We start from the raw sequence: 72,089 nt of genomic DNA, 5'->3' as shown, positions 1-72,089 counted from the left end.
GCGCCCATGGATTCATCGAAGAGAAAGTGTGGGAGTCTAAGGTAGGCCAAAGAGTCACTAAGGAACTGGAAGAAGAGAAGGGAAGATGTTGTTTATGAGATGGATGAGACCGTCGACGGGCCACACCCAAAAGAGAGAAATACGACCAAAAAGTATTGGAAATAATTGTGTGGGCCTACATATGTTCAATCACACGTTATAGATTGTCTAAGATTAAGGCTCATATTATGTGATCTCATACAGTTGGGTCATGTGATATCTCATAGGATATGATTTTATTATGTGTAGAGACCTCATGTGCCATTATATGCTAATTTCTAATTTTATGATGGGCTAAATTAAAAATAGACCTTAAGGTGGTTACAATTAGGTTATGGTTCGCAAATCATATATAGTAACTATTTTTTTTAGGCTCCCCATCATCATCAAAAGAAAATTAGCTTTCTCTCATTAGGTCTAGAGAAAAGGCAAGGCCACGTATAAAGGTTCTAGAAGATCATACTTGTGATAGATCTACAGGAGCACCAATAGATTTAGGTATGTTTCTTCATCAAGTTTAGATTATGTTCTTTTCAACAATTTAGCTCAAACAAGATTAATGATCTATTTAGTTTTTTAGTGGATTCAAAATCCAACAATAAAATTAGGTTAGCCACTTGGAACATAGGGTCTTTAACTTGTAAGTTGGTAGAGTTAGTAGATGTTATGTGTAGGAGAAAGATTGATATTTTATGTCTACAAGAGACCAAATGGGTAGGTGAGAAAGCAAAAGTGATAGAACCTTGGGGATATAAGATTTGGTATACAGGAATAAATAGAAATAGGAATGGAGTAGGGATTGTTATGAGTCGTGAGTTTATAGATAATGTAGTTGAGGTCCGTAGGAAGGGTGATAGGATTTTACTTATTAAATTAGTATTAGGTACTGATATTATTAATATTATTAGTGTTTATGCACCTCAAGTAGGTTTAGATGATTCCATTAAGCGTCAATTTTGGAAAGATTTAGATGGAGTAGTACAAGGGATATCTTATGGTAAAAAGTTTTTCATCGGCGGTGACCTTAATGGACATGTAGGCATTAGTAGGGATGGATTTGATAGTATCCATGGAGGCTATGGTATAGGAGAAAGAAATGAAAGTGAAGAAAAGATTTTAGATTGTGGTTTGTCCTATGATATGATCTTAGCAAACACTTGGTTTAGGAAGATGGAGTCTCACCTAGTAACATTTAAAAGTGGGGTTAATACGAGTCAGATAAATTTTTTCCTACTTAGAAAGAAAGATAGGGGTTGTTGCATCGATTGTAAGGTTATACCGGGAGAAAGTGTAGCTACACAACATAGAGTCTTAATTTTAGATCTTAGAAGTAGACAATGGCGCAAAAGGGATAGACATAGGATAGATGCTAAAATTAAGTGGTGGGCACTGAAAGGAGCTAAACAAAGAATGTTTGTAGAGCAGGTAGTTAAGGAAGTTGATTGGTGTCTCGAGAAGGATTCAGAATCAATGTGGAATAAGATAGCGGGTGGCATGAGAAAGGTGGCTAAGGAGGTATTGGGTGAGTCTAAAGGTGGTACACCGGTAGGCAAGGATACATCATGGTGGAACGAGGACGTCAAATTAGCTATTAAGGTTAAAATAGAATGTTATAGAAATCTAAGAGTAGTGATAATGAGAATTTGGAGAAGTATATGATAGCATAGAAGGAAGCTAAAAAAGTAGTTCAAAACGCGAGGGATAAGGTATATAAGGAGGTTTATGACAAGTTGGATACCAAAGAGAGCGAGAAGGATATTTATAGGCTTGCAAAGATAAGAGATAGGAAATCGAAGGATCTGGGTATGGTTAGATGTATCAAAGATGAAATGCAAAGGGTTTTAGTCAAAGATGAGGAGATTAAGGAGAGATGGAAAGATTATTTTGATAAGTTATTTAATGGAAGTCATGATCAAGATCTTGGAGACTTGTCCATTCCTTTTCATGAGATGAATTGTGACTTCATACGCAAGATTCAAAAGAAAGAAATTGCTAAGGCTTTGAAGAAAATGAAATCAAGAAGGGCAGTTGGCCCAGATGGTATACCTATCGAGGCTTGAAAATGCTTGGGAAAGAAAGGTTTAGAATGGTTGACAAATCTTTTTAACAAGATTTGGCGGACAAATAAGAAAGAAACCTGAAAATGTATGTGGGTGAGAGAAACATGAAGTTCATGACAAAAGTTTTTCATGTAGCAGCCCAATAGAGTGAGATGTGTTGCTAGTGAATGGTTGTCTTAATACAAAAAAAAAATGATAGGAAAATTTCCTCATCTCTTTCAGGTAAAAGAAAATTTTCTATAAAGAAATCAAACTTTTTAATTTTTTTAAAGTTTTCTCTCATTTATAATGGTTAAAAAAGTTATAATATTTTTTCTTTCTTACTTTTTCTTTTCCTATTATTTCCTCACTTCCAAACATTATAACGTTTTTTTCTTACCAGTCATTTATATACAAGCTTTTGCAAAATCAAGCCTTAAGGGCACGTTTGAAAGTGGAAAAGATATAGGAAAAGTGATATAAAAAATATGTACATTTTTTTTCTATCCTTCCAAGTGAGATAAAAAAAATTCTAAGAAATTTTGTGGGCTCTCTCGCCATCTCACCATCCATCTCACGGCCACCACCGTCCATGTCACCATCAGCCATCTCACCACCATCACCACTGCAAGTAGTTGGAAGCAAAGAGAAAGAAGTGGAGCATGATGGCAACGGCGCCCATGGATTCATCGAAGAGAAAGTGTGGGAGGCTAAGGTAGGCCAAAGAGTCACTAAGGAACTAGAAGAAGAGAAGGAAAGATGTTGTGGATGAGACCGTCGACAGGCCACACCCAAAAGAGAGAAAGGCAACCAAAAAGTATTGAGAAAAATCATGTGGGCCCACATATGTTCAATCACACGTTATAGGTTGTCTAAAATTAAGGCTCGTATTATGTGATCTCATACTATTAGGTCATGTGATATCTCATAGGATATGATTTTATTATGTGTAGAGACCTCATGTGCCATTATATGTTAATTTCTAATTTTTATGATGGGCTAAATTGAAAATAGACCCTAAGGTGGTTACAATTAGGTTATGGTCCGCAAATCATATATAGTGACTATTCTTTTTAGGCTCTCCATCATCATCAAAAAAAAATTATCTCTCTCTCATTAGGTCTAAAGAAAAGGCAAGGCCACGTATAAAGGTTTTGGAAGATCATACCTGTGACAGATCTACAGGAGTACCAATAGATTTAGGTATGATTCTGCATCAAGTTTAGATTATGTTCTTTTCAACAATTTAGCACAAACATGATTAACGGTCTATTTAGATTTTTAGTGGATTCAAAATCCAACAATTGGTATCAAAGCGAGTTGTTCATGTTGAATCATTGATATATTCAATTTTTATGTATATATAATTTAATTTTTTTTAGCAACAATCTGCTATGTTTGGTGCCTGGGCGTGCGTGGAAGAGGATCCTCTTCGCACAGTTAGGCTGCGCTCAGATAGGGGTAGGGTTGATCTGGTCCTCACTTATGTTTCCAATAGGCACTGGACAATGGGAGGGCCGATCGGCCCTCCCTTTTTTATTTTGGCTGACGAGGAAAAGGGGTGTCTGCAGGCCTACGCCTAGCTACCCTTGTTGAAAACCTACCGGTGTTCGACAATGGCAAATAGGCATTTGGTTCAACCCAGCCACCGTCAGGTGACCAGGCGATGGCATCATACCAGGTCCAGTCTCTACCCTGTGACCGGCCTAGTTTACCCTTAACCCCATCGTCGGCAGTCGATGCCGAGCTTGATCATCACTGGCTGATTCGGCTCTTGTTGCAGTCGATGCTTTGATCAATTTCTACAAGGAACAGCATTCAAAGAGGCCAGATTCGATCAACACTCAAGGCCAGAATCGATCGACACTCAAGGCTGGGCTCGATCGACAATTAAGGCCACAATCGATTGACACTCAGGGTCGGGCTCGACCAGCAGTTAGGGCCAAATTTGGTCGGTGCTTAAGGCCGGATTTGATCGGCGCTCAAGGCCAGAATCGATCGACACTCAAGGTCGGGCTTGACTGGCAGTTAAGGCCAAAAATGATCGGCACTCAGGGTCGAGCTTGATCGACAATTAGTGCCAGATTCGATCGGCACTTAGGGTCGGGCTCGACCAGCGGTCAGTGTCGAATTCGATCGGCACCTAAGGATGGATTCGACCGGTAGCCAAGGCCATTTTTGGCCTTTCAGATGGTGTTAGGTTGTATTTGATGAACATGATGATGCCAAGGCCGTTTTCAGTCCTTCAAATGGTGCCAGGATGTGTCTGGCGAATACGGTGGTGCCAAGGCCAATTTTGGTCCTTCAAATGGTGTCAAGTCGTGTCTGGCGATCATGGTGATGTCAGGCCGTGTTTAACTCTTTCAGGTGGTGCTAGGCTATGTTCGTCTTTTGCTTGAGGCTAGGCTGGGATTGCGAGGGGACCGAACCGGCTCGGGTAAGGCTGTGACCTGTGCCGGGTCAGGTTTGACTTGGCCCACGGGTCGGGCCTATTTACACCCGACCTGATGGCACATAGTCGTACCCAACTGTAGCATTGTTGGGTCTGACCCATGTTAGGTCAGAGCAATTTTTGACCCACTAGTTGGGTCTGGCTTGACCTCGTAGGTCGCACCATCGCATGTGTTTTGAAGGTTATAATAAAAAAATAAATTTTGAGAAATTTTATTATTAAATTCAGGGTCATTCAGTATGCACTTTTGGGTCACTTTAGAGGGTTGACTTCAGTTACTTTTTTGGCCCTATACGGATTGTGATTGTATTTTCTTTTTTATTCATATGCATGTACTGACGTATTTGAACCATGGTATTATTTTTAGAATAAGGGTTCAATATTCTAATTGAGTTGATTGAAACAATCTGTTATCAAAGTAACATCTCTTGTGTACATTGACACATTTGAAATATTGAAATGTTTATATATTTGAGGTTCATGCGAATAGTGATCGGCCCAAAGGAAAATTACTATTTAGCTTAGCCCAAATATATATTTTTCAGTAATAAATATGGGATAATTGTACAGTTTTTTATGTGAATAACGAGTTGGTCCAAAAAAAGGCTCATTGTTTGACAGGATTAATTATTCATATTTGATTATTGTAATAAGAGTGCTACTTATAAGTTGACATTTTTGTCCAAAGACTAAATGTCAATATTGTGTTGGTTATCTTGTAATGGAGTTCACCACAGTTTAAATATGTTATTTTATGTTAATGCATGTGAATATGTGTGTTAATTATGAGCGTGTTTTGTTATTGATTCAGTTAATACTTCTGCTTCTACGATATCTTCGATCTCTGTTTTAAGTAGTTCTAACTTCGAAAACTGGAAAGATAACGTTATGATCGTTCTCGGATGCATGGATTTGGATCTTGCACTTCGAGAGGATCAACCACCTGCTCTTATGGATGGAAATTTTACTAAGGATAAAAGGAACTTTGAGCGGTGGGATCGATCCAATCGCATGAGTCTTATGATTATGAAACATGCAATTTTGAAATCTTTCAGGGGCTTTATGTCCAAAGAGATTAATGCTGAAGGGTTCCTTAAAGAAATTGAAAAGTGTTTTGCTAAAAATGAAAAGGCTGAGACAAGCACTCTCCTTTCGAGTCTTGTTTCAATGAGGTATAAAGGGAAATGGAACATTATGGAAATGTCCCATCTTGTTTCAAAACTAAAGGTACTAAAATTAGAGTTGTTTGAGGACTTACTCATGCACTTAGTTTTGATATCTCTCCCTACATAATATAGTCAGTTATAACTGTCAAAAGAATAAATAGACTCTTAACGAGCTCATTTTTCATTATGTATAAGAAGAGGAAAGGATGAAGTAAGAAAAGACAGAAAGTACTAACTTGGCAGTAGCTTCTAAGGACAAATTTAAGAAAAAAAAAATAAGAAAGTTGCAGTGGACCCTTATCGCAAAAAAAATAGAAGAGAAATCAGGATCCAAAGTCCAGTTGTTGTTTTTTTGCAAATGAGAGGGTCACATGAAGAAGGACTGTATCAAATATCATGCTTTGCGTGAAAAGAAAAGTGTGCTCATTGCTTTGGTTTATTCTGAGGTTAATTTAACTTTTGTACCCAAATACACTTGGTGTATGAATTCTGGTGCTACCACTCACATAAGTATGTCTTTGCAGGTTTGTCTAAGTTATCGAACGTCAATTGATGCTGAAAGATTCATCGATATGGGCGATGGCAAATCATTTCAAGCTGAGGCAATAGGAACATTTAGGTTACTATTAATGACTGATAGTTATTTAGATTTGAAGGAAGCATACATTGTACCATCTTTTAGACAAAATTTAGTTTTTATTTTTGCTTTAAAAAAATCTGGTTATTCTTGTTTATTTAGAAATAGTCAATTTAAATTATTTCTTGATTTAAATCTTATTGAGATTGGTTCTTTATCTGTGCTTGATAACCTATATTTACTTAATATTATTGCTTCATATAATGAAACCTTGCATTTAAGTTCTCATGGTATAAAACAAAAATTAACAAATGAGAATTTCATTTTATTATGGCACAAGCGCTTAGATTATATTTTTAAACAAAGAATTGAAAGGCTTGTGACAAGTGAAACTCTTGATTTTCTTGATTTCACTAACTGTCATATTTTTGTTGAGTGTATAAAAAAAATAAACAAAAATAAGGAAATTAGGTGCCGAAAGAAGAACATAGGTCTTAGAACTAATTCATACATATATTTGTGAGTCTTTCCCTACGACGTCTTGGAATGGTCAATAATATTTTATTACATTCATAAACGACTATTCTCGTTATAGGTACTTATATTTAATTCATGAAAAGTCTCAGTCTCTGGATGTGTTCAAATCATTTAAGGCTGAAGTTGAAACCCAACTTGTCAAAAAGATTAAGATCGTCAAATCTGACCATAGTGGTGAATACTATGGTAAATATGAACATCTAGGGTCCTTTGCTAAATTTCTAGAGGAATATGGTATTGTCCATCACTATACCATGATAGGAACTTTTAGCATGAATGGTATTGTTGAGAGACGAAACAGGACCTTAAAGGATATGGTAAAGAGTATGATTTTTCATTCTATCTTATTAGATTCTCTCTGAGGAGAGGCATTAAAGACTACAGCTTATGTATGGTACCATCTAAAGCAGTGACCAAGACCTCATATGAAATGTAGACATGCAAAAACCCTAGTATGAATCATTTTCATATTTGGAGATGTCTAGTTGAGGCTAGGCCTTGTAGGCCACATGAAAAGAAACTTAATTCAAGAATGGTTAGCTGTTATTTTGTTGGGTATTCTGAAAAATCCATGGGCTATAAGTTTTATGACCATGTGAATAAGTCTTTTTTTTAGACTAAAAATGTTTGTTTCTTTGAGGATGCTGAGTTTGGGGGGAGTGCTAAAGTAAAAAACATTGCTTTTGAAGAAGAGTTTATTTCTCTTCATACAGTTATCGTTGACAATGATTAGATTTCTATTTCTGACATTGTCCCAACAAATCCAGAACAAGGCAATGCTTTAGATCTCTCTATTCAAAATCAAACTTTTACTTCTATAGTACAAACTCAACAACCTCAAGAAACACCCCAAGTAACTCAAGAACAAGTGTCATTAAGAATATCCACTAGAGAGAGGAAAAGGGTAATTCCAGATGATTATATTATTTTTTCTTAAAGAACATAAGGGTGATACTAGCTTAAAGGAAGATGATTCAATCAACTTCTATCAAGATATAGAGAGTTCTAACTCTCAAAAGTGGATTGATGCAATGCATGAAGAGATTAAATTCATGAAAAATAATGACGTATGTGATCTTGTCCTATTACCTAAAGGTGTGAAAGCAATTGGTTGCAAATAGATATTTAAAACCAAGAGGGATTTGATGGGTAATGTAAAAAGATATAAGGCGTGTCTTGTTGCAAAAGGGTTTACTCAAAAGGTATGCATTGACTATACAGAGACTTTTTTTCTAGTTTCTACGAAAGACTCTTTCAGAATTATGATGGCACTTGTGGCTCATTATGATTTGGAGTTGTATCAGATGAATGTAAAGACTGCATTCCTTAATGGTGATATTTATGTAATAATATATATAGTGCAATTAGAATATTTTGTCTCAGAAAATGCCAAAAAAAATAGTTTGCAAATTTAAAAAATCCATCTATGGACTTAAGCAGGCTTCTCGTCAATGGTATCATAAATTTTATGAAGTTGTCCTCTCATTTGGTTTTGAGATTAATGTGGTTGATGAATGCATATACCATAAGTTATGTGGGGGTAAATATATTTTTCTAGTTTTATATGTCGATGACATATTACTTGTCAGCAATGATATCGGCATATTGCATGAAACTAAGAGATTTTTGAAAAGGAAAATTGAAATGAAAGATCTTGGTGATGTCTCTTTTGTTTTAGGGGTCAAGATACATTGAGATTGTTTTCGGAGTATTCTTGGATTATCACAAAAGAGCTATATCGAAAGGATTCTTGATAGATTTGGCATAAAGGATTGTAAACCAGGTGATACTCCTATTGCTAAGAGCGACAAGTTTAGTCTCCCTCAGTGCCCCAAACACCAGTATGAAGTTAAGGATATAGAAAAGATTCTCTATGCATATGTTGTAGGGAGTCTTATGTATGCTCAAGTGTATACACATCCGGATATAGCATACATTGTAAGGATGTTGGATAGATATCTAAGTAACCCATGAATTGATCATTGAAAAGCAATCAAACGGGTTATGCGGTACTTGCAGAGGACAAAAGGTTACATGCTCACATACAAGAAGTTAGATCAGCTGGAGATCATTGGGTATAATGATTCTTCGCAGATGTATGTTAGGTTATATTTTTCTGTTGGTCGGGGGAGTTATTTCTTGGAGAAGCACCAAGCAGACACTCATTGCTTCTTCCACTATGGCAGCAGAGTTCGTAGCATGTTATAAGGCATCCAATAATGGGATATGGTTACATAATTTTGTCACAGAGGTGCGGATTTTGGATAATGTTGAGAGACCGTTAAAGTTATTTTGTAACAATAATTCAGCAATGCTATATTCCAATAACAATAAGAGCTCATCGAAGTTAAAGCATATTGAAATTAAGTTCCTTGTTAAAGAAATAATGCAGAATGATCAGATATCTATAGAACATATTGGCACAAATTCCATTATTATGGATCCACTTACCAAAGGCTTGCCACCCAAAGTCTTTCACGAGCATACTGCTTAAATGGGTGTATTATCATTTAATGATATGCTGGTTTAGTAAGAGTTTGTATTTTAACATTCTATGATATAATAAAGTTTTATTTTACTGCTTCAGTATAAAGTTTAGGTTTCGGTTTCGGTTTCGGTTTCGGTTTCAGTTTCGGTTTCATTTTGTACTCATTTGTTATGATCTCACTAAAGATTAAGGCAGGACCAGTTGAAAATACGCATGTTTGGATCACATCACATGTAATTTTCATGATTCGCATCCATACTTGTTCTATTTCATTTGGTTATGTCAATATATGTGATCACTGATGGATCCAATTACGATATTTGTAATGAAGACCGTTTTGGTTATATATTTACATGATCAATGAACCGGATTGTTAGAGATATCATTTGATAAAATAGTGTTTTTGAGTTCATAAGGATATAATGCATGATTATAAGATGACATGTGTGGCCCAAATGGGAGATTGTAGAGAAATATATGGCCCAAGTGGAAGATTGTTGTGAAAAATTGTGTTGGCTTACATATGTTCAATCACACATTATAGGTTGTCTAAGGTTAAGTTTCGTATTATGTGATCTCATACAGTTGGGTCATGTGATATTTTACATGGTATGTTCTTATTATGTGTAGAGACCTCATGCGTCATTATCTGTCAATTTTTAATTTTTTTGATGAGTTAAATTGAAAATAGACCCTAAAGTAATTACAATTAGGTTATGGTCTGTCAACCATATATAGTGATTATTTTCTTTAAGCTCCCCATCATCATCAAGAGAAAAATGTTCATCTCTCATTAGGTCTAGAAAAAATGTAAGGTCACGAATAGAGGTTCTGAAAAATCATACCCGTGACAGATCTATCGGAACACCAATAGATTTAAGTCGCTTTTGCATCAAGTTTAGATTCTGGCCTTTTCAACGATTTAGCATGAACAAGATTAACGATCTATTTAGTTTTTTGATGGATTCAAAATCTAACAAGAACAACCATCAATTCCTCTTCATCTTATTTCTTTTATTTTTCTAACATTTTTTCTTTTTATTTTTCTCGTACCACACAAACAAGTCAAAAAAATCATTTAAAAAAAATTATCATATCTAACTTATCATAGGCAAAATTTTACTTTCCTAAACAAGTTTTTCTGGCTTCCAAACGTGCACTTGGGAGTCAAAAATACCGAATCTGAAAACTTTTCCGAGTCTCTCCGAACCCTAATCGAACCTGTTCTGTTGAGAAGAGCAATCAGTAAAGCCCTCGACAAAACCTCCCGTGCGCGTTCATGCCGCCTCTATCTCTTGGTTTCCCTTCCTTCTGTGTCCTTCTGTGAAAATGGTTCTCTCTCTCTCTCTCTCTCTCTCTCTCTCTCTCTCTCTCTCTCTCTCTCTCTCTCTCTCCACTTTGAAATCTGATTGCTTTCTGTGGTTCTTAGCGTCGATTTTTTATGGTGGTGGTTGTGACTCTTCTTCTTGTTGTTGTTGGTTGTTGCAGCCGCAGGGAGATTACATCGAGCTGCATCGGAAGCGGCATGGCTACCGCCATGACCACTTCGAAAGGAAGCGCAAGAAGGAGGCCCGCGAGGTCCACAAGCGCTCTGCCTTCGCCCAGAAGGTACGCATTTTAGATCTCCCCCAAAAAATTCCCTTTCTCTTCTCTGTCCAAAGAATTTCTTCGATTCTTCTTTCTCGCTCGTTTCCCTTTCGTCGCCGTGGTTTTCTGTTCCTTTTCTCCTTTTGTTTACTTTGATTGGGACTGCGTTTGTTCGAAATGCTTTTCTTTCGTGGGCGGTTAATGTGGTTTCGTTTATTCTAAGTTTGGTCGAATTAGTGTTGCTGTTGATGGAAAAGAAAGAGAACCATGGAAATTGTTTGTTGGATTACGGATTGGAATTGGGTTTGTTGAGGAAATTTGGGAATTTTGTTGGTTTTTCTTTAATCTGAAAATTTGATGTTAGGTCTTTGAAATGAATATAGGGAAACATTAGGCTAAGAGAATTCGGTGGACGAGGAATTCTTACAAGTTCAATACAACAAAATCCTGGTTGGGAATGCTGAAACATGCTCTTAGAACAAACAGTTGACATTGATACGGAAACAGAAATTCCTAACTTCTGTGCACTTACCCCCCATGCGACCTTATGGAGTAACAAAGATGCTGGATTCAAGCATTTTCTTAATCTCCTATAGGTGCAGCCACTTATCCATAAAAAGTGGGATAAGCTGGGATATTGCATGGTGAAGTGGGGATTTCTGAAAGTTGGTACTCCGTTTGAAGAAATAAGTTTAACCATAAGTTTTGGGGACCTTGAAACCTTTTGAAATCACAGAAAATCAAGTGATTTAATCACTTACTCCAATTGTTGGGCGTGTTTTCTAATTCACCTGCTTATGATGATAAGTGACACAAGCTGGGATGTGTTTCTGGGGCTCAATGCGATTTTGCAATTTACCCACTTGGCTAACTAACTGTGTTTGGTTATGGATTTCATGGTCAGTTTTGGATTAGTGGCTCCATTTCAGTTCTCAAGGTAATGGATTCAGCGATCTAACAACGGATTATCATGGCTAGCTGTGAATATTAGTTCCTTTTTGACCTGGATCATTCATTTTTGGGGGTGTAGGGATAAACATTGTTCTCCTTGCATTGGTGGACTTGCGGTTGGTTTTGCCAGTTATGAATTGTGATTATGCATTGATCTGGACCATCAATTCTTGAAGGTGTTGTACGCATGTGAGATAAATCCCGTGCTCTGGAATGACATGCTTGATTTGTCTGCATATGAACTTCCTTCGGGTGGCCTGGAACTCAATGGATTTATAGCTTAGTGGGAATACCTTTCCTGGCACATTTCTGGTTCTCGTTTAATTTTGTGATATGTACTCATCTAGGTGGATTTTTGTTTTATTTCTATATAGAGAAATTTTATATTAGTTAAATAGGACAAAGGATGCTTTTTCGTGAGCCTATCTCACTTAAACAACATTGCTTAATGCTTTAATAGATATGATTGGTCAATCCTGTGGTCTAAAAAACGACTACCAATTTGAAGGTCTGCATTTGTTTATAATTCCTTGATTATTGACTACTTTTGGAGCTTTATCTTCATTTAGAAGCCTGAATCTTTATCTGTGAAAGTGCATCATCAGTTATTATCATTGTTATTATGTGACTACTTTTGGAGTTTTATCTTCATTTAGAAGGCTGTATCCTTAGCTGTGAAAGTGCATCATCAGTTATTATCATTGTTATTATTTTTTGTCGTTTAGTTTCTGCTATGATGATGACTGGTGATGTGATGGTAATAAGGTTTGCACAATTATTTGAAGCTTACTTTTTTATGTCATATGATTTGGCTTAACTTTCTTGGGGGATCTTTCTCCTTGGTGACAGGCTCTTGGTATTAAGGGAAAAATGTTTGCCAAAAAGCGATATGCAGAGAAGGCACTAATGAAGAAAACGTATGTATCTTTATACTTTGAACTTGTTTTCTCTGTTTTTTGTTTTTCATGGTGCACAATGTTAGTTGTAATAACCTGGCTGAGACATGGATCTCAACAACATTCATTCTGGGGCTGAAATGCAAAAAATGGATAGTATAAATCAGAGTTACCAGAAGCTTCTTTGATAGGTGGGAAGCCCGCATCTCATAAGCTTGCTTTGGAAGCATGATACTCCTCGTTTCCAACTTGTTGAGAATCTCGATTCTCCCATGCTTTTTCTATGCTTTCCACACGCTTCATCTATTCTTATTATATTTTCTCTCATTCTACTTTTCATGTTTTTTATGTGTTTCCTCTCATGCTTCTCACTCACTTTCATTTTTAGATTTTGTTAAAAGTTTAATTCTTACACTAAATAATCATGAAACTTAAGAATAGCCACTTTTATTTTAGTTTTTATTTATGTTTCATTTCGATTCCCATTTAATTATTATATATTTTTTTATTTCCTCAGTTCCCACTTCCTATACATTTCAAAATGCATCGCTTCTTGCTTCTGCTTCCTATATCCTTTTCCGTTTTCACTTCCTAGTCTGGCAACCTTGGTATAAATTGAAGACACATGAAATGCCTTAATTCCTCCACATGGACACTCACACACGTATTTCAAAAGTTTTTAATACACCATTACTCTTATGTCATCATCTGTTGGCTCCTAATGAATTTTACATTTTGCATAATATGACCTATCTAAGGTTTCACTGATTTAAATACTGTATATGTAATATTCTTGGCTTTTATCCTTGTTTTGGGCAGGCTTGCTATGCATGAAGAATCATCTGTAAGGCGTAAAACTGATGATAATGTGCAGGAGGGTGCTATTCCTGCATATTTGCTGGATCGTGAAACAACAGCACGTGCAAAGGTAACTTCCTATACTTTTGGTTCAAGCATTTACAAATCCTTTTCTTTTTTCCTAATTTAATATGTAAGAGCATCAAGTATATATTAATAGATTGGCATGCGGGCGCATTTATGATGTAGGTACTCAGCAATACCATCAAGCAAAAGAGGAAGGAAAAAGCTGGTAAATGGGAGGTTCCGCTGCCCAAGGTATAAAGAGTTTCAAGTCTTACCTTGTTTAGGAAAATTCGAGATATATTTTTGATATTTGGTGTGGATTGATTCTTCTCCTCGTGTAAATCATGACTTGAGCTTGATGCCTCTAGGTATGGTTTTCTTTTGGCTATTTGGGGCTCTTTCTTGTTTAGTACAACGTTGCTAGACTAAGAAGCGGAAGCGAGAAGCGATGCATTTTAAAATGTATAGGAAGCGGGAAGCGAGAAATATATATATATATATATATATATATATATATATATATATATATATATATATATTGAATGAGAATCAAAATGAAACTCAAATAAAAGTGACTAATATTAAATTTCATGATTTTTTAGTGTAAGAATTAAATTTTTAACAAAATCAAAAAATGATTACCAATTTAGAGAAAGCACATGGAAGTGAGTGAGAAGAGAGAGAAAACACATAAAAAACATGAAAAGTTGAGTAAGAAAACATAATAGATGAAGTGTGGGGGAATCGAGGTTCTCATCAAGTTTCTGAAGCGAGGAGTATTGTGCTTCCAAAGTGAGTTTCCGGGAAGCGGGCTTCCCACCTATCTAAGAAGCTTCCTGTAACTCTGGTTTAGTATGTCCTAAGATGCTGTTTCCTTTGTATGTTTGGTTGCCATGGCTTTCTAATATATCATATGCTACACTGTGCGCAAGGAGACAGTAACTTTGCAGGCTTGGTCGCTAGCTTCTTGACTCATTTTTACACAAATACACTTGCACACAGGCGTGCATCAGGCACACACACAAGATTGTCAAAGAGGAAAGTGGAATGTAGAAGTGATCAGGCAGTGAAAGTGAAAAACCAGGGCTTTCTAGGGCCTTGTGAAATAAGAAGCAAGAAATGATGAAGAATGTTTAAGATGTGAATTAGGTGGTTTAAGGAATAAAAAAGATTGTAATGTCATAGTACTGTACAATAGTATTATTGCATACATGATAAGCAAATCTCTATGTGACTGAATCTTTTAAATGAATGCCTTTGATCTTAATGAAAATGCATCTGTTACGTAATAAATTAAAGAATTATAAATTACAAAATTTTCTCACTTCAGTTTAAGATAGATCAACTACAATGCCTTCTTATTTGAAACGTACAATTCCTTAATTGTGTGAACATTTTTCTTTTCAATAAAGTTACAGTTCCTCAATCTAAATATCATGCGCTTTCCACAAAATACAGAAAAGCGAGCTTATAAAGCACCTGGTATCCAGCTTACGAAGTGGTTTATGGGGAAGTGAGCTTCCAAGAATACATTAAATCTTCTGTGTGACTAATGGAATAGTGAGAGAGAGGGTGTTATGCCCTAATTCTTTTGACATCATTTCTACCTCTTCTTCTTCTTCTTCATTCCGTTGCATCTATCTTCTACCATGAGACTCTTTAAAGCTCATCAGGTTTGTTTATACAATTTTTTGATATATCAGCTAATTCTACATTTAAGTGATCATATGAAAGTTTTTGTATGTCAAAATTAGGATCATTTTTCTTTTGATTGTGCAATTTGTGGATATAACCATCTCAGATGATTTGAGTAGAACCTGTTGAAAATATAATCATGTGAAGTCTATTGTTCGCATTATGTTTCTGGTCTTCTCATTTCTCAGTGCACCTAGTATCCTTATTTATGTTCTTTTATTTGATCAGGTGAGGCCTGTTGCTGAAGATGAGATGTTCCGGGTAGTTCGTTCTGGTAAAAGGAAAAGTAAGTTTCTTGCTTTTGCTGCAGCTTTGATTATGGCAGGCATTGGCTAAATATGACATTTATGGGATTGTAAGCATACTATAACTGTAAAGATTGTCTAAGATAAAAAATTTCCTTCTTTTCTTGAAGTGATATTCGGAATTGCAATTACTTAAATGTCAATGGTTGTTGAATTGTGTAGGATGTATAACTTAATTCTCCCTTTTAGGTGAACAGGTGTTTACTGAATAAAAGTTTTCATTCAAAAAACTTTGAAAAAGCTAAATCTGTGCATGAATTATTCTGCTGCTTTTTCTCTAGAGGAATTAGTTAGCAGTCAGGAAATGATATCTTTTACTTCCATTTTACAAGCAAAGTGTTTTTTCTTATGAATAGTCATTGTTGGGAGAATGCTTGATGGTTTATATTTCATTTGCAGCGAAGCAATGGAAAAGGATGGTCACCAAAGTCACATTTGTAGGACCAGGTTTTACTAGGAAACCTCCAAAATATGAGAGATTCATTCGTCCGATGGGGTTACGATTTACGAAAGCCCATGTCACACACCCAGAACTGAAATGCACCTTTAATCTTGAGATTATTGGAGTTAAGAAAAACCCCAATGGTCCTATGTATACATCTCTTGGTGTCATCACCAGGGGAACCATTATTGAGGTAAAAGTGACATGGACATGCCAGCATGTTCTTTTTTCTATTTATCTTCTATCTTTTTTGCTTATCTTCTATATTCAATTGAGGCCTTTTTCTTTTCCTTCAAAATCCAGGTAAATGTTAGCGAACTTGGTTTGGTTACCCCTGCTGGGAAGGTTGTCTGGGGTGAGTTTTTCAATTTTGTTGTGAAGAGATTTAACGAGCCATGAATACATGCATATATGAGGAAAGAAAAGTCAATTATTTACAAAGTGCTGCCAATTTTTCAGTTATTATTTTATTTCTGTTATTAATTTATCTGATGTTTTTTCTTCATGCATTTCAAATACCTACTTGAGATATAAAATTTCAAATTGTCATGTATCGTCCTCTCTTGCCAACAACTGCCATTGAGATAAAAATTTGTTAGGACTTATTGGATTCTACACTTACATTTTGCCACTTTCACTTTTCTTAGGTCTTATTGGGTTCTACGTTTCACAATCTCTTGACTTCCTTTCACTTTTCTTAGGTTTTATTGGATTCTACAGTTCATATTCGTGTGACTTCCTTTCACTTTTTTCTCCTTTTCTCTTTTAAACCCCACTCAATCAAATACATCTTCTGACTCAAATGCTTGGTGCTCCCTGTCAAAACCACACAAGAAAAGGGATATGATTTCCTCCTTTTCAGCATCCCTATTGTCTTCGTTGACATTATCTTCCTTTTGCTCCATCGATCACTGCATCTTAGATTCCACTCAGTTCAAAACTCACCACCTCTGGAAACCGCTTGGATCTCAAATTTTAATAGCTTGGATTCTTTATCAGAACCAGACGGCTGAACTAGTCTGCCATGAGCATCCGTTACAGGTCTGTTCTGATCCTTGTTCACGTGCAGACATTTGTCTGGACTGCTGGAGCACATGTTGCCGTTAGTCCTGGATTGTCCCCTCCAACTCACCACGGCAGGGGATCTCAGTTCTCTATGATACCTCCAATGGACAGTGTGTCTGGTCCAGTAACACTTCCAATCATGTTGAATATACAATCCTAAAAGTGGTACATTCATCATTGGATAATGATAATCTTGTCCTGCTTGACCAACATCGCCACTTCATTTTTGTCTGAATTTCCCAACTCCACACATGCTCTTGTTAGGGAAGGAAAATATCGAGGGCATTTTTTTTTTGTCAAATGTTTGATTAAAACTATGGTCAACTGAGTGATTCAGAACCCAACAGGTCATTTGAAACCAAGAAAACCAAGGTGATCAAATATAAACGAAAAATTTGGGTGGTTCTTTGCAAACAGCTGATAAGTTGGATGACTCTTTGTAACTTGCTCATGAAGAGGCCATACGCGTGATCACTTCTAATGTTGGATTTGGTGATTGCAGGAAAATATGCACAAGTTACGAATAATCCAGAGAACGATGGCTGTATAAACGCGGTTTTGCTTGTCTGAGAGCAAATTGTGTTGTCCCTTGAAAGGGGAAGTTACAATTTTGTAGGACTGTTCATGCTGGTGGCTGCTGGAAACTGTAGGACTGACTTTTTGGCGTAGAGTGAAACATATCACCTTTTTTATTCGACTAATGCAATCTTGTAATGAAAACTGCCAATTTTCTTATCTACTCCGTTTGTTTGGTAGGAGCTGCTAGTGTACGTCACCATGTGTTGGGACGTTGCAAGTTCAAAACCCAATGGTATGTTGTGTAACTGGTGGGGGTCTGCCTAACCCCAGCTTGCCTTTCAGAACAAAAAAACCTCCATTCTGCGGATCATTTAGAGTTAGTATTCCAAAGGCATGGAATGCACAGGATGTCTCACCAGTCAATTTTTTGTTTGTTTATTATATGGGAACCACACTCGGGATCAGGACCTGACTGAGTTTATCTTAGCTTGCCATCCTTACGGTTGCCATCCCATCCGCATAAAACTCTCATGGAGCCTCCGGCTGAGCCTTGAATATGGTAGTGCCTGCATGGGGATTCGAACTTGATGTTGGGGGAGACCTCTTTATCCACGATTCAGCCTATGCAGGTGACCCCATTAAGGTACAGTAGTCAAACGGAGAAACTGCCTCCTGGGTTAAAGACCTAGCCGTGCTGGTTCTGCCTGCTGTACTTACGATCATTGTCCAGTGCAAAACTCTGTGAGCTTACCCCTTGCCCCTAGGTATTTACCATGCTTTGGCTTGCATAAAGGGTGTTGCCCATGGGGATTTGAACCTAGACCACTTGCCTAGTGGCCTCATGTCATTACGCCAAGCACTTTTGGGACTAATCAAATTAACTTGCTTTTGAGAATTAGCGAGACCAGGTATCTCTTTTTTATCAATTCATGGAATGCTATCATTGTTTTAGGCAAAACAATTTCTTCAAAAATGATGTCCTGCGCGGTGGTTGTGAGGATGCTGAAGTGAAAGTGCCAGATCAAACTTCACTGGGTTTCAGAGGTGGGTCACTTGAGGCAGAGTGGTCACGAGGCCCCCACCTGGGGTTTTCGTTGAGGGTTTCTCGCCTTAAAAAAATGGTGGCCTAGGCAATGCTTCTTTGGATAACTAGTGGTATCTGCTGTTGGAGGAGCTTGACGTGCTGAGCACCCTTGGCTGGCTTGAAATCTAGAGCTTAACCCGGTCACATGCAAACATTTTTTAATTTTAAATAATTGTAATTATGTTTTAAAAAGAACATATTTTATATATTAAAACATCAAAATAGTTTTTTATTGATTTAAAATTTTAAAAAAACGTGTTATATTTTTCAAAAAGTTTTCCGATTCACGTCTTTGTGACATAGGATGGATCTCTGTTGGTTGGTGATGCAGTCAACTTCTACTCCGTATGACTATTCTGGACGGAAGGCAGGAAGAGCATATGGCCGTTTTTAAGGTCACTCTTTGCAGTCAAAACTGCCACTACAGCCTTCTGTAACTGCCGGTACAACAAACAGCATAAAATTCACTCTGCCCGCTGCTAATAAAGGTGACAATTTTCTGACCTATAGTGGCAAGTGCAATTGCTATTGTAAAAGCCTATGACAGCATTAGCATAATTGCCGATATTAGAGTTGTTTTCTTTACCTTTATACCTCATTGAAACAAGACTCTAAAGCAGAGTGCATGTCTCGGCCTTTTCGTTTTTAGCAAAACGCTTTGCGATTTTCTCAAAAAACCTCTTGGTATTAACCTCTTCAAACATAGTGCCTTTGAAGGTTTTTAGAATTGTACGTTTCATGATCATAAGACTTATAAGATTATATTGATCTCACCGCTCATGATTCTTTTTATCCTCAGCGAAACTTTTATCTATAAGAGCAGGTAGTTAATCCATATGCATTAACATAAACTAACATATTTAAACATGACATTTAGTCTTTGGACAGAAATGTCAACTTGTAAGTGGTACTCTTTGTTACAGTAATCAAAATGAATAATTAATCATGTCAAACAAAAAGTTTTTCTTTGAACCAACTTGTTATTCACATAAAAAACCTGATAATCATCCCATATTTATTATTGAAAATATATATTTGAGCTCGGCCAAATAGTAATATTCTTTTGGGCCGATCACTATTCGCATGAAACCCAAATATATAAACATTTTAATATTTTAAACAAGTCAATTTATACAAGAGAGGTTACTTTAATAACATGTTTCAATCAACTCATTTTAGAATTTCAAACCCTTATTCTGAAAAGAATATCATGGTTTAAATATGTGAATACATGCATATGAATAAAAAAGAAAGCATAGTTATAATCCATATAGAGTTGAAAAATAACTAAAGTCAACCCTCTAAAGGGACCCAAAATGCATACTTAATGGCCCTGAATTCAATAATAAAATCCTTAATTTTTTTAATACAAGTTTCAAGGCACATGCGAGTGCCTAACCCATGGGATCTGGCCAAACCCAACTGGTGTGTCAAAACATGCTTGACCCGACCCAGGTTAGACCCTCATAGATTACAATCGAATACGACCCTGAACCATAGGGTTGGCTATGACCAAGCCTGACCCACGGGTTAGGGCAAACCTGACCCTGTATAGGTTTGGCCAAGCCCGATGCACAGAGACATCAGCCAACTCGGTTTAGTCCTCACAACTAAATGGGGACCGAATCGGGTCAGCCGCCCCCCAAAGAAAACCAAAAGTCGGTCCAGCCCCAGTTGGAGGGCGAACCTGGCTCGAGCTGATGGCTGAGTCGGCCCTGACAAGTCAGCTGAAGGCCAAATCGGCCTCGGCTTAGTCTGCTGAAGGCCGAATTGGCCTGCATCGCCGACAGAGTCGACTGAAGGCCGAACCGGCCCTGGCTCAGTCAACTGAAGGCCAAACTGACCTAGGTCCACGGATCGGCTAAAGGCTGAATCGACCCACCTGATTGCTACCGTTGAAGGCAAAACTGGATGTCGACTGCCACCGGTGGAGGGTCGAACCAAATATTGATTGCTGCCGGTGGAGGGCTGAACCAAATAGTGACGGTCGTCGACCCTCAAAACATCTGGTCTGAATGGACATCCACCCCCTCTGCCTGGTGATCTGAGTAGACGACCGCCTGTCTGACATTCAGAAGAGGGTGAACCCCTTGTTGGCGATAAGAAGAGGGAGAGCCCCCTGCCTTCTAACGATCTGAAGTGGGGAAACCCCCTGTTGTCCAACCATCTGAAGAGGGGAAACCCCCTGTCGTCCAACAATCTAAAGAGACAAAAAGAGGGAGGGTCGATCGGCCCTCTCGCCTATTCGATAACCCTAAGGGGAGGACCAAACAATCCTTCCTAGAGTACGGGCACTTTCGAATGGCATGAAGAAGGTTGATCGGCCCTCCTCTGCCTGCACCCCGATAACGGTCAGAAAGGAACTAGGAAAAGGGGATCCAGTCCTTTTTTTCCTCAAGAATCGTGCAGGCACCCAACGGTGCCTGTGCCAAAAACCAACCGCAACAGATCGTTGAACGCAACGTGAAGCATAATGGCAAAATAGAATATTTCAATGATTCAACAAGAATAAGCTGCTCTGATTTTATATGATCGTTAACTTGTTCGTGCTAAATCATTAAAAGAATCAGAGACGAAACTTGATGCGAAAGCATACTTGAAAGCATTGGTACTTCGGTGGATCTTTCACGGGTATGATCTTCCAAAACCTTTATACATGGCATTGCCTTCTCTAAACCTAATGAGAGAGGGACAATTTTCTTTCTTGATGGGAAGGCAAAAAAGAACAGTCACTGTATATGGTTTTGAGAATCATAACCTAATTGTAATCACCTTATAGTTTTTTTCTGATTTAGCCCATTATAAAATAAAAAATTGACAAAATGAGAACACATGAAGTCTCTATAAATAATATAATCATACCATATGCTATATTATATGGCCCAACAGTAAGTGGTCACTTTACATGGGTCTTAACCTTAGACAACATATAATTTATGATTTCACCCGATTTATCTAATAACTAATTCTTAATTAATATAAATAATTAGGCAAATAGTAATAATTAACAAATAGCAAGTTCTCAGGTAAATAATAATAGTTATCAAAGCTACTACATAATAGTTAATTTTAAAAAATTTATTTTATTATAAAAATAATAAATAACTCAATCCCATCAAACCGACCCGAGCCCAACTGGTTTCGGCCCAGTACCTAATGGGCCCGAGCCTAAAATCATGTCTCAAACCCCGGCCCATGGCAGGCTGGATAGGCTTGGCCCATCGAGCTCGAGGTTCTAGGATGCCACGTGTCCATCCTTTGCAGTTGAAAAAATGTAAGGAAAATGAAGGCAATGTCTTTTTATTTTACCCTTTCAAATTAAAAAAATATATATACATAGAAAATGTTCTTCCTTTGCAACTGTGGGTTGCAGTACACAAAGAGAAGGGTGCAATACAAAGTCTGGCCGATTGCTACTGAAATACAGGCCTGCATAGAACCCGACGTTCATGAGCGACGTCCTAAATCCGTTACTAGATAAAAAGAACTGCCATGTGCACTAAAAATGCACAACCAGCTAACAGCTTTGGACCGCCGAAAAACCACTTTCCGGTGAGACTTGCGCCATCATCATCATGTCCTTTTCGCGTCTCATCTCCAAGACCTTCCTATGGTTGTTGGAGTGGACATCACTCGTGAACGTCTCCCTGTCGGCTGGTATTCTAGCACCCACATTTTACTGCCCTCCACAGACTCTGCCCTCTGCCCGTATACCACACCCCACAGATCTTGCACAGGGAGTGTATGTTTTTTATATATTTGTTTTCAACTTAAAGGGTAAAATGAAAAAACAGTGTTCCTATATATATCATATGTTTCTCCAGCTGCAAAGGATGAACACGCGGCTAGCTCCTATATGCTATGACATATAGCCGCTCCTAAAACCGGCCTCGTTAAAATGCCACATTGTTTATTTATTCAACAAAAGAATGACATAACGTGAGTTGCTTTATAAGAACAAAATTATCCTAAAGTAGGGGGTGGGCAACCATCCTGGCAGCTTGATGGGCCGCGTTTAGGGGTGGCAATTTCTGACACGACCGGCCAACCCGACCCGCCAACCCGCCTCTTAGGCGGGTTCGGGTTGGGCTTAAGCCAACCCGTTTAATAAACGGGTCGACCCGCGCAACCCGTTTATTAAACAGGTCGGGTTCGGGTTGGGGGTATGCCAACCCGCCAACCCGGCTGACCCGTTTAATAAACGGGTTAGGCGGGTGAGTCAACCCGCCAACCCGTCAACCCGACCCGCCAACCCGACAACCCGACCTGCCAACCCGCCTACCTGCCAACCCGATCCGTCAACCCGCCAACCCGACCCGCGAACCTGAAAACCCGTTTACCCGACCCAACCCATTTATTAAATGGGTTGGCGGGTCGTGTTGGGTTACCCGTTTATTAAACGGGTCGGGTTCGTGTTTGCCACAGCCGACCCTTTTAATAAACGGGTCGGGTTCGGGTTGAGGTATGCTGACACGCCAACCCGACCCGATTGCCACCCCTAGCCGCGTTTGGGCTATGATTTTAAGTTGGGGCTGAAACTCAGCCCGTTATATATGTCAGCCGGATTCAGGCCATAAATTTTAAAAAATTTAAAATTAACTATTATATAGTAACTTGGATAACTATTATTATGTACCTAATTAGTTGCATGAGAACTTGTTATTTGTTAATTATTACTAATTACTTAATCAGTTGCACTAATTAGAAATTAGTTGCATATTTCGGTCAAACGTTTATGCATTTTAAGATTGGGGCCATGGGCTTCACTTCAAACCCGAGCCTGAAACCCGGCCCTTTAGTAAACGGGCCGGGGTGCCGTTGGCTGGGTTGGCCCGATCCATTAGTTATTTATTAAATCTTTAATAATATATAAATTTAAAATACAACTATTGCATAATAACTTATTAACTATTACTATTTATCTAATTAGTTATAATAATTTTATGAAAACTAAAAAGATAATTGATTGGGTGTGAAAGTTGAAAACTTGTTAGTTATTATTATTTATAAATGGATTTGGGCCAGGTCAGGCCGGACTGGGTCCACTTTACATTGGACTGTTGGACCAATGGGCTAGGCCATGGGATGCTCTTCAAACCTGAGCCTGTTAAAAACCGGGCAAAAACTCAACCTGTTAGTAAACGGGTCAGGCCATTTCCTGGCCGGGCTCGCCAGGAGACCCACTCCTAAATAGGTTAAACAGCGGTTTCTGATTTCTGAAATACAACGCGATAGAGTGATTGATGCCAGTGAATACCTTTGTCAATAATAGGTATAGAACCGGATGAATGACACAAGTTCGTAAATTTTTTCAAGAATAGACACGAAGACACGTTTTTTTTTTAACTTTTATTCAATAAAAACCAAATTTCAATATATTAATATATACAAATAAAATTTATTGAATTATAACAAAATTATTAAAAAATTGCTAAAAATAATATCTACGGGTGGACAACAGACCAACCTTATAATGCCCCACAAGCCCGATCCCAACGTGACCCTTGCCTGGTCCAGTCACAGCCTGGTTTCATCAGTCTGAAGTCAGGTCTGGTTGGATCAAACCATTTTAAAACTGTGGCTTTCATCTTTGTGTTTTCAGATCACCACAGACTGTAGCTTTCATCTTTGTGTAATGATGACATCAGCACTTTTGGTGGGCTCCACAGTTTGCGTCAAGGTTGCTAGGAAGGAAAACAGAAATGAGAAACGTGTTTGGGAAACGGAAATGAGAAACGAGACTTTCTAAAGTAAACGTGATATGCATATTGTGTGAGGAGCAAAAAGTGCAAATATGGACGATATACATGAAGAAGATTATAAGTTTACATGAACGCAGATCAAAATCAAATCTGCAAGTTTTGGACTTTATTCTTTACCCAAACGCAGATCAAAAGCAGTACAGGGAAAGGCTTACCAAGATGGATTAAAATGGTCAAAGCTAGGGGGCACTGCGGACACTGTAAATTGATGAAGCTAACTCGCAACGCTAGGCAGTCCAGATATAATGCTATTTGTGCCAAGTCTTGCTGTTAGATCCTCCACTGATACTCTTATTACATCCCTTCTCATGCCAATATCAGCTGCATATCGACTGGCACAGTAGACTCCAATGGCTGATGCAGCCATCCCATACACATTCCTTGTCACAAGACGCAGTGGCGACGAGAAAGCAGCAGCAAGAAATGAGATGGCTTGACCGCTCTGTCCGATGGTCCTTTCATCCACTGTTATCAGGCCCGTCTTGCAGTATATGGTGAAATCTTCACAGTTGTTCTTGAAGATGTTGTAGCATCCGAATCCACTGTTTAACAAGTGGGTGGCTCGGTGAATCACAATTTCAGCAGGGTCAGAATCAGCACAAGTGCATGTCCCTCCCCGAGCTTTAGCAAGAAAGAAGGCAGGGCTCACTGAATACTCAAATCGATATAGAAACCCACCAGCCAGGAAACAGTCGAGGCATGAAGAGACCACTCCATGAGTGTCTTGTTGGAATGCACAATTGGGACAGGGGTCATGTCTTGGGTTCAGATTGGAGCTTACAAGGAGGATATCAAGCACTGTTCCAGTGCCCGTCTCTTGACCCTGACCTCTAGTGTAATGGATGACCTTATCATCACCAACATAGATGCCTAATGTTGTGAAAGATCACAGTTCAGCATCACATATTTTTGACAGATCTGTGGACCACTCAGATCAACTATTGGTGTTATTTCAAGGACAGCAACAAAATTGCAGAATATGAAAAATCTTAATACCAAAAATCACTAAAGCAATAAAGGGCCAACAACAACAATCATAACAATGACTGGTAGAATTCCAGGACATTCAACCACAAATACAGAAGATACAATGAGTCGTACAAAAACAAACAGATGGCAACAAAATAGCTCTGAATTGCAAAACCATCTTCATCATCTAACAGCCAACATACCAATTTATTGCAGCATGAACACCAGTTAGACTCTGTTTGGGAGCTGGAGATGGGAGGGGAGATGGGAAGTTAATAAATGCTACCTACCCCATTTACCCTCATTGATGTTTGGAAGCCAGTTTTTGGGAGATAGGGAGGGTGATGGGAGTGGAGATCGGCCTTTTTCAATTGCATCCTCAAGGATGTAGTCGATAACTCCACTCTGATCACCCATTTTCTTCTCCACTTCCTGAAAACAAAAAGAACTTAACAGAAAATAAACAACTACTTCACACAAGATATTACGTGGTTCGGCATTGGGATCACCTACATCCACGATACAAGCTCTCTTCTCAATTTCACGACTTGAGTAGGTTCCATTATCAAAGTTCTTTATATAGTTTTCCTTTTTACAATCAAGTATTTCAAACATATCTAGACTCTCTCTTTCTTTGTTATTATCCTTCACCCGATCATTATCAAGACTCTTCATTCGGTTATCATCCTTATCGTGCTTCATCACCTTATCATTATCTTGATCTTCCATTCGGTTATGACTCACCAGATCATTATCTTGATCTCAAATTCAGTTATGCCTCATCTCCTGATCATTATCACTACCATGAACCTTCATTCGGTTATACCTTATCACATTATTATCATTCACCCTCAAACTCGAGTTGGGGTGAATCCACAGACCGAGTTTGCTTCGGAATCAATCAAAGTCAATCCAAGGAAGTGCCTTGGTTAAGATATCAGCTAGCTATCGGGAGGAAGGGACAAACTTGGTGATGAGACTGCCACAAGCCACCTTTTCCCGAACAAAGTGGAAGTCAATTTCAACATGCTTCATCCGAGAATGAAATGCCGGTTTGATAGTCACTTGAAGAGCTGAAAGACTATCACAAAATAGAATAGGTGGTTCAGATAAATATATCCCAATGTCCTGAAGAATAAACGACAACCATGTAAGTTCTGTTGTTGTCGACGCCATCACTTTGTATTCGGCTTCGGTACTTGAACGAGCCACAATATGTTGTTTCTTAGCACTCCATGATATGCAATTGGCGTCGAGGAATGTGCAAAAACCAGTGGTGGATCTTCTGGTAAGAGGACAACCGGCTCAGTTCGCATAAAAAAAAGCATATAATTGAATTGGAGTGTTAGCCAATAACCGGGTTCGATACTCGATATTCCATGAATGTACCGTAAAAAAAATTCACCATTTGAAAGTGAAACTCAGTGGAACTTTGCATGAATTGACTAACATAATTTACATTCTATGAGATGTCTGGTATAGTGAATGTCAAATATTGCAATCCTCTGACTAGACTTCTATATAGAGTACAGTCATAGAATAATCTTTCACTTTCTTTGGTGGGGCGAAGGTTAGATGCCATAAGAGTTGAGACCGGTTTGGTGCCTAGCATCCGAGCTCGATCCAATAAGGCATAAGCATATCGTTTCTAATTCAGAAATAAACCTCGAGCAAAGTGATGAACCTCTATTCCCAGAAAGTAGTGGAGATAGCCCAAATCTTTCATAGCAAACTCATTGCTAACTTTGGTAACAAAATCATTTATCATAGTGAGATTATTTTTTGTGAGAATTATATCATCTACATAAAGCAAAAGAAGCATTATCCCATGATTACTTTGATAAATCAACAAAGATGAATTATCAACACTAGAATAAAATCCCATACATATAAGAATGTACCAAACATGTCGCTCCAGGCTTGTGGAGCTCGTTTCAAGCCATATAAGACTATTCAATTTGCACACAAAGTCGGGTTTATTTTTATCTTTGTACCCAGGTGGTTGATTAATATAGACATCTTGATTTAGGAATCCATGTAAAAAAGTATTCTTTATATCTAACTGTCAGATATCCCAATTGTAGGCAAGAGCAACTGTTAGAACAATTCCAATCAATGAAGGTTTTATAACAGGAGAGAAGGTTTCTGCAAAATCAACTCCAGGTATTTGACTGAACCCTTTAGCCACCAAGAGATCTTTAAGGCATTCTACGCCCCCATCACTTTTAATTTTTGTCTTAAAAACCCATATGCTCCCCATCACATTCATATTGGGCGTTCGAGGAACTAAAACCCACGTATCATTCTGTTCTAATGCTAGCAATTCTTCTTCCATAGCTTGATGTCAGCCTGAACTCTTCAATGCCTCATTAACTATTTTTTGTTCCAAGGGCACAGTTAGAGCTAAAAAATATTTTTGATTTTGTTTGACTATTCCTTCTTTCGACCGTGTGACCATACGATGGATGTTCTGAACATCTGTCCTAGCAACATCTGAGTTTTCGGATTGAATAATACTTTCTTCATTTTGAACATCAGGTTCAAGAGAAACAGGATTTCCATGATCGTGGTTATCAAGGCTTTGATGATCATTTTGACTCTCATTAGAAAAACCGGAAGCATTATCTTGAAGAGCACTAGTTTTGCAATCATCATTAACGCAACTCCTCTGCATACCATTGTTAGCTTGATGACAATGACTTGAATCAATAAAACTTACTAATTCTTCATTGTCAGTTATAAAGGCAAACAGTTTACCAGGAGCTCTATATGGAAAAACGTGTTCATCAAAACACGTCTGGATATAAAAACACGACCAGTAGGAGGATAAAAGCATTTGTACCCCTTGGAATTCACTATATCCCAGAAATACACATGGTAAGGATCGTGGTTCAAACTTATTTTTGTTGTAGTATCTAATATATGAAAAACATCTGCAGCCAAAAGATCTAAGGCAAGAAAAGTCTGATTGTTTCTTTGTTAGCAACTCAAATGCCGACTTCATGTGAAGATTTCGATAAGAAAGTCTATTAATCAACCACACAGTCATGGAGAAAGCTTCCACCCCAAAACATGTTAGAATATTACTATGAAAAATCATAGTTAATCCCAGCTCAGTAATAGAGCAATGTTTACGCTCTGCCATTCCATTTTGCTCGAGCGTTTTTGGGCAGGTTTTAACATGTTTAATACCTTTTTCTTCCAAAAATTTTTCCAACACGTGGCTATTGAATTCTCCTCCTTTATCGGTTTGAAAACTTTGATTTTTTTCTCAAACTGAGTAATCACCAAATTGTAAAATTCAATAAATTTTTCGGTGAGCTCATATTTGGCCTTTAATGGATAAAACCATGTGAATCTTGAATATTCATCAACAAATATAGCATAAAACTTGAATTGTTGAAAGGAAGATATGGGTGTTGGCCCCTACAAATCACAATAAATCTTATCAAATGATCTTGAACAATGTTAATCAATATGAAGAAACGGTAACCTACACATTTTTCCCATTTGACAACTCGTGCATACTGAAGGAGATTTATTTTGTGCAGTTACCTCAATAGAATTATATTTAACTAGAAAATCAATCAGCTGCATATTGGGATAGCTGAGTCTTGCGTGTCAGACATCCTAGCTAACAAATCAAAATCGTGTAGAATAGTAGACTTGCTCATTCTCCGGTGTGACTCCATACAAGCCACCGATTCTATTGCCCGTCACCACCACCACCACCACCACCACCACCAAAAATCGTTAGACAAGAACTCAAAGGAATAAGACATGTAACGGAAATCAAGCTTTTCTTAATCTCAAAAACAACAAGAACATTCTCTAGTATCAATTTTTTGCTTCCAACTTTTAAATTTGTCGTCCCAGTGTGAGTAATAACAAGTTTAGATCCATCACCAATCATGATTTTTTTCGGACCATAATACTTATTAAGATTGTCAAGTTTACTTGCATCTGAAGTCACGTGGGCAATCGCTCCTGTATCTGGAAACCACATTATCTTGACCATCAGAGTTTTAGGGTTGCAAGCGCTTGAGGGATATCTTCTGCCTAAAATGCCTGATTGAAGCGATGCCAACAATTGATAACGCTATGATATGGCTGTCAAAATCTTCTCTAAAACCTGCGTTGAGAGAAAGAGAAAAGAATAGAGGAAGGGGAGTTGCGGCAGTCACGATTTCAATATGAAACCGTGACCTAAACAATCTATTAATATATGATATACAGTCTGGGTCTGGTATAATATCCAGATCCGGAATGAAAAACAAGGCTATACAAATTGTACATTAATAATTGTTAAAATATGTTGATCCTTAAATGTACATATATATATTTATATATATATATAAAGATACGTATACATATATATATATATATGTATACATATCTCTATTTATTTATATATAAATATATATATTTTATCTTCCTAAAATACCCTCAAGGGTATTCTTGTAAATTAGCATTTTACGCATATTCCAATTGGAATATGCATTGTAATTTTTGTTTTATTTTTATTTTTTTTTGTTTTTTATATTTTTGGATTTCGTACCACATTGGGGGCCTCCCAAAAGTGACGTTGGGAGCCCCCAACGGTCACAAATGTGACCGTTGGGGGCTCTCCAACGTCCCCTTTGGGAGCCCCCAAGGTGGTCCCTTTTCATGCTTATAAATAGGGGATTTCCCCTTTGTATTTTGCATTCTTGGGGGAGCTTATGCTCCATTGTAATGGGGTTTTCATCCCTTCTCCATTATTCTTCAATGATATGTAACTTATGACTTTAAGTCATATTTTTCCCTGTTTATGGGTTTTATGTATTGGCACATTATGTGTGTGTGTTGTTTCCCTTTAATGGGTATATTTGCACTTTACGTGCATAAGTATGGGTTCATTATTGAACCCAAGGTATTCCAAGTCACTTTCTAACATGGTATCAAAGCAAGGTCATGATGGGGTTGTCTCTTGGTGCAACGGAAAGCGTGTCGCTCAAGAAATGGTGAAGTATTCATTGCTCTTCCTAAAGTATTATGCTTTTGAAGTTATTCGGTATGTATCCCTTTTCTCAAAAAGTATTATGCATTTGAAAGTATGTTTCTTGCATATAGTTTGTTCGTTTTGATGGTCATGATAGTTGAATTATTTCTTTTCACATTTCGTGTGCTCATATATTTTGAAAATATCTCCTTCTAAATTTGGTGAAATCGTTTGTTGTCCAAATATAAAATTTGTGTCTATTTATCGAACTACTCATAGCATATAATAGTAATTTATGTTTTTAAAAATTACCTTCAATTATGTGAGATTTATAGTTCTTAAATAAGTATTTCATGATTGACCTATAAGTTAACTTTTAAAATTATATATGATCTCTTGCTAAAATAATGATCTTTGCTTAAAATTTCTTAATTCTCATATGAACCCTAATTTGATTTGAGTTCCTCTCTTGATTATGGATTTTAGTGCATTTTTTGAAAAATTTGATATAATCATTATATGAGAATCTCTCACATCTAAAATCTTTGTTGAATCCTAAAGAAGTTCTTGTTAATGATAACTTATAAGAACTCCTAAAAAGTTTTTCAATGTTTCTTTTTTGAAAAATTATTTATGATAAACCATTAGGAAAGATTGTTTTTAAAAAAGGAATTTCCCACATAGAATGCATAGTTCATCTATTGCATCCTTTTTTGGTATAAATGATTTTATTTTTCATCCTTATAAACTTGTTGGTTTGTATTTTTCATAAGGTTTCGAAATCTCTTAATAATATCTTTAAAAATGCCTACATTGGCCATAATATAGTTTTAGTTGTCCTCAATTGCACTTGTCAAGCATGTAATTACATAATTAAAACTTGAGAATTTCAAGCATTGCTCTTTTTATAAAGTGCATACTTGCTCACTTTTGTGTGTTTTTGTATTTTGTGCACATTTGCTTCTCAAAATATTTGCACTTGTATGCATTCCCTCTTTTTTATGATATACATGCCTTAGTGCATGTTTGTTTACACCTTGGTGTGTATTTGTTCAAGTATTGTATGAATGCATTCGTGCACATCTTTTATAAAGCCTTGTGTGCTTACATGTGTATTGTCTCTTCGTAGACATTTTTGCATTATGGAGCCTTTATGCACATTTCTTATTGTGAAAAACATAATGAATTTAGATATTGAGTCCTTTTTAAATCATTGTAAGTGCTTATAGCACTTTGTACGTTTCCGCATATCTCATCTCAATCAAAGAATATTTAAAACTTGTTGTATGGGATTTAATCCCAAATCTATAATTTTTCAAGTACTTTTTCCTTGAGTATTGTGTTAAAGCCTTCTTTGTGAACCATTACGGTTCTTATGATTCCTTTGATTAAAAGCTTCTTGTGAAGCATTCTATGAAGTGAAATATATTTTTTATCTCTTTTTTGTGCTTGACCACTTTTGTGGTTTATTTTGCCCTTTAGTGGCCTCTTGTGTATGTGCGTGCTTCCGTGCTTTCGCTTGGAGACGTTGCTCTTTTAAAGATTAGGCATAATTCATGTTTATGCAAAATTGTTTTTGATGGATTATATTGGACCTTTGGTTCAATTTGTTAATCGGTCCTCTTTGTAAAAACTTTTTGGAAAATGATTCCTTATGTGTTTATTGCCCTTTTGTGGCATTTATATTTGTCCATCACATGTTATTTAATGCATCATTTATTTGGCCTTATTATTGTCATATTAGAGATATTTGTCGAGGTGAGTTATGGGCACCTCGTGTTGTATCATTTTAGATTGTCCACCTTCCATATTATAGATGGTTGTTGAGGTGAGTTATGGGCACCTTGGGACTCTAAAATGAGTTGTTATTTGATCTCTAATTATGAGTGTGTCACTCATTTTTTTTTTCTCTCTTGTGGCCATTGATATTATGGATGCTTCTATGTAAATGTGATGGACATATGGTGTTTGAAACCTTAAATGCTTTAAGGTATATTTAAAATCAAGGTGTTTTGGGATTATAGCCCAACCTTTTATTTATGAATCTTATGAGTGCATTTGCACATTTGTGATTCCGAATGTTGTGCTTATTGTGCACATGTGTTCTTGTGTTTTTTCACAAGTGTTCTTGGTGTGTGTATGTTCACACATTTGTTCTAAAGAAAATTATTTTATCATCTTGTTGAAGATACTTTTACATGCATTTATTCCAAAATGTTATTGTTATGAGTATTCATGTTTTAAAAGGAATATTGTTTCATTCGAGGTTTATTTTCATTACAAGTTTATTGCCTCAAAAGTCTTTTCCTTTTATGCCCATTATCTAAGTGTCATCATATGTAGACAAGAATTTTATTACACCTTCGTGTGTTTTTAGCCCTTTGTTGGCTTTTGCTCTCTTGGTCTAGTAGCTGAACACACTTGTCTTGAGTGTTTTTATATGTAGACAAGGCACGTTGATTCACACCATGGTGTGTGATTTTTAGCCTATGTTGGCGTTTGTGTCCTTGTTCTAGTCGCTTAAGATGTATGCCCATGGTTGGCTTATTTCACTCATTTCAAGTGCTATCATATGTAGACAAGAGATGTATTATGTTTTAGCCCATGGTTGGCTTATTACTCTTGTTCTAGTAGCTGAACATATTTGGTTTTAAGTGTATTTTTTACGTAGACAAGAGATACTTTTTAGTCCATGTTGGCATGTATTCTCTTGTTCTTGTCGTAGATGCACTTATTTCAAGTATTATTATATGTAGACAAGAGGTTCTTTTACACACCTTTGTGTGTGTCTTTGGCCTTTAATGGCTTTATATTCTTGATCTAGTAGCTTATACACTTGATTTATGGGTTTTGGAGGACTAATGAGGAAGATGTTTGTAATGGATAAACTATTGTTGAAATTTGCAAAATTTCATTCATGACTTATGTTTTTCAAGCAAATCATATTTTTGATATGCATATCAAGTTGATTTCTTAGCATTTAATCTATATATTAAGTGCTTATGGTTTTTGCCACCCTTATATGCAAAATGAGTATTATGTATGTCTTTCATAAATGATTTTAAAACCTTGTGAACTCTTGGGTTTATTTTGCCTAAAGTATGCTTGGAGACTTTGTTTCTCTTGTTTGGCACTTCATTACATGTTTGAAGCATGTTCATTAATGTGTTCTTTGAGTATTAATTCTTTTCATGATAAGTATATGCATATGCTCTTTATGGCCTTTTTGGGCCCTCATTCAATAATGTTTATGTATATCATGCATCTTTGTAGGCTTATTGTGGTGTCCCTTAGTGGACCATTTTATTATTCCCCAATATGGGGTTATATTTGTCCAACGTTGGACCTTATGAATGCATTATGCATTCTTGCAATTTATTTCTGCATAATTTGCTTCCGCTCATTTTGTTTTAAACATGATATATGATTTTGAAACTTTGGTATCATTTTTGCATAATGTGCATCTCTTCTAACCTGTGCTAGTTAGAAATGTTTCATTTGAATAATAGTACAAAGATTTGTTGTTATTTCACAGGATCTTGGAGATAGGACAAAGAGAAGTACCCCCGATAGTTCGGGAAATTTGAAGACAATAGGAGGAAGGCCTTTTCAAGTTCCATTGCATCCTTGCCGGAGCCTCTTGGAGTCTTGCCCTTTGTTCAATCTTTTCGTTTCCCCGCAAAGATTGAGGGGGGGTGTTAAAATATGTTGATCCTTAAATGTACATATATATATTTATATATATATATAAAGATACGTATACATATATATATATGTATACATATCTCTATTTATTTATATATAAATATATATATTTTATCTTCCTAAAATACCCTCAAGGGTATTCTTGTAAATTAACATTTTACGCATATTCCAATTGGAATATGCATTGTAATTTTTGTTTTATTTTTATTTTTTTTGTTTTTTATATTTTTGGATTTCGTACCACATTGGGGGCCTCCCAAAAGTGACGTTGGGAACCCCCAACGGTCACAAATGTGACCGTTGGGGGCTCTCTTTCTAACAATAATATGGGTCCGGGTCTGTGAACTCGGGTCTGATGTGATAATCAGACCCTAAACACACTTTTTCACCCCCCCTCAAGTTGATCATGGTTTTGAACCATGAACAACTTGCCTTTAAGCTTCCAAAAACGATATTTTGTCAAGCCCTTTGTAAAAATATCTGCAACTTGTCTTTCAATATTGACAAACTCAGGCTCGATCTCTTTTTCTTCAACTTTTTGTCTCACAAAATGTTGGTCGATCTCAATATACTTAGCGCGACTGTGATGTACTGGATTGAATGACATATTGAGAGCACTTTGATTGTCACACAGCAAGGTAGACGGAAAGATCGTTTCTCCCACTTCAGTTAGTAAATGCCTGACCCAGATGACTTCAGCAGTAACGGATATCAGCAGATCTTTAATCTCTCCACTGTTATTAATACTGGTAGACTTACTTTTGGGTTCTGCCTGTGGAGCCTTTCCTTTATTTTTTGGATTGTGCCAACAATTCGCCTTGATATGCCCCATTTTGTTACAAAGGAAAAGCAAGTGTGGATGGATCTTTGTCCCTGAGCATGAATCGACATATTTGGAGTGGGGAGCAATCTACGTCCTCTGTGTCCACTTCGCCCTCGTCCTCGACCGTAAGTCACCCCTATGGCAAAAACTACTTGGGAATTTATATGAACATGAGTTTCTTCAGAAAAACCTTTCAGAGTCATTTCATACTGAATTAATTTAGCTCGTAGCTCATCAAAGGTAGGACGGGCAGGCAGACACAATAGTGAAGTGACGATCATATTGTAATCGGATCCCAATCCACTCAGAGTCTGTTGCACCATATCACTGTCACTCACGGCATATCCTATAACTGCAAGTTGGTCTGTGATAGTCTTCATCTTCTTTAGATATTCCATGATGGTCATGAAATCTTTTCTCAGCATCTGAAATTCCCTCTTGAGAAAAACCATTCTCGCCTGTGAAACTTGTGAATATGTTTGAACCAATTTCTCCCAAAGTTGCAAGGTTGTACAATTGTCGGGAATTGCAACAAGGACCTCTTGAGACAAGGTAGAAGTGATGTATGCAACCACTGACTGATCTTTCCTTTCCCAGTTGAGGTACTCTACATTTTTGACATACAAAATTGAACTTACCCCTTTGTTATCTTTTTCTTCTCTCGTAACAAATTCTAGCGGGACTGGAGTGGTTCCATCCAGGTGACCTAAGAGACCTTGGCTTCTTATAAAAGGGATGATTTGTCTCTTCCAAATCAAGAAAGATTAACTTTTCAGAAACAAGTTGATTGAGAAAACTCGAAGAAAGATTAGATGAAGAAGAATGAAGATCCATGAAGAAAGGAATTTTAACAGGAGTATTCACGAAGAGCTCAGTCTACCGCCAGAGAAATTTGCTGATCGCCTTTTTTTTTTTGAATGAGTAACCTCAAAGATTGGAGGCCAGAGGCTGTCAAAGAAAAAAAAACTAAGTTTTCCCTTCCACCTTTTATAAGGTTTGATATTTAAGCAATGGGATTTCTCACACGAATAGAGTTTTTTTTTTTGGTGATTGTATTTTCAATGTGAATACCACATGTGGCAGCGAGAAGAAATATGTTGCAAGAGGGGGCACAGTAGGTCAATTACACAGTAGTTTTGGACAGTAGGTCACACAGCAGGTCTGGACAGTAGTCTATCGTGTGTTTATTATCACACGGTAGGTCTAGACAGCAAATAATAGAAAGTTTGTCACACAGTAGGTCTGGACATCAAAGGAGAATTAGTATCTCGGGTCTGACTAAACTTCACGATCACATCTGGATATCTAGTCCAAGTGAAAAGAAAAGGGATACACAGGGGAAAATGTGCAGAGGGCACAGATTTGGTGCATCAGATTCAAAAAAAAATGAAAAATCGGTTGGGTTATGAGTCGACCTTAGCGTTTCACGTGAAACAGGAGATTCACGTGAAACGACTTCCCTCCCTTTTTTTGACGCACAGGATTTTCATGAACCAAGATTCACGTGAACAACTCACACGTGAACGACTTAGGAATTCACGTGGGGCGTCAATTTACCAAAAAGGGAACTAGGGGGGAAGAAGAGGAGAAACGAGAGATGAAGATGAAGAAAGAAGAAAACTGAAGAAGAGAAGAAGATAAGAAATGAAAGAATCCTCAAACCTTTGATCTGTCGCACCTTTTGGAAGCCTCTTCAACCCCTAGATGGATCTAGGCTTTGATACCATGTCAAAATCTTCTCTAAAACATGCGACAGTCACGATTTCAATATGAAATCGTGACCTAAACAATCAATTAATATATGATGTACAGTCTGGGTCAGGTATAATATCCAGATCCGAAATGAAAAAACAAGGTTATACAAGAACAAGGCTATACAAACTGTACATTAACAATATGGGTCCGGGTCCGGGTTCGTGAACTCGGGTCTAATGTGATAATCAGACCCTAAACACACTTTTTCAATGGCTTGAAGCAAATTTGACAGATCACACCCTTCTCTTTATTTTTTGCTTTGATTTGATTTCCTGCGTGACCATTAAATTGCTTCTTTGAGGCTGAATTATTTTCTCGATTTATGGTTTGACTTGCTTGAGTGAACTCACGTCCTTTTGAAGAAAACTGTTGTTTTTTATTGGAATATCGATATTTTTGGTTTTCATTACTTTGGCTAAAGAACGTTGAGTGGTTGTTCACTTTTTCATAAAGATCGCATTTGGTTTGATGGCTTTGCAACAAATTGGTTTGATGGCTTTGCAACAAACCGATAGCTTGTTCATATGATGGGGTTGGTGGCTTTAGCATGGTTGTAACAAATGATTCATAGCCAGCTTCAAGCCCGTTTAATAACCAAAATACCTTGGTATCATTATCCATTGGCTTGCCTATGGCCGCAAGCTCATCACATACATTCTTGAAGCTTTTTATATAGTCAACTATAGACATCTCATTTTTTTTATGCAATTGCAATTTTTGAACTAACAAAAATTCTCGTTCTTTAGATACATGAGCAAAGGGGGTTATCCGAGCATTTCATACCTCTCGAGAAGTTTGAAGTCCAACAACAATTCCAAAGACTTGTTTTGCAAGAGTCCCAGTGATCCACCCTCGAAGAAAACAGTCTGATTTTCTCCATGCCATGTACTCGGAATTCATAGCAATAGCAGTTATACTGAGCCGGCATGGGGTATTCCCCATCAAGAAAGCCTGTCATGTCTTGACTTTCTACAAGACCAAGAAATTGGGTTTGCCACAATAGAAAGTTGTTGTGGTTAAATTTGATTGTCACAAAATTAGTGACCTTAAGGTTAAATGGATATGGGTATTTCACCAATGAAATCGGTTTAGTTGAGACAACAACCATAATAATAAAAAGAGCAATATGAACACAAAAACACCCTCACTAGGCAATTGGCTCTGATACCATGAAAACAAAAAGAACTTAACAGAAAATAAACTTCACACAAGATATTACGTGGTTCGGCGTGATCACCTACATCCACGGTACAAGTTCTCTACTCAATTCCACGAATTGAGTAGGTTCCATTATCAAAGTTCTTTATATAGTTTTCCTTTTTACAATCAAGTATTTCAAACATATCCAAACTCTCTCTCTCTCTCTCTTTGTTATTGTCATTCACGTGTTTAGCATTATCGTAAACCTCCATTTGCCTTAGCCGATCATTATCAAGACTCTTCATTCGGTTATCATCCTTATCGTGCCTCATCACCTTATCATTATCACTTCCATCACCCCTCTCATCTCATCTCCAACACGAGCTCCCAAAGAGAGCCTTAACGTCACACCCAAGTAGATCTCAAGACAAAGTTCAGTGGATCACAAAGCAAAACCCTGCAGAAGTAATATGGCACAGGTTCTATGGTTTTCTCCATGAAACGGAAAACAAGGTATTAGTGATAGTTATGCTCCTTACCTTCTGCCCTTTTGGATACAAGGATGTGTTAAATCATGTAATCAAAACATGTAATCTAATATATATTTCATATATATAAGGTAATACATATACATATATATAATATATGTATATGTATCTACCTATTATATATATATAATATATTTATTTCACCATAGTCGTAAGGGTATATTCATCATTTTACACATATTCTCTTTAAGAATATGTATGTAATTTTACCTTTTGTTTTTCTTTTATTTTTCTTTTTTTTTTCTTTTTTTCTTTTTTCTTTTTCCTTTTTTCTTTTTTCTTTTTATTCTTTTCTCTTTTGCTTTTGGCACATGGAGGGGCCCACCCAAGATGATCGTTGGACCCTCCAACGGTTATAATTATAACCGTCGGAGGGGTCCCAACGATCATATTGGGAGCCCCTCCATGGCTTCTCTTTATATATAAATAGGGGTGTTCCCCCTTGAGTTTTTCCATGGCTTTGGGTCAAAGCCCAAGTGTTCAATAAAGGTTATATTCTTTTTTTTTGTGCATTTGTGAGATTGATTGATTTGTGCTTTTTGTGCACAAGTGTTCTTTTTGTTCAAGTGTGCACTTATCTCTCGTCAAGAATATTGGGTCTTGATTATAGTATCTTGTTGAAGATATTTTTACATGGTATCAGAGCGAAGGTTTTGAGGAAGGAAGATCGTGTGTTTCTTCAATTTCTTGAGTACCTCAAAAAACGTGACTTCAAGCTATTGGAGATTGGAGTGGATCATTTCCTTCGGCCAATATTTTAGAAGTCTTCCTTGTTAAGAAAGACTTAAAAATCTTTTGAGATACGTGTTCTTTTTGTATTTTTATCCTCTAACGAGCGAAAAAGACTCTCACTTCTCCCTCGGGTTTAAAGGAAAGGGGCTTTGGGGGTATGTTCAAGGTTCAATACCGGAACCCAAACCAAAAATTACCATTATAGAAAAATGAGATATAAAGATTCTTGAAAGAGAAGAGAGGCAAAAGGCTCTTGAAGATTATTCAAAGAAACATGACGAATGAGAAATGAAAAACTTCAAGATATTATCTTGATTTTTCTCATCTGTTGAAACTAAGATCAATGCCAACATCATCAAATTCAAGAAGGCTTTCGAAGCTTGGCTATCAACAACAACTACGCCTTCATCCCAAAACAATTGGGGTCGGCGATATGAACCAAAATGCAAAATCATTCTGGGTCTTCCACATGAATCCTTCTCCTCCAATCATTTCTATCCAATGCCATGTCCTCGGTGAGGTTCAAAGCATTCATATCCTTTCCTATCATCTCCATCCATGTCTTCTTAGGCCTACCCCGACCTCTTGTAACTAATATATTTTCCCATTTCTCCATCCTTCTAACTGGAGCATCATTAGGCCTTCACTGAATATGTCCAACCCACCGTAAATGATTCTCTCTCATCTTATTTTCAATGGGTGCAATGCCTACCTTCTTACGTATCTCCTCATTTCGAATATTATCTTTTATTGTATTTCCACACATCCATCTAAGCATATACATCTCAGCTACACTCATTTTTTTAATATGATGTCTCTTGGCAGCCCAACATTCCGTACAATATAGTAAAGTGGACCTAATAGTCGTCCTATAAAACTTTCTCTTCAACCGCAATGGCATTCTACGATCGCACAACACTCCAATTGCACTTTTCCACACTTCCGAAGCTTGGCTATACCTTAAAAAATGTAGACTTCAAGAGATTTATCCCACGAGTACTACCTTCAAAAGAGGGCCTTGACCTTGCAACAAAATGAGATGACTATTCGGGAATACTTTGTCGAACTATCTTCCATTTGGGATGAGCTTGCTATGCATGAACCCAAATGGATTGGTGAAGTTATCGAGCTTAGACACAAACAACTTGAGGAAGATTGCTTTTTTAACTTTCTAAATGACCTTAGACCCAAATTTGAACAAATTCGGTTGTCTCTTCTTTCTTCTTTCACATCTCCCGCTATTAAAGATGTTATTACCAAATTGAGTGGGGAAGAAACCCGTATGGGCATTAGTAAAAGCAATCCTAGCATCCTTGCAACCTCCTCTACTCAAGAAAAAAGTGAAGGAGTGAATGTTGTTTGAAGACCGGGTAACCATGTAAAGACTTACAAACCTCTTCATTTTAAGAAACAAAATCAAGGAGGAAATTGGCAAAATGGAAAAAGAGACTATAGCAAACTAACTTGTCATTTTTGTAAAGAACCGGGGCATATCAAACCTATTTGCCCAAAATAGAAGAAATTACTTGCAATGGCTATCACATCTCAATCGGAAGAATGGCCATCCTCTTCCAATGGGTTTCTTTCTCCACAACAAATTATGGAAGCGCTTCAACATCTTCTCAAGAGAAGAACTTCCAGAGCCGCTATGACAACTTCTTCACCCCCCGGTAAGATATCTTGGCTTTTAGATTCCGGTGCATCATTTCATATAACCCCAAGTGCTTGTTCTCTTTCTGAATATTCTAAAAACTCTTTTTCATCTTTTGTCTCAACGGCGGATGGAGCATCCCTTGAAATTAAAGGAATAGGCAATTTCAAAAAACAAGATTTTTTTATTCCAAAAAATAAATTTATATCAAAACTAAATTTGAATTTGCTTTCAGTTTCTCAACTCTCGGACTGTAGTTGCAATATAAAATTCTCTTTTGATAAATGTTAGATACAGGATCGCCAGTCCGGGAGGTTGATTGGGAAAGGCACTAGGAGAGGATATCTCTATAACGTTGACTCTCTCCAAGTTCCCAAGAATCAATTTTGTAATGTTGTCCAAAATAAGGATATTCATGTATGGCATAAGAGACTTGGACATCCCAACATTATTAAAATTTCATATTTACCTTTTGTTAAACACCTTTGTAAAGGAGATTTTGTATGTAATGAATGTATTCTTGGGAAAATGAAAAGTTTACCATTTTATCAAAGATTCATATTTACAACAAAACCTTTTGAAATCGTTCATTCCGACGTATTGGGTCCGGCTCCTGTGATATCTAAAGGAGGATTCTCATATTACACTAGGTATTGTTGGATATATTTTCTCAAGCATAAACATGAAGTTTTTTCGACTTTTAAAACTTTTCATATGATGAATTTAAATCAATTCAATGAAAACTTGAAAATTCTTAGATCCGACTCCGGAGGAGAATACATCTCAAATGAATTCAAGAGTTATCTTGAAAGTTGCGGTATTATCCATCAAAAATCTTGCCCAAAAACTCCTCAACAAAACGGATTAGCCGAACGAAAGCATAGGCATATTATTGAAACAACTCAAACTTTACTTATTTCACAAAACATTCCAAAAACCTCTGTGCTGAGGCAGCCCTTACTTTGGTCTATCTCATAAATAGACTTCCATCAAAAAAATTAAACAAAATTTTCCCTTTTGAAAAATTATACGAGAAGGAGCCTGACTATATCAGGTTAAGGGTTTTTTGTTGTAAATGTTTTGTCCTTACGGATAAAAATGATAAGCTTTCTCCAAAAGTCGTTCCTTGTGCCTTTCTTGGTTATTCGGAAACCCAAAAGGGTTTTAGGTGATGATGTTAGAAATGACAAATTATATGTTTCCAGAAATGTGAGTTTTTTTAAAAATATTAGTGGTTTCGAAAGTCTTAAATCTCATAATGAGAATGTGGATTATTCCTTTCTATTTGAATTGTTAGCTAAAAATGATGATGCAAGTGATAATGAGTCAACTCAGAATGACTCAAGTGATAATAAAATCGAGGAATCTATCACCCCTCTGCTCTCTCTCCCTCATCAACATATCGATGAGGGAACATCTAGAGATCCTATCACCTATGTTCATAGAGATAAAAACACGTTCAGAAGTACTCTTAAAAGATATGATGACACCAGTAGGACTGTCTCTCCAAGAGAGGAGAACCTGCGAAGAACCGAAATACCTAGGAACGCTCCCTCTAGGTTTATCTCATATGACTCTTTGTCACCTAAATATAGAGCCTGTCTTAGTGCCATTCATTCTTTACGTAGAACCTAAAAATTTTGAGGAAACACGAAAATGTTCTGAATGGGTAGAAGCTATAGAGAATGAACTTGGTGCTCTAAGAAAAGTCAAAACGTGGGAGTTCCAAGATCTCTCTAAGGGTAAGAAACCAATAGGATGTAGATGGGTATTTAAGGTAAAAACTAAGAGCGATGGATCTCTTGAGAGATATAAGGCTCGATTAGTAGCAAAGGGATATAGTCAAGAATATGGGATTGACTATGAAGAAACTTTGGTCCATGTAGCTTGTATGGTCACTGTCTGATGCCTCATCATCATTGCCTTAATCAACAAATGGAACATCTATCAAATGGATGTTAAAAACGTCTTCCTAAATGGTAATCCGAATGAAGAAGTATATATGGATGCTCCACCAGGAATGAAGACTCTCAAAGGGAAAGTACTTCGCAAAGAATTTTATGATTTAAAACAAGCCCTCAAGGCTTGGTATGATAGGTTTAACTCTGTAATGTTAGAAAATGGTTTTTCATCCTATTTTACTGACACTGCCTTATTTATTAGAAAAAACAATGCAGGGATTGGCATTCTGCTTTTATATGTGGATGATATGCTTATAACCGGAAGTGATTCTAAAGAGGTTAAAAGCATAAAATCAATTTTGAAGGATAAATTTGAAATGTCTGATTTGAGATTCCTAACTTATTTTTTGGGTATTGAAGTAGCATACTCTCATAGAGGGTATTTTTTATCTCAAACTAAGCTTGCCTCTAAGATTATTGGCAGGTCAGGTATTATGGATAATAAGGTTTGTGAAACTCCTTCTATAGTAGGAGCCAAAATGAAGATTGATGATGGTATTCCTCTCTCTGATCCTACCCCTTACAGACAGCTTGTAGGATCATTGATGTATCTGAGTATTACTAGACCAGATATTTCCCATGCAGTTCATACTGCAAGTCAGTTTCAACATGCACCAACATCGGTTCACATGAGTGCAATTTTGTGGGTTGTAAGACACATAAAGGGTACATTAAATAAGGGAGTATTCTTATCCTCTTCTTCTGAATTAAAATTAATTGTTTATACTGACTCTGACTAGAGAGGTGACCCAAATAACTGTCACTCCACCACTGGTTTTTGTGTGTTCTTAGGAGATTCGTTGATCTCATGGAAATGCAAGAAGCAGCAAAAAGTGTTGTTATCCTCAACTGACATGACAACTACTATCATGGAAATTGTATGGATTCATCTTCTATTAGAAGACATGGGGATCACAATAGAAGGGCCTACCAAGCTATGATGTGATAATAAGAGTGCAATATACATTGCCAAAAATCATACTTTTCATGAGCGGACCAAACACATTGAGATGGACTGTCACTATGTTCGGGAAGCGTATCTGAAAGGAGTTATAGATCTTCCATATGTGACTTCAGAATATCAATTGGCTGATTTCTTCACCAAAGCTTTGTGTGCTCCGCAATTCAATTTTCATCTTGACAAACTTTCGGTCATCCTGCCCTAAGTTTAAGGAGGGGTGTTAAATTATATAATCAAAACACGTAATCTAATATATATTTTATATATATAAGGTAATACATATACATATATATAATATATGTATATGTATCGACCTATTATATATATATATATAATATATATTTATTTCACCTTAGTCGTAAGGGTATATTCATCATTTTACACATATTCTCTTTAAGAATATGTATGTAATTTTACCTTTTTATTTTTATTTTATTTCTCTTTTTTTCTTTTTCTTTTTATTCTTTTCTCTTTTGCTTTTGGCACATGGAGGGGCCCACCCAACATGATCGTTGGGCCCTCCAACGGTTATAATTATAACAGTTGGAGGGGTCCCAACGATCATATTGGAAGCCCCTCCATGGCTTCTCTTTATGTATAAATAGGGTTGTTCCCCCTTGAGTTTTTCCATGGCTTTGGGTCAAAGCCCAAGTGTTCAATAGAGGCTATATTCTTTTTTTGTGCATTTGTGAGATTGATTGATTTGTGCTTTTTGTGCACAAGTGTTCTTAGTGTTCTTTTTGTGCATGTGTGCACTTATCTCTCGTTAAGAATATTGAGTCTTGATTATAGTATCTTGTTGAAGATACTTTTACAAGATGCAGATATCTTGTATCCTTTTTCCTATGTTTTTCCTTCATCTTTTATTATTTTGAGTCAAGCTTGAGATAATCCACAGTGGGGTTCAAGACCTATGAACCCTCAGTTCTGCAGATCAACCAATCTAACTATTGTGTTTGACCCAGATTCTAGATTCTAAGACTGGTTGTAATACCAAAGTAAACAATCTGATTTGATTAACTAACATGAGGAAAATGCCTTCCCTCAAAAAAAAAAACATGAGGAAAATGTCAGTGCTAAGCCAATCATCCTAAAAGTAAAAGCTATATGAAAAATAATTACGAATAACTATATTCAAAGGCAATAAAGCAGATACACTACGTTAATCTAATCTGATCAAGAAGTAACATGAGGAACATGCCAGTGCTAAGTGATCATGCATAAATCACATGTATTTTTATACAATTTATGCACAAATTTCATTGATTTTAATGTTAAAATACCCATGGTTGATGAATTTTGGTGTTTGTGTGTGCAAGAAGCTTTTGGTGCGAATTTCATCTAAATTGGGTGCAATTCGGCATTTTAGAGTTATTTCAAAGCTCCAATCTTAAATCCAGTTGTGCAAAGGTTAAAAAGTCCAAAATAGTCCTCCATAGGGGGGAACCACCTTAAAATTGTTATGAAATAATGGTATTTATAGTGGAGATTTAGAAATAAGTATTATTTTTTAGTGTATTTTGAAAATAAGAATATTCGAAGTGTTTTTAAGAATTTAAAAATTAATAAAGTTAGCATAATAAATAGGTTAGAAAACCCAAGAAGATGTTGATTTTTCCCTTAGGAGCTACCCCCCCCCCTTCTTTCCTCCTCTTCTTTACCAACGTGGGGAACTCTCTCTCCCTCTTTCTTCTTCTTTCTTCTTTTCTTCTTTCTTCTTCCCTTCTTCCTTTCCACGTGCATTTCATGTGCAGCAGCCAAGAGCTTGACGTGGCATCACTCCTCACGTTATGGGCAACCTCTAGGAGGCAGCACCATCATAAGGGAGATCCACTCTTTCCTCAACCCAATCCAAAATTGGGAACCGTTGCCAGTAAGTTCCTTCTTCTACCCCTTCTTTAGATTTTTAGGGTTTCTTGCATATAGATCATATTTTGTTTTATTCCTCTTACATATTTAGATCTACTCTATGTGATTTTTGTGTATTAGGATTGCTATCGCTTAGACTCATTGTTTTAAATTTTAGAATTTTGATTTTGGCCGAAAAACTCTTTTCTTCACCGGTCGGATTTTCTGTGTCAAACCTGAATTTTCTGGTTTGATAAACAGATTGTTCTGACCGATCAAGAAGGATTTTAAGGCTAAAATTTTAGTATGTGTTAGTTGTACCAGTCTAGAGTATTCCCTTCAAATTTCAGCTCAATCCGACCAGGGGTTGGGATTTTACGACCATTTTACTGAAGATGGTTTTCTGGCCCTGCAAAAATCCGACCTCTAGTCTTAGTTGCATCGATTTTTGGAAATGAATTTTTTTTTTGTAAGTGTCGCGTTTTTCTTGCTTGTGTGTGATTAGACATGTTTAGAAAGTGTCTAGATATTTTTGCCTGGTTTTTAGAGTTGCCTGATTTCAATTTTGGAAGGCTCCAAAGAGAGAGAGTCATTCTCCTTTTTTGACCTTCCATTCTTGAACTTTTCATTTTTCTAAATTGGAAAGTCCAACTTGAAAATTGTTTCCTTCCCCTCTTCCTAAATTTGGTTTTTTTTAAGAAGAAGGTTCCCTTGTGTGTGTTAGGCAACTAGAGCCCTCCCTTCCCCCACCTGGACCCAACCTAACCTAGCCTAACTAGGTTGGCTAGGTCCGGTGGGTTGGTCTAGTGAAGGTGATCTAGCCGGGTGAGCTAGGTCCTTTGTTGGTTTGTATTCTTTGTCTTTAGTAAGTCAAGTCTTGTGAGGTAAGTTAGGTCACCCAAGTTAGGTTTAGGACACGTCCAGACCTAGTCGAAGGTCTGACCAAGATAAGTTAGGTTACGTTAAATTGGGTAGAGTAGTTTTGCTAGTTTTGTCAAGTTTTCGGTGACTAAGTGGCTTGGGGTGTATTTGATGAGTTTTTTGTGTCTTAGTTGAGCTACTTTGTATGTGTTAGGTGCTGGTTTTCAACAGAAAATCAAAACCTAAAATTAGGTTTTGAGTGTTTAAGTTAAGTCTAGTTGAGTCTTTGTCGGGTCACTAACTCTTTGTCAGGTCACTAACATAGTATAGAAATAGTTTTGTCTTTTATGTTTCCATTTTGTGTGATTGCAGGTGGTGGCCGCGATGAGCACTAAGGTGGGCAAGGTGGTTGGAGTGGATGCACTAAAGTTTCTTGCACACGGGTTGAAGGAAACTAGCTTGAGATTATATTTGGAGTTTTATTTTCTTGTTTTTATAGTTAGGGCATTAGGCCATTTCTATCATTTTCGGGTTGTAATTTTTATTGTCGCTCGTAATTTTATAATAGGTTTTGTGCACGTTTGCTTTCATACTCTTTTTTATTTTTAAGGTAATAAAGAGTATGATTTGTTTGTAATACTTGTTCTTATCTCGTTCCCTATTGTTCGACCCGGACTTCACCACTTTCGTGAGCCGGTTATTTACATTTGGTGTGCGGTTTACACTTGATTTTTTCATTGAAAATAGCTTTTAAAAAAAAAGTAACACCAAATTTTTGGTGCCGTTGCCGGAGAACGGCGATTAAGGTCTAAGTATTCACTTTATTAGGCTTACCTAGGATTCCTAGTTTGTTTTGGTTTATTATATAGGATTGTTTAGTTTATTTCTTTTTTATATATTAGGAGTGTTTAGTTTACTTTTGTTAAATTAACTAGAATTGTTATATCCGCGCTTGGTTGTGAACTTTAGAGCTATCTTACTTTATTGCCCGACCTACCTAAATAGGATACCCAAACTACAGGTGACCGAGCATCTAGTTGATTGTTGTTAAGATAACTCCATTGTTGCAAGTGTGTGGTTGTGTGTTTATTTGTTTTCGTAATACTTGCGTAGTTTGGCTTGATTGCGTTTGTACGTTAGGTTAGGTAGAAAGCCTTTAGGAGGCATGTTACACCGGGTCCAACTCAATGGTGTATGCAAGGGCGATGCTCCCTAGACTCTGAGCTTGTTGATCCAGTCGATAACCCCAAATCAATCCTCAGGAGATCTTGTAGAGTCGGACCCATGCCGGAAGACCTCGCCCAAATCCATCCTTTGAGGGAGTACTTCGTTCCTACCAGGTATACTCTCACCTCCTGCATTGCAAGACCTGATGTAAGAGCGAACCTATATGAAATCAAGGTTAGTGTCAGCTCTTATCCTATTATGACATTAGCAACAGGGATCCCCTACTATCATCTTGATGAATTCCTAGAAATATGTTCCATTGTTAAGATCAACAACTTTGGATATGACGCACTTAGGCTAACCTTATTTCCCTTCTCCCTCGAAGACAAAGCCAAGCACTGGCTGAAGTCTCTGGATACGGTTCGCATTACCACTTGGGATCAGATGCAAAAAGAATTTCTGAAAAAATATTTTCCGATTGGTAAAACGAACAAATTCTGGAAGGCTATCACCAGTTTCAACCAACTGGAGGGAGAACAATTCCACAAGACCTGGGTGTTAAAATGAAATCATGTAATATATATTTATATATAATAATAAAATGATAATATAATATATATTTCTTTTCTTTTCTTTTCTTTTTCTTTTCTTTTTCTTTCTTTTTATTCTTTTTATTTTTGTAGTTCAATTTGAACCTATGTCACATGGGTGCGGGAGCGGGTGCGGGTGCGGGGATTCGGCACTTCCAAAAAACCCGGGTGCGGGGGTGCGACAGGGGCAAAAATGTAAAAAAAAAAAATATATATATATATATATATATATATATATATATAATTTTGAAGTTTTAACAGTTTAACATTTAACAGTAAACATTGTCATAAACTCATAATATGATTCATCATGCATGTAGTATATCAACCTAAATATCAAATTATCAATCAAATAAGTAAAGCAATTACATAAATCGACCTAAATATCAATCAAATAAGTATTGCATAAAAGAACTAAATTACATACCAAAGTATATCCTGATGAAGTAATGGATGCTAATAATTTTCTTTTTCATCATCAAATGCATCATTAGAAGGAATACTGGGCTCAGCTAAATCCATGTTTGTTACGTTGAATTCATGTTCTCCCTCGAAGTCACACTCTTCTGAGTTTACATCCCAAAATTTGGATGTTCCTTGTCTGCATTATAAACCCAATTTGAAAATGATAAATACAATACAAGTATATTTAAATGAAAACTAAGAAATAATCAAATAACTAAGAGAGCAAATTAGTACCTGTATTCATCATTTCTTCGCGAAAGTAATCGAAGATTTGAATGAACATATACTAAATCCTCTGCACACTTGCTGGTGAGTTTATTTCTCTTCATGTTGTGGATTTGAGAATATGTGCTCCAATTTCTTTCACAACAAGATGAACTAGTAGGCTGCGATAGCAATCTTAATGCAAGACGTTGCAGAAGAGGTGTTTCTGATCCAAATGTTGACCACCATGTGATAGGATCTATATTATCTTCTTCTCTCGCGAATAATGCCGATGCATATAATCTCGAAGATGAAAATTTTCCAAACTCTTGTGTGACTTGATGTAGAAGATATGCTTCTGGAAAAAGTCTTGTCATACACATATTTCTATGTCTTGATAGCTCTGGGTCTAAATTTGGAGGGACACGACCAATACCACCAGCCCGCCACTTATTTGCATAATATTTTGGATTAAGAGAATGTGTCATGCAATGCAAAGGAGTGTTGCTCTTATCCCATCTTCTGACTAAAATTGAATGAATATGATTAAAAAAATCTGAATCATCCAATGCAGGATTTTTTTCTTCATGCATGAAAACTATAGCTTGTATTTTTTCAATCATATTATCCCACATTTCATAAACTCTGTAAAGCATGGGCTCATCTTTATCAACTTCTCTTAACATTTCCCAAATAGGTTGCGTAAATTGAAGGAAGTATACCACTCTGTCCCAAAACTCATCATCAAGAATGAATTTCTTAATTTCTTGAGCCTTCATATCATCATCAACACGATAGAATGTCCAATTTTCATCAGTCACCATGTTAATCAAAGCATTCTTCACTCTTTTAATCATCTTCATCATCACAATGATGGACGCAAAACGTGTTTCAGCGACCTTCAACAATTTCAAATCAGAATGCCTATTAAATATAGCATTAGCACGATGGTGGTTAACAACAAAATTCCTAATGCTTTTGACATTTCTTTCTAAATCTTCAATCCATGAACATAAAGCATATGCTTTTAAATTTTCTTCTTCTTTGGGGTTGCATATGCTCTTTAGGGCTAGATTTAAGCTGTGTGCTACACAGGGAGTCCAAAAAATATGAGGGTACTCACTCTCCAAACTCAACGTTGCACTTTTACAAACCGGAGCGTTGTCTGTAATGATTTGTATCACTTTCTGATCACTCACTTCTTTTATCACTTCTATAAACAATCCCTTCAAATACTCTGCATTTTTATATTCCCCAGATGCATCAACTGCTTTCAAGAATATTGGGCTACTAAGCGAACAAGCAATGAAATTGATTAATGGACGCCTTTGAATATCTGTTCATCCATCAGACACAATGGAAACTCCATTTTGCTCCCATGAATATTTTTTAATTTCTAGCAACCTCTCCACGTTTGCCCTCTCTTCTGCAAAAAGTGTGGTTCGTATTTTTTCTGAACTTGGAAGCACATAACCACTCAAATTACAATTTGCCAAGGATGTTACTAAATCCTTCCAATAAGGATTTCTAGCCGCATTAAATGGGAGTGAACCAGAATAAAAATACCTCCCAACTTTTCTATCCAATTCTTCTCTTTCATATGTATTGAATGCTGCTTGTATCGTTCCTCTACCTCCTAGATTGACTTTTCTTTTTTTTCAGCATCTTCTTGGTGGCTTGCAAATGGCACACTGAGTGCAGAAGAATCGGCCATTGCCTTTCTCTTCTTATATTCTTCTTGTATTTTCTTGTATTGCCTTCGCATTGCCTCATCAACTTTTCTGCAAGCTGAAATGCCATGTCCTGGTATCTTCAACAAATGAGCCTTCACTCTTGCGTAAGACCCAACAAAATCTTTTTCGCAGAGCTTGCATCGAAATCTTTTGTTTCCACCACCTCCTTCTCCAGTTTTTGCAAGTTTATCTACATGTATCCATAGTGGCCCCACATCATCAATCCCACTGCAACTATCAGCAAAACTAGCAGCAGAACTCACATGTTGGGATGAGGATGACGCAAGTCCTTTCCCTTTATCCGTCATTTTTATCCTGAAAACACAAAAAAAAATATATTACAATTTTCAAATCAATTCGAAAACACAGGGAAAAGGGGGGGCTCAGCCCCTCCCCTTCCAACCCAACAAGAGAGCGAGAGCGAGGGGGGCTCGGCCCCTCCCCTGTCGACCCAAAAAAAAAAACAGATGGGGGAGGGGGGCCCTGTCGACCCAAAGAAAAAAAACAGATGGGGCTCGGCCCCTCCCCTGTCGACCCAAAAAAAACAGATGGGGGACTGTCGACCCAAAGAAAAAAACAAGAAGATGGGGGAGGGGCTCGGCACCTCCCCTGTCGACCCAAAGAAAAAAACAAATGGGGGAGGGGCTCGGCCCCTCCCCTGTCGACCCAAAAACGAAAAACATAAAGGGGAGGGGCTCGACCCCTCCCCTGTCGACCCAAAAACGAAAAACATAAAGGGGAGGGGCTCGGCCCCTCCCCTGTCGACCCAAAAAAGAAAAACATAAAGGGGAGGGGCTCGGCCCCTCCCCTGTCGACCCAAAAACGAAAAACATAAAGGGGAGGGGCTCGGCCCCTCCCCTGTCGACCCAAAAAAGAAAAACATAAAAGGGAGGGGCTCGGCCCCTCCCCTGTCGACCCAAAAAAAGAGCTAGATGGGGGAGGGGCTTGGCCCCTCCTGTGCCGAAAAATGAGGGAGCAGGGGAGGCGCAGCCCCTCCCCTGCCGACCCAACAAGAGACCGAGAAAGGGGGGGGGGGGGGGGGGGGTGCTCGGCCCCTCCCCAGCCGACCCAAGAAGAGAGTGAGAGACATACCTGCGAAAGGAGAGGAGGAGCCGAGAGGAGGAGCCTGGGAGGCGGAGCTGGGGGCGGCGGCGCTAGGGGCGGCGGAGCTGAGGCGGCGATGGGAGAGCTCGAGCTCAGGGGGAGAGAGAGGAGAGATTAGGGCAAAAAAAAAAATTGCCCTAATCCTCCTCCTTTTCATCGGGGGGAATTTTTTTTTTTTCGCCCAAAATTGTGGACAAAAATGACCCTGGGTGCGTTGACCGCACCCAGGGTCGTGTTGACCGCACCCGGTGCCGCACCCGCACGCGATCCCGCGTCGCCTCGCGTCGACGCGGGTGCGGCATCTGTTTTGCCGAGTCCCTGTGACATAGATTTGAACTATATAGTCAAGATCGATTTAGATCTTTACTAAACCACTAGTCATTGGACTAGGTCCAACAACTCTATTGGAAGAGCTCTCCAAGCTCTCTTCCTTCTTGTATAAATAGAGGTGATCCCCTCCTTTGTAAGCATCAATGCTTCTTAAGCATTTTGTGTATGAATAAAATATTATTTATTTTTCGAGTGTTCTTCCATTTATACCCTTTCAAGGGTCATGCTTGTAGTGTCTCCAATAGACACCTTTTTGTGAGTTCTTCGTGCATTTGTGAAAGGCCATCATTTTATTACATGGTATCAAAGTTGTAGAGACCTTAAATCTTGAAGAGCTTCCGCCTCGATTTTCGTGCCTCATTTGTAAAAAGTGTTTTATCACGTTGTTCTTGGCTCAAGAAGATTCGTTTAGAGAAAGGAAGACTTCTGCTACAAAAATATTATTTTATCCTCTCTCTTATTCTCTTATCTACTATTTTTTCTTTATCTTCTGTCATCTATTCCTTTCTTATCCTTGTAAAACATAGATGACATGAAAAGATCACCGTCGTACCCATGAAGCAAAATGATACTAATTATGTAATGTGGGCTTTGATTATGAAGCACCACATTTGGGGAAAGCAGTTATAGGGTATAGTGGATGGTTCATAACGAGGGTGATAAAGAGGTTCCTCTAACGGAAGAGAAGAAGAGCAAGGCGTTAGCCACTTATGAAAAGAAATGGAAAGAGTGGAGGATAGGGCATGCAAAAATTATGTTATGGTTAATTAATAGCGTAGACATTAAAAAATGTTATAGTTTTGCTAAGTTCGAACATGTCGATAAGGCTTGGAAATACCTTAAAAATATGTATCCCTTTAAAGATATTGCACATGTGTGCAATCTACAAGACAAAGTTCGAACAATGACTCAAAAAGAAAAAACCATTCGAGAATATTACAACGAGTTGTCCAAACTTTGAGAAGAATTGGCTCTTTTAGACCCAAAATGGCATTGTCCCGAAGACATCGAGCTCCGTAAAAAACAACTTGATATGAAGCATTTTTATCAATTTATAAACGGTTTAAGACCGGAATTTGAGTCGACTAAATCGACTCTTCTTCATCGAGGAAAAGTTTCCTCTATTGTTGATACTATAGAGGTACTAACTATGGACGAAAACAAAATAAAAAAGAATACTCTAAAACCAGAAGATGATTTTGTTCTAGTTGTGTCTACACCAGGTAATCATGTGCGCGCTTACAAGCCACCTCACTTCAACAGACAAAATAGTGACTTTGACAAGAGAAAAATCATTTGTCACCATTGTCATTAACTAGGGCATTGTAGGTCTCAGTGTCCTACAACTTAGATAATTAAGAGAAAAGAAATCGGCAACTGTTGGATCAGAACCCAAAAATCAAGATGCACCAGTTTCTATGGCTCAATTAATGGAGATTCTCCAACCTCTTATCAAAGAAGCTTCCTCCTCATCAGAAGCCTCAATTGGAGCAGTTGTTTCATCCTTCACGGATCCAGGTAACTTTCCTTTGCTTCTTGATTCTAGTGCTTCCTTTCATATAACCCCAAATGACAATAGCTTATCTGAATGTTTCAAAAATAAGTCAAATATGTCAAAAGTTTTTACAGTTGATGGAACCTCTCTTGAAATAGAAGGAATAGGAAATTTTGAAAGAGTCTATAAAACTAAGAAATTTTTTATTCCAGAAGTCAAATATATTCCTAAACTAAATTTAAATCTTTTATTTGTTTCTCAAATAACTGATTATAAATGTAATACCTCATTTTCGCTTCATAGTTGTTGGGTACAGGATCGTTAGTCAGAAAAGCTGAATGGGGAAGGCCATAGAGAAGGAAGACTCTATTACATGGATTTTTTGGAATTGCCTAAGAATGCTTTTTGTTATAATATTCAGAAAATAGAGTTGGATTTGTGGCACAAAAGACTTGGTCATCCTCATATGGCCAAAATCCAATATTTTCTTGATCTTGAAAAATTTTGTAATTATGAAAACTTTACTTGTAAAGATTGTATTCTTGGCCAAATGAAAAGATTACCTTTTTATGATAGAACCGTTGTTTTTTCCAAACTACTTGAATTAGTACATTCGGATGTTTAGGGTCCTGAACCAATTATTTCGAAAGGTGGATTTGCATATTATGTCATTTTTGTTGATGATTTTTCTAAACATACTTCAATTTACTTAAACATAAATCAGAAATCTTTTCGTACTTTTAAACATTTCATAACATGGTTAAAAACAAATTTCAAAATGATATATCCATTTTTTGCACGAATTCAGGGAAAAAAATTATGTTCAAAGAATTCAAAAACTATCTAAAATTACATGGCATTACGCATCAAAGGTCTTGTCCATACACACCGCAACAAAATGGACTGGCTGAACGAAAACATCGCTATATCATGGAAACAACTAGGACTTTATTAATAGCTAGTCATGTTCCAAAGGAATTTTGGGCAGAAGTATTCTTAACTATTACCTATTTTATTAATCGAATGTCATCTTCTTTGAAAAATATTACTCCAATTGAAAAACTAGTGAATCTTTCTCTAGATTACTCTAGATTGAGAGTGTTTGGATGCAAGTGCTTTGTTTTCACCGACAAAAATGACAAACTCTCTCCTCGTGTGATTCCCTGTGCTTTTTTAGGATATGCCGATAATCAAAAAGGCTACAGGTGTTTTGATTTTCAAAATGAAAAACTATATGTATCAAAAAATGTATCTTTTCTTGAAAAAGAAAGCTTCTTTGATTTTGAAAAACCTAAGGAAATCACTGAATATTCCTTCCTAATAGATTTGACCTCAAAACCTATTGAATATGATTTTGAATGTAACTTTGGCAATGATCAAAGTACTATTGATCTCGAAAACAATGATGATAATGAAGAACAAGTCCATAGAGATATTAATTTACAATATTCTAAATAAAGAGAGTCAAATCTTCCATGTGCACTAAAAAAATATTCTGAAGTATCCACCAGAAGGTCATCCCGAGTTTCGAAGCCTCTTGAAAATTTTGTGTCATACGAATCCTTTTCACCCACATACAAGGTAATTATTGCATTAATACACTCATACGAGGAACCATCATCGTACTCTCAAACCAAAAATCATGTAGAATAGATAGAAGCCATGAAAATTGAGTAGATGCACTTGAACAAGCTTCTACTTGGACTATTTAAGATCTTCCTCTAGGTAAGAAACCTATAGGATGTTAAAGGATCTTCATAGGAAGTGCCCTCATCACCAGGTGCCTAAATGGTAACTGGTTCAGTAATTTTATGATGGGCTGACGGAGGAGAACCGTCAAATAGTTGATGCAGCCTGTGGGGATACGTTTATGCTCGAGTGAGGATGAGGCATGGACGTTGTTTGAAACTCTGAGTGAAAACTCCATGCATCATGCTTCCGCTTTACGAGCAAAAAAAGCGACACCAGCCCCCTGGGGGTCCCAAAACAAGGCGGTGATGTATGAAGTAGGAGTTTCCCTTGAGTTGCAAAACAAGGTTGATATTCTAACCCAGAAATTGGATCAGTTATTGTCAAGCTCCTCCCCAGTGCAGCAGGTGTGTGCGTTGTGTGCTAGCCCAGCACATCATGTGACTGAATGTTCATCCGTGTCGCAGTATCCTGAGTTTGTTCAGGAATAGATTCAAGCGGCACAGGGTTTCGCCAAGCCCGCGAACAATCCATTCTCAAACACCTATAATCCTGGCTAGCGAAACCACACCAACTTTTCATGGAGAAATCCACAAAACCAAGCCCCCATTCTTGTCCAGACCCAGGCTCGACTAGGTGGCTACCAACAAGGCTACCAGAGGCCCACTCTTCCTCCCAGTCAGCCTTTGTTTATCCAGGCCCCATATCTAGAGACTTCAACAAGTCAATCTTTTGAGGAGAAGCTCATTCAAGTCATTTCAGACATAAAGGCTAATCTGAACTCCTATTTACAGTCGATAGCAAAGCTTGAGACTCAAATAGGATAGTTGACCGAGGCGTTAAGCAAGCACAACGAAGGAGCTTTACCCAGTCAACCCTAGAGGTAAAGAACCCATGAACTCTGGCTTGGATATGATGGAGACTCACCAAGAGCAGGCCAAGTATGTTATAACCCTCCAGAGTGGAAAGGAGTATCACCCTATCCAGGAAACGACTGTAGAACCTAAGAGTTAAATTAATAACCAGTCGAACTCTATAGAAAGGCCCAAGGAAAGTGGCAAGGCTCCTCAACCTGAGCCATCCACTTCGTATATCCCTAGAGCCCCCTTTCCTAAATCCTTAGAGAAGCCTAAGTCCCTTGGCAAGAAGAAAATCAAGATTCAAGAAATGCTTCAGTTATTCAAGCAAGTACACGTTAATCTTTCCTTGCTTGATGTCATTCAGCAGGTTCCAGCCTATGCAAAGTTTCTGAAGAAGCTTTGCACTCAGAAGAGGAAGTCTAGGTCCAATATACCTAAGAGAGTTTATCTCTCAGAGTATGTGAGTTCAATGCTTAAGCACTAGACTCCACCTAAGCTCAGGACCCAGGGGCCCCCATTATCTCGTGTCATAAGGAACATCACTATGGAGCGTTCCCTGCTCGATCTTGGGGCAAGTGTTAACATCTTGTTGGGTTTTTTTATGATAAATTTAAGATTAGGGAGATGAAGGCTACGCCTATGATCCTGCAGCTTGCAGATCGATTCATAAAGGTCCCACAAGGGATTCTTGAAGATGTTTTGGTCAAGGTGAAGGACTTCTACTTTCTCGTTGACTTCATTGTTCTAGACATGGAGGGCATGGATCACGTTAGGCAGACGTCCATTATTTTGGGATGGCCTTTCTTGGCTACAGCTAATGCGTGCATCAATTGCCGCACTGGGGCCATGGACGTGTCCTTTGACAACAAAAGGATGAGACTGACCATCTTCAATGCTGCCATGGGGCCTATTGATAATGATGCTTGCTTCTAGGTAAACATAGTGTAGGATTTGGTTGAAGCAGAGCCCCTTTGGACGTTGAGTGATCCACCTCAAGATGAGGATGATGAATTGCTCAGAGAAGATAGTACAGATATCATGGAAGTGTTATTGGACTCACCAGACAAGCTTAATTGGACCTGGAAGTTTGAGCCTCTCCCAGACCTGTCAGAGAAACCTACCAAACCCTCAATAGAGTGTTCGCTTGAGTAGTTTAAGTCTTTACCGACTTCACTCAAGTATGCTTTCTTAGGCGACAAGCAAACACTACCTGTGATTATTGTTGTAGATCTGACGAGCACTCAAGAGCACCAATTGCTTCAGGTCCTGCAAGAGCATAAAGCAACGACAGGGTGGTCTGTGGTTGACCTGAAGGGTATAGACCCCTCCTTCTGCATGCACAGGATTATAACGAAAAAGGATGCAAAACCCACTAGAGAAATGCAAAGGATGTTAAACCCTAACATGAAGGAGGTGGTAAAGAAGGAAGTGGTCAAGTGGTTGGATGCAAGGATTATATATTACATCTCTGACAGTCAATGGGTGAGCCTAACTCGGGTTCCTAAAAAGTCAGGACTCACCATGATCATTAATGAGAAAGGAGAAAGTGTCCCAATGAGAACCACAACGAGGTGGCGAGTTTGCATTGATTATAGGAAGTTGAACGCTACGACGAGGAAAGACCACTTTCCGTTGCCATTTATCGACTAGCTTCTCGAGGGACTCGCATGCCAGAGCTATTTCTATTTCCTTGATGAATATTCAGGATACAATCAAGTGATCGTACATCCCGATGACCAGGAGAAAACCACTTTCACCTGTCCTTATGGCACCTTCGCCTTTAGACGTATGTTGTTTGAGCTTTGTAATGCCCCGGCTACTTTTCAAAGGTGCATGATGGCCATCTTCTTGGATACGGGGAATAACGTCCTAGAGATTTTTATGGATGACTTCTCTGCAGTGTTGTGAAAAGCGTTGACGCGTAGCGAGGCACTCTACCAAAATCTGAGGCGAGGCGTAAAGCATACGCCTCAATTTTTTTTTAACTTAAAAAAACTATAAAAAATATCTAAAAATATAAAAAAATAAAAAAATCTTTATTGATGAAGCAACAACCAACAGGAAATAAAAAATCTCACATAAATACTGAAAAATATGAGATTAACGTATAAAAGTAACATTAATGCAACAACTTAATCTATGTAAGTTTCTAGAAAATAAAACATGGGCATTCATTAAATAAAAAATTAACATTAACAATGAAATGCATCTTAGCATTAGCAATACAATGTCATAATTAGAAAATGCATGTTAGCATTAACAACCAAATGTTAATATATTTGTCCAAAACACTTCAAAATGAGAGTGTTAGCATTCACAATTGCAATTGAAAGACCTAAAAAAACATATAAATGGCTATAGCTCTATGATATGAATTAGGGTCTAGGCTCGTCTTATGTCCTGTCATCATCAATATCTAAGTCTTCAATGTCACCATCTGAGGAATCCATATAAATAGGTTCTTCTTATCTTCATTCTCTCTGACTCTTCATCATCTGCACTTTCTTTTTCCACATCCTCGGTCACTTCTTTTGCTTTTCTTTTTCCTGTAATAAAAAATAATGTATTAAATACTTATTTTATGTAATTAAAAATATATATTTATATTCATAGCAAGGTAAAAGGAATTTAGCTTTACCTCAATCTCTTGAAGACTTGTCTTGCCTAGAACCAGTTTGTGAATCAAGTGAAGTGACTTTTTAATAGGCACATGCTCAATGGCATTTATGTTGAAGTTCGAATTCAACCATGAATCTTCCAATCAATTGGGATCACTAAGCAACACTGGATCTTCCTTCTCCACAATCCACTCATCGTCTGAGTCTATATGATCTAAACATATAGAGTCTTTGGTAGCCCTCTGCCTCATATTTCTCTCTCTTAATTTCATATTGTACATTACAAAAACCAATGCATTCATTTTCTCTTGTTCAAGCCTCTGTTTTGTATGCGCCTATAATTTTAAATCATTAATAATCAATTATAAGATAATTACACTTATAAAAAATGTATTTCAAAAATAAAATACAAAGTCACAAATCAATGAAAAAGTACTCCAATTCCTCTCACAGCTCGATGCACTGCATGTCAAACTTAGAATTCGAATTGCAAAATTCATCAACTCAAGATTTTTGTGCCCAAACGAACTCCACCAATCAGTTGCATTCAAATAAAACAATACAAAATTGATAAAAACATTAATAATGTCATAATTAACAAAAACATAAAAAAATATTAAATAACAACATAATTGCAAACTTACCAAGACTTTTTAATTTTCTTGTTGTAACATATGCCTCTCTACCAAACAACCCCTTTGTCTTTTTAAATGCATCGATTTGTGTTGTAATTTTCAACCAAACATTTGCATCAGAAACCAACTTTTCAACACAATCATAAAAGTCACTCATAACTTCTCCATCCGGGTTGAAGTTGTCAGCATAATGAAAATGTAGATTTAAATAATAGGTATTTACATGCAAAGGCTTATGAAGTTGTAAGTCCCATCATCTATCAATGATATCCCAAGTAGGTTTATATTTTCTTTTAACCTTGTTAAGGTTTGAAGCAATTTTCTCTTTGAAAACCACATGTGCTTGTTTTTGGATCACTACATGATCCACTGGTTTCTTTGTTCACATTATCGTCTGTTGATGATACAAAATAAACACTCCTCCTGATATCCAACTTGTTTTGTTATTCCTCTTGTTTTTTTTTTGCTTCTCATCCCTTAGATGATTCTGAAAAAAATCTGTTCACATCAGGTAGAACCGCTTCGCACATGCTTACACCATATTTTGTGTCAGCTAAGTGATGCTTTAACCTATAGACGCCTTCTGTAGTCTGTTTATGACAGTAATTGCAAATTAATGTCCTACGAGTTTGAGATCTTTAGTAGGATTTGGAACTTTAGCTCCATGATCTCATCCTACATCTTTTCTTGTTGTTCAACTGCAAAAATGCATGTAAGAAAATATATATTAACTCAAAAAATTAGATTCATATTCAATAAGAATCAACATATACAACTTAAAAACTAATTAAATATATTTTGTTATGGCAAAGAAGAAATTAGTCATTTCGGTCACATTTATTTTTCATCCACATTCTCTAGTGTTCATGCGCAGGCACATGCATTCATATATTAATTCAGAATCACTACAATTATCTGTTGACCATACTGAGCCACCCACAGGAGAAAAAAATGCACTTTCATACCAACCTTGGTGTTTAATTAGTTGTCACATGCTAGTAATTAACTGAGCATATACATTGATGACAAGAATCAGTGATGCCCCATATGATCAATAATGGTATATATTGTTTTATTAGCATGGATTTGGTCGCTAAAGTTATTGATTGGTTTTGATGTGCTTAGCATAGTTTATTTACTCTTTTAACAGGCTTAATCATCATAGATAGGTTGTAAGACTATAAGAAGATATAGATGCAAATTTGACCCTACTCATCATGTCGTAGTCAACTTTACCACATGAAAAATAAGCACAGAATCCACAAAATAAACATGATCCAAGGATTGGTTTTGGCCTTTGAGTTTGGATCTATAGAAAACACATAATGTACTGCTAGAATGAGTCAAATCATGTGTCGTTCTGCATCTGGTTACATGCGTTCTAAATCAATAGACAGAAAAGAAAGCATAGTTCAATGGCACATATATAGAGCAACACATGTAGGTGCAAATGTTGGTTTGTTACCACTAACTAGCTAGCTAGCAACTAATGTTGACCCGAGTCATGATGCAAGTGGAGAACCCAGAAACAGAGGCTTTACAAACAAAACAAATACAGGCATTAACAAAAAACAATATGCAGATTAACGAAAATACAGGCATCCACAGAGTTTGCAAGGTCCAGCCAAACTCTGTGTTTTTTATACATGCAGGATCTGTTAGAACATTATACATGCAGGGTCTATTAGATCAGTTTTCACCAGATCTGATCTGTAAAAGAAGGAAAAGTGAGAAGAAAAAGATAGAAGAAAGAGGAGACGCTGAGTCGATTTTGCTGCACACAGGCTCACGATTTTTCATTCATTATCGTAGCCTGGTTTAATGTATTTAAGCATTAGGTATTAGGTTACAACTTATGGACATGATTGTCCTATAACAAGTTACAATATTACATTCGTGCCCCAGTAAACACGTCAATGCGCAATCCCAGTTTGGGTGTGGGTCAGACCCAAACTGGGTCCAGCACTACACTTAATACCCTCCCTCAAGTTGTGCATGATCTTAAACCATGGACAACTTGTTCTTCAGGAACCAAAATCTGTTTTTCGTCAAGCCCTTTGTAAATAAATCCGCCACCTGGTCTTCCGTAGGAATGAAATGAGGCTCAATCTCTTTGTCTTCAACCTTTTGTCGAACGAAATGTTGATCTATCTCAATGTGTTTTGTCTTACTGTGGAAAATAGGATTAAAGGATATATTAATGGCACTTTGATTGTCACACAATAAAATAGACTTGGAGATCTGTTCCTCCAATTCATTCAACAAATGTCTTGTCCAAGTAGCTTCAGCATTTGCAGCAGCCATTGAGCGATATTCAGCTTAAGTACTTGATTTAGCTACTGCTTTTTATTTTCTACTGCTCCAGGATACTAAGTTTTCCCCAAGAAAGATGCAATATCCGGAAACCGACCTCCTTTCATCAGGATCGCCTGCCCAGTCCGCATCACTGTAGATCATGACATCATGCATGCTTTCTCTTTTCCAACTTTTCTGATACACCAACCCATCTCCAATGGTACCTTTTAAGTATCTCAACACTCTCTTGACTACATCCATATGCCCTATTTGTGGCTCATGCATGAACTGCGACACTTGATTGACAGAATAAACAATGTCAGGGCGAGTAAAGGTAAGATATTGAAGCATGCCAACTACACTTCGATATCTTGTAGGATCTTGGTACAAATCTCCATCCTGTGAACTGAGCTTTTGATGTAAGACACTTGGTGTAGACAAAAGCTTGCAATCTTGCATACCAAATTTCTTCCATAAATCCAGTATGTATTTATGATGTGTCAAGGTCAGGTAACCATCCTTACTGTCTACCTCGACCCCAAGAAAATAACGCAAATCTCCCAAATCTTTCATCTTAAACCTTTGACTTAATAGTCCTTTTATTTCTTCAATGTGATTCATTGAATTCCCTGTAACTATAATATCATCAATATATATCAACAACAAGGTGGTTATACCTTTATCCTTGAAGATAAATAAGGAGTGGTCTAAGAGAGATCTACAGAACCCATGCCTCCGTATTTCTAAGGAGAAACTCTCAAACCACGAGCGTGAGGCCTGCTTCAAACCATATATGGCTCTTTTTAGTCTGCATACATATGTGCTTGGGTCTCCCTCAGCATATCCTGGAGATTGTTCCATGTAAACTTTTTCCTTCAAGTCTCCATAAAGAAATGCATTTTTGACATCTAACTGACTCAATGTCCATCCATGTTTGACGGCTAAAGACAATATAATTCTTATTGTCCCCATTTTAACCACGGGACTGAAAGTCGCATCATAATCCTGACCATATTCCGGTGTAAACCCCTTTGCAACAAGTCTTGCTTTGTGTCGTTCTATAGTGTCATCGGGTTTGTATTTGATTTTATAAACCCACTTGTAATCAACAATATTTTTGTTAGGGGGTCTGGCAACAATTTCCCATGTCTGACATTCATGAGGCGCTTCCACTTCTTCATTCATGGCCTCAATCCATTTGTTTGATTTCACAGCATGATGAAACCCTATGGGTTCATCATGCTTATCAACCTGAGACAGAAAAAGTTGAAGATCCATAAAAAGATTATTGTAGCTGACCCACCTGTCAATAGGATGTCTGATTCTATTCGAACTCCTCAAGTTTCCAACAGGCACATAAGTATTTGATCCAATGTGAGGAGCAGGGGGAGTACCCTTTTCTCTTCGCACATACAAATACCCTTTAAATTTGTCAATAGGATGCGATTGTGGGTCTGCCCCTTCTTCAGTATGTGAAGTTCCACCGACCTGATCACCAGATTGAGGTAAGCATGCTTGACCTGAGTCAATATTATTTTGGTCAGCCGAGTTTGTTTCTTGAGTACAATGAGGTGAGCAATCACCATAAGCATCTGCAAATAATTTTGCATTCATCCACGGATGATAAACTTCTTCTCTGGGAATCCTTCGACAGGTATTAAATGATACATCTCCAAGATTATTCTCGTCAAACATAACATTCCTGAAAATCTTAACACGCTTAGTCATGGGGTCGTAACACCGATAACCTTTATAATCATCATCATATCTCATAAATCTACACTTGGAAGCCTTTGGTTGGAATTTGTTCATGAGAGAATCATCAATATGAACATAACAAATGCATCCAAACACACGCAGAGCATTATAATCGGGTTGAATGTCAAAAAGAAAACTGAATGGTGAACTATTTTGCAAAATTGTCATAGGCAAACGATTTATAATATAGACAACTGAATGGAATGCTTTTGTCCACAGACTAATGGGAAGATTACTGTCGTGCATTATGCTCATGGCCGTTTCAACAATGTCTATGCTTTCTCTCAGCGACCCCATTTTGTTGTGGCGTATGTGGACAAGACACTCTACGCTTTATTCCATTACTTTGGAGAAAATCAGTAAAATCCTTCGATGTATACTCACCACCTCCATCACAATGAAAATGCAGAATATTGGTAGAGAAATGGTTTCGAACAAAGGCATGAAAGTTGCGAAATATGGAAAAAAAGTCTCAGACTTATGCTTCATAAAGAATATCCAAGTATCAATGAGAGTAGTTGTCAATAAAGATGAGATAATATCTGCTACCAGAAGAAGAGCATACGGGCGCAGGACCCCAAACATCTGAATAAACAATTTCAAAGGATCTTGAAGCTCTTTTATTTATAGAATCAAAAAGAAGTACATGACTCTTACGCATCTGACAACTGGGACACTTTTTATTACTTATCTCAAGAGCTAAGCTTGATTTAGGAATTAATTTGCTTGATACAAGTTTCTCAAGAAAAGAATAACTGCAATGGCCAAGGCGATCATGCCAAAGACTTGGCTTATTACATTTGGAAAGACTAAAAACAGACTCAGGACCTGACTTAGATAACTCAGACTGAAAGGACTTAGACTTCAATAAGGGCTTCAAGACGGGACTGGTACGCGCAAATGGATCTTTCTTGAAGATGTACATATTTCATTTTCGCTCCCCTTCAGTGAATGTCTCCCTCGTTTGAAGATCCTTGACATACACAAAAGAGGGAGTGAATTCAACATAAGAATGTGTATCATCAACAAGTTTAGACACAGAGATGATGTTCTTTTTTATGTTAGGAGCATGAACAACATTTGACAAATTGAGAGACGATTTTGACAGAAGAATAATTACATTACCAATGTGAGAAATGTGATGGTGAGATCCATCTCCAGTAACAATACTATTTTTACCAAAGGAACCGAGTTCGAGAGCTTACCAACATCGCCTGTAACATGGCTCCTGAATCAACATACGATGATCCTTGATCATTCTGTTTCAAGTGTAACCCAGACAGAGCTGCCAGCAAAAGTTGTTTCACCTCCCCATCAGACTTGGTAACATTATCTTCCTTCTTGCTCTCAATGTTTTGCAATTTGCCTTTATTTTGAGGATTAAACCAGCAATTTGCCTTAATGTCCCTTTTATTGCACAGGTAACATGTTGGGATAACTCTGAGTTTGGTTCTTCGCATTAGAGTTGAACGACATATTGGGTGTGGGAAGCAAACCTGGACCTGCAAATCTACCACGACCTCTTCCTCCTCTGAAGCCATTTCCTCCACGACCACGACAAAAGGAGAACCCAGTGGCTAAGACATCTTGGGAGTCAGATTGAGCACCAGAATCTTCAGTGATGCCTTTCAATGACATTTCGTATTGTAGAAGTTTTGCTCGGAGGTCTTCAAATGTGGGAAGCACGGGCAAGCACAACAATGATGTCACTAATACATGATAATCTGGGCCTAAACCATTCAATGTTTGTTGCACTTTATCCTTGTCCGGCACTTCACATCCAATAATGACTAGTTGATCTGTAATAGTTTTCATCTTATTCAAGTAATCCATGATAGATAGATCACCTTTCTTAAGAAGTTGGAATTCACGCTTGAAAAATAAAACTCTTGCTTTAGATATCTGAGAGTATGTCTGTGTCAACCTGTTCCACAATTCCATCATTGTGCAGTCGTCGGGGATAGCAACTAGTACTTCCTGAGACAAGGTAGACGTGATGTAAGCAATTAATGCCTGATCTTTTCTCATCCAAGAGACATAATCCGGGTTGCGAACAAGGTGAGTAGATGAAGCCTCATGAGCGTTTGTTTCCTCCTTTGCAATGAACTCTGGTGGGACTGGAATTGATCCATCCAGATGACCAAAGAGATCTTGGCACTTAATAAAAGGAACTATTTGTCTCTTCCAAGTCAGGAAATTGGAATTATTTAATTTTTCAGAAACAAGTTGGCTAAGGAAGTTTGATGACAAACCGGACTGGGTTGAAGAAGAATCCATGGTTATGAGATACGAGAATATAAAATGGAAAACACTCTAAGAAAGAAGCAATCAAATGACTACTTAAAACTCAAGATAGTGTGACTGTTTAAAATCAGTCCAGAAGGGCCTTTTTTTCTTTTTCTTTTTTTTGCAGATATCAGATCACGAGAGTATTCAAATTATCAATTCAATATTTATGAATCAAGCCAAAGCACAATTAATCAACGTTGTGAATATTCAAGTTATCGGATCATGTGAACAAGTGTCAGATCACGTTGATTAACCGAGTTTTCAGATTAATCAACGATGAGTATTCAGATAAAGGAATGAGAAAACAAATTTAAGAGAAAGGAAAGCACGAGTTTTTGCTTGAAATATAGCGGCGATTCAAGAGATGTTGATTAATCGTGTTTTCGGAATAATCAATGATCAATTTTCAGATGAAAGAATGAGAAAACAGATTTTAGAGAAGTAAGAAAGAAGAAATCGTGTTTTCAGATGAAGGAAGAAAGAAGAAACCACGAGTTTCAAGAAAGGGTTTCAGATGAAAACACGAAAGTGCTTTCAGGAAAAAGAAAATCTAGATGAGAAGAAGAGATCGTACCTTTGAGAGAAAATATGATAACACAGATTGTGGAAGAGGGAAAGTTTCCTGACCGAAATCATATATTCTCTATGGTCATACCTTTTGGAATCAATACTGAGCCCTAGGTCCAACCGTGCTCTGATACCATGTTAGAATATCAGTTTTCACCAGATCTGATCCGCAAAAGAAGGAAAAGTGAGAAGAAAAAGATAGAAGAAAGAGGAGACGCTGAGTCGATTTTGCTACACACAGGCTCACGATTTTTCATTCATTATTGTGGCCTGGTTTAATGTATTTAAGCATTAGGTATTAGGTTACAACTTATGGACATGATTGTCCTATAACAAGTTACAATATTACATCTGTGCCCCAGTAAACACGTCAATGCGCAATCCCAGTTTGGGTCTGGGTCAAAACCAAACTGGGTCCAGCACTACACTTAATAGAGCCTAGCCAAACTTTGTGTTATTATACTTGCAGATTAACAAAAATACATGCATCCACAGAGTTTGTAGGGTCCAACCACACAAAAAAAATACATGCATTTTTTATAAGAGATGGTGAAAAAACAATATGCAGATTAACGAAAATACAGGCATCCACAGAGTTTGCAGGTTCCAGCCAAACAAAAATATAGGCAACCACAGAAATGCAATGACAGGGTCCAGCCAAAAAACTAGAAAAAAATGGCATTTTTTCTCATATGTTTTTATACTTGAACAGTAAAAAAAAAGAAAAAAATTAGTTGCACATCATCAGCTTCTATTGGCAGCCAAATGAGAATCATGATTCTCAAAAATTAGAATTAGAATCGATCAAGAAATACGAGAGGGAATGTTTGTTACGTGAGAAAAAAATGAGAGAGAAGGAGACTGCGTGTGAGAAAAAAATGAGAGAAAGGTTGTGTGAGAAAAACGAGAGAGGTTGCGTGAGAAAAAATGAGAGAGAAAGAAAAAAAAACTAGAGACGAGAGAGAGAGTACCTGATTCGGGGCTCCACCACAAGAGAGACAATGTTGTGAGAGTTGAGAGAGAGAGACTGTTGTGAGAAAAAAAAACAGACAGAGAGAGGCGTAAGAAAAATGAGGGTTTCGACCCTCATTAGGGTCAGGGGCAGTTTATTTAAGCCCTAACTTTTGGTCAAATGAGGGCTTTGACCCTCATTAGACCAAATGCATTGAGGCGTATACGCCTCTTCCTAAGGCGCACCTCGCCTCGAGGCGTGCGCCTCAAGGCCTATGAGGTGCATGCCTCAGGGCTTTTGCGCTTTACACATGTGCCTCAAGAGATAAAGCCCTTCGCCTTGAGGCGAGGCGCGCTTTTTTGCGCCTTGAGGCGCGTTTTTAATAACATTGTTTCTCTGTATATGACTCTTCTTTTGAGGATTGTCTCCAAAAGCTTACTCATATGCTTAAACGATGCATAGAGACAAATCTGGTATATACAGGGCATGGATGTTTGTGGGTAGCATCACTGCAAACCCTCACGAGACCTTACTCGTCTACTAGAGTAACCTAGGGGTTTAAAGAGCTTATTGCATATGTTAAATGCAACCGTGATTCCTACGAAAGTAAATTAGGCTAGTTAGTTGTTTTGATTATTTTATTTGTGTTTTTCAGTAGTTTAGAGTAGGTTACTCGAGGACTAGCAAATATTAAGCATGGAAGAATTTAATCATGCATAAATTACATGTATTTTTATACAATTTATGCATGAATTTCATTGATTTTAATGTTAAAATACCCATGGTTGATGAATTTTATTGTTTTTGTGTGCAAGAAGCTTTTGGTGCGAATTTCATCTAAATCGAGTGTGATTCGGGTATTTTAGAGTTATTTCAAAGCAGTTAGAGCAAAAATCTGGAGTCAAGATCCAAATCCTTCATGCTCCAATCTCAAATCCAGTTGTGCAAAGGTTAAAAAGTCCAACCATAGGGGGCACACCTTGGAATTATTATGAAATAATGGTATTTGTAGTGTAGTTTTAGAAATAAGTATTACTTTTGAGTGTTTTTTGAAAATAGAAATGTTAGAAGTGTTTTTAGGAATTTAAAAATTAATAAAGTTAGCATAATAAATAGGTTAGAAAACCTAAGGAGAAGCTGATTTTTCCCTTAGGAGTTGCCCCCCCCCCTCTTTCCTCCTCTTCTTTCCCAATGTGGAGAACTCTCTCTCCCTCTTTCTTCTTTCTTCTTTCTTCTTTCTTCTTTCTTCTTTCTTCTTTCTTCTTCCTATCCACGTGAGTTTCATGTGCAGCAGCCGAGAGCTTGATGTGGCATCACTCCTCACGTTGTGGGCAACCTCTGAGAGGCAGTATCATAGGGGAGATCCGCTCTTTTCTCAACCCAATCCAAAATCAATAACCATCGACGGTAAGTTCCTTCTTCTACCCCTTCTTTAGATTTTTAGGGTTTCTTGCATATAGATCAGATTTTGTTTTATTCTTCTTGCATATTTAGATCTACTCTCTATGATTTTTGTGTATTAGGATCGTTTAGACTCATTGTTTTAAATTTTAGATTTTTTATTTTGGCCAAAAAACTCTTTTCTTCACCGGCCGAATTTTCTATGTCAGGCCTGAATTTTCTGGTTTGATAAACAGATTGTTTCGACCGATCCAGAAGGAGTTTAAGGCTGAAATTTTAGTATGTGTTAGATGTGTGTTTCTAGAGTATTCCCTCCAAATTTTAGCTCAATCCGACCAGGGGTTGGGATTTTACGGTCATTTTACTGAAGTTGGTTTTCTGGCCCTGCATAAATCCGACATCCGGTTTTAGTTGCAGTGATTTTTGAAAATGAATTTTTTTTTTACAAGTGTTGAGTTTTTCTTGCCTATGTGTGATTAGACATGTTTAGAAAGTGTCTAGATATTTTTGCCTGATTTTTAGAGTTGTCTAATTTCAATTTTGGAAGACTCCAAAGAGAGAGAGTCATTCTCCTTTTTTGATCTTCCATTCTTGGACTTTTCATTTTTCTAAATTGGAAAGTCCAACTTGAAAATCGTTTCCTTTCCCTCTTCCTAAATTTGAATTTTTTTAAGAGGAAGGTTCTCTTGTGTGTGTTAGGCAACTAGAGACCTCTCTCCTAGGAAGGGAGGGTCATCACCCACCTAGACCTAACCTAACCTAGCCTAGCTAGGTCGGCTAGGTCCGATGGGTCGGTCTAGTCAAAGTAATCTAGTTGGGTGGACTAAGTCCTTTATTGGTTTGTGTTCTTTGTCTTTAGTAAGTCAAGTCTTGTGGGGTAAGTTAGGTCACCCAAGTTAGGTTTAGGACACGTCCAGACCTAGTCTAAGGTCTGACCAAGTTAAGCTAGGTTAAGTTAAATTAGGTAGAGTAGTTTTGTCAAGTTTTCGGTGACTAAGTGTCTTGGGGTGTATTTGGTGAGTTTTTAGTGTCTTAGTTGAGTTACTTTGTATGTGTTAGGTGCTCATTTTTATCAGAAAATCAGAACCTAAAATTAAGTTTTGAGTGCTTAAGTTTAGTTGAGTCTTTATCAGGTCACTAACATATAGAAACAGTTTTGTCGTTTGTGTTTCCGTTTTGTGTGATTGCAGGTGGCCTCAATGAGCACTAAGGTGGACAAGGTGATTGAAGTGGATGCACTAGAGTTTCTTGCACACGGGTTGAAGGAAGCTAGCTCGAGATTATATTTGAAGTTTTTATTTTCTTGTTTTTATAGTTAGGGAATTAGGCCATTTTTATCATTTTTAGATTGTAATTTTTATTGTCGCTCGTGCTTTTGTAATAGGTTTTGTGCACATTTGCTTTCATACTCTTTTCTATTTTTGAGGAAATAAAGAGTGTTATTTGTTTGGAATACTTGTTCTGTGGTTCGACCCGGACTTTACCACTTTTGTGTGAGCCGGTTATTTAGATTTGATGTACGGTTTACACTTGATTTTCATTAAAAATATCTTTTAAAATAGCTTAAAAAAAAAACTAAGTCAATGATAATCCTAAAAGCCCGAAACTAAGTCAATGATCATCCTAAAAGCCCTATGAGAAAATTTTCCATAATTACATTGAAAAACAATGAAGTGGATGAAGTACATTACTCTTTTAAAAACAGCCATCGAATTCAACTTTGAAAGTGCACCAGCCTAAACAATTTCCTAAACCCATCTGATCTTGTTTTTGTCATAGCATTACAGTATTAACCTTGGGATATGCCTAGCACACAGTTACCAGAAGCGTGTTGCTACGTAGGGAAGCTCGCTTCGGAAGCGAGAAACTCTTAGCTTCCCTGAAAGAAGGGGAAGATTTGGGAAACTCGCTTAGCTAATAATTTTACCATCAATCGACCAGTTTTCCCTCAAATCCTTCAATGTCGAGTTTTTATCCGTCGTATTCAACAAAAGCAGGAAGGAAACCAACAAATACGATTTCTCTCGTGGAGAAATTCAATCAAACGAACCACAATCTCGAGCAGAATCCAAGCAATAGAACATGATAAGATGAAAATGACGTGAAAAATAAGATACAAGGAGAAATGAAAGAATCGATCATGGAGAAGGAAGGAAAAGAGGGTAACCGTGGTGGGCATAGATGTAGGCCTTCCTCCAAGAGTAAATGTGATCTCCAGGCCTTAGGGCATCCCGATCGATCCTGTTCGACAGAACCCCCATCTCCTTTCCCCCCTTTCTTTTCTCCTGCAACAGAGAGAGAGAGATTGGGAGGAAGACGCGTCGATAAAACCGCGTTTTGAGTTGCTTTTGCCTGCGTACGAATATCACACGAACACGGCTAAAAGGACACATGACGGGTTATTTTTGTGGAATTTTTTAAATAGAAACAGTATACAAGTGGACACGACACAAGAGTGAATTGGAGTATCCCTGTGAAGAATTGCTTATAGGCGGTTCGGGTTAGGAACGGATATTCCAAAAATTGGAAACTGGTTATTCAGATTCGCTAAAAGAAAACTGCACCCGATACGTAGTAGATCTCAGGTTTGGTTTTAGTCAATGTTGTCTCGGGATGTCAATGAATCGGATTTTATCCCGTATCTGACCAAATTTGATTCCGCTTAGTTGCATTTGACAAGCCAAAACCACATCTGATTATAACTGGATGCCGATATGGTTTTGATTTTTTCTGCATAATATCCTAGTATGACATGTCCAAATCTGTTTACTTGTGAAAAGTAGATTTGGTATGAGCTTTTTACCTTCCCAGTCCGAATCTGAATCCAAATTGGAATAGCTAACATCCTAGTAGCCACATCTGATCCGAACCATTTACACACATAGGAGGTGAGCTAAGAGATTAGTAAATCCTGATTGCCAATGGAAACAGATACCATCTAGGGCTGCAAATAGGTCAGGTTTGTACCCAAAATTACTGAGAAACACAAACCGAGTAATATGCAGGTTGAGTTTGGATTATGATTTTTGCCGGACTGGTCTGTTTTATCTTTTGTTAGTCAGATGTGCAGTTTGATTGCACACTTTTAGTGTGCTACTGCACCTGATCCACAAGGGATGGCAGTGGAACGGGTGAAAGTAGGGCCTTGCCCCGCTTCGCATTGTTTGGACCCGGGATGAATGACATGAAATGGGGATGGAGGTTAAAATCAAAATCCGTGCAGGGATGGAGGCGGGGATGGACTTACACTTTCTCCTACCCCACCTTTTTCAGCCTCATCCTGTCCTCAATCCCTGTTAGTAAAATGCTAAAATACTCTTTAGGGATTACGGTAGACAAAGGAAAAACACGGCCCGCCTCACCTCATTTGGAGCAACGATGGAGGACAAGAAACAGGGATGGAAGTTAAAATCAAAACCTATGCAGGGATGGAGGGCGGAATTTTTAGACAGGGTAGGGGTGGAGACCTTGTCCCCCGCCCCAGTCTCAGTCCACTACCATCCATATGATCCACCCATCATCTTTGGGATAGAG

The 72,089-nt window shown here is 37.5% G+C and overlaps 2 protein-coding genes across 2 annotated transcripts; one reads left to right on the top strand and one right to left on the bottom strand.

The window, feature by feature from the left end:
* Positions 1-10,578: 10,578 nt before the first annotated feature.
* LOC149848649 (uncharacterized) lies at positions 10,579-17,842 on the top strand. Its single transcript, XM_090012073.1, has 9 exons — positions 10,579-10,630; positions 10,787-10,906; positions 12,686-12,753; positions 13,552-13,660; positions 13,780-13,848; positions 15,520-15,577; positions 15,996-16,231; positions 16,342-16,393; positions 17,606-17,842. Exons 1-9 carry the CDS (start codon positions 10,628-10,630, stop codon positions 17,671-17,673), a joined length of 783 nt encoding a protein of 260 aa, XP_089868199.1. The 5' UTR covers positions 10,579-10,627; the 3' UTR covers positions 17,674-17,842.
* A 6,606-nt stretch (positions 17,843-24,448) lies between these two features.
* On the bottom strand, positions 24,449-70,881 carry LOC149848648 (protein LEAD-SENSITIVE 1-like). The gene is made up of 2 exons (XM_089996675.1): positions 70,723-70,881; positions 24,449-25,338 (listed from the first exon to the last, which is right to left on the bottom strand). The coding sequence occupies exons 1-2, from the start codon at positions 70,814-70,816 to the stop codon at positions 24,683-24,685; spliced, it is 750 nt and encodes a 249-aa protein (XP_089852801.1). The 5' UTR covers positions 70,817-70,881; the 3' UTR covers positions 24,449-24,682.
* Between the last annotated feature and the right edge of the window lie 1,208 nt (positions 70,882-72,089).

This window comes from Nuphar pumila, chromosome 1 (assembly GCF_984573655.1).
Source record: "Nuphar pumila chromosome 1, dmNupPumi1.hap1.1, whole genome shotgun sequence".
In the NCBI taxonomy this organism is placed as follows: Eukaryota; Viridiplantae; Streptophyta; class Magnoliopsida; order Nymphaeales; family Nymphaeaceae; genus Nuphar; species Nuphar pumila.
The sequence above is the reverse complement of the archived record's forward strand: the minus strand, read 5'-3'. Positions and strand labels throughout refer to the sequence as shown.

What these genes read in the sequence shown, in the direction of transcription:
- LOC149848649 (XM_090012073.1), top strand. An exon ending in GCTCTGCCTTCGCCCAGAAG is followed by an intron (nt 10,907 to 12,685) that starts GTACGCATTTTA and finishes CCTTGGTGACAG; the next exon opens with GCTCTTGGTATTAAGGGAAA. An exon ending in CCAGGGGAACCATTATTGAG is followed by an intron (nt 16,232 to 16,341) that starts GTAAAAGTGACA and finishes TTCAAAATCCAG; the next exon opens with GTAAATGTTAGCGAACTTGG.
- LOC149848648 (XM_089996675.1), bottom strand. Translation starts at nt 70,816, where the DNA reads ATGGGGGTTCTGTCGAACAGGATCGATCGGGATGCCCTAAGGCCTGGA. An exon ending in CTACATCTATGCCCACCACG is followed by an intron (nt 25,339 to 70,722) that starts GTTACCCTCTTT and finishes TCACAACATTAG; the next exon opens with GCATCTATGTTGGTGATGAT.